The sequence below is a fragment of the Phocoena sinus genome, chromosome 11 (genome assembly GCF_008692025.1).
Source record: "Phocoena sinus isolate mPhoSin1 chromosome 11, mPhoSin1.pri, whole genome shotgun sequence".
Classification (NCBI taxonomy): Eukaryota; Metazoa; Chordata; class Mammalia; order Artiodactyla; family Phocoenidae; genus Phocoena; species Phocoena sinus.
Window position 1 is genome coordinate 21,360,449 of NC_045773.1, and position 54,418 is coordinate 21,414,866.

The window sequence follows — 54,418 nt, forward strand, 5'->3', positions numbered from 1 at the left end:
AGTCTGAGCTGCTCTTGGGGCCGGTCGCGCGGTGGGCGCTTCTGCCCGCTCCCGGCGCGGCTTCCCGGAGGGCTGGCGCCTCTCCACGGGTCCGCCTGCGCCTTCCCATCGCCCACGGGCCGAAGAGGCGGACGTGGGGAAGGCGATCCTGACCCTCCCGACTCTGAGCGCTCGGTCTCTTCATGGCGCCTGTAGCGGCGCACGGGACCCCGGGGGCCCTCCGGACGCGGGGAAGAATGCCGGCTCCCCGGCCGGCTCCCCCTTGACCGGGTTTCCCAGGCCGGGGCGGAGCCGCTCTCCAGGCCCCTCCCAGGCGCGCCAGGGACCGGGGGTGGGGAGTGCGGTGTTGGGTGTTGGGTGTTGGGCGGTCCCCGGGGATCTCTGCGCCCCAATTCCTGCGCAGCATCGAGGCCGCCGAAGGGCGCTTGCCGCTGACCCCCCCCCCCCCCCACCCTGGTTTCACTGACGTTCTAGCAGACAGCTGGTGGACCTCACCTGGGCATCTCAGGCCCTTTCTAACTTCCTGCCGTGGAAAACTTCTAGCATTTGTCGGGGCGACCAGTTAGGAGGAGTCCTTGTGGGTCTCAGATGCGTTTAACTTTTCACCCGTCCACTGCCTTCTTTAAACTTTTGCAAGCTCTGTCACAGAACATCACCCCCTCTCACCCGTTGTGTTCCCTATCAGCCTCGGGCTTTCATGTCTCATCATCTTTCAGGCTTCTCCCTTTTTCCTTTCTCCTTCTTAGGCCTGTGGAAACAGCTGTTTTGTGCTGAAGGAAAAAGTAGCTCAGCTGCTAAAGCTTCTATCTGCTGGGGAAGTGCGCCCTCCCATCCCTCAGGGGCTCTTGCAAGAGAACTCAACACCAGAAGGGCTCTGCCAGGCCCCGAGGTTGTGCTTTCAAGCACTAGCAGCCCCTCCTAGTTTATGCAAGTGGGTGCATGCTCTTTGCAAAAGCCAGGTTTCTGATCTGAGTCTTTAGATTTTCCCCTTGACCTAAGTGTTACTCCTTCGTGGATCAGTGGATTTAGTTATGGCTAGAGCTCAGTCCAGGACAATGGATTTGGATAACCAAAGGTCAAGACTTGGTCATAGCAGTGACCTATTTCATGGAGGGATGAGCAAAGGATTGGCCATTCTGCCTGTTGAATCTGAAAGCTCAGATTTGTAGTAGAGCCTAGGGAGCAGTTTGATTCGGTGAGTCGGATTACTTTGGTGCGAACCAGGCAGATTGTTTTCTCCGAGGAATGTTTTATCTGCTGAGTGTCCTGTTGGCCTGTACCAGTTGGTGCCTGTAGAAAGTGGGTCATCTCCTTCCTGCTCGCTGTTAGAATCTGTTCTGTTAAGTTGCTGTCTTGAGGGTTATGACCTGCAACCTTGCTTTTAGCAGTATGTATTTGTTAAGGCCAGGAAAGGGCACCTGAGCCAGGCCTTCTGCTTAAGGCGTGTCTCACCACATGCCAGTCCCTCTGCTTACAGGTATATCTTGTTAAATTATCTTCTCTCTTAATATTTTCTTTAATTCAAAATATCATCTGGATGTGAAAGTCTATTTTAACATCCTTTTAAGGTAATATGTTTCATTTCTGACAGATTTTAGATATCTGAAACATCATAACAGCTTCTTGGTGGTTCTCAGGATTAAAGAGGTAAATATTTTCATTATAATTAGAGTCACTGTTGCTATTAATATGTATTTTTAACTTTTGTGAAATTGCTTTCAGCTCACGGTTGGATAAAAGTCCCAACTAAAGATATTAATTCAGGTGAGCTTTATAACAAATAACAATATACTCCTTTTAGGGTTGCCTAAAAGAGCCACTGTATTTCCCACTCCAGAGGGGAAAGGGATTTCTTCTTGGTGTCCCAACTGTTTAGTTATGATTACTTGGCCTTGGGACTTGAGGCCTGATTGAACATAGCAGTCTATTACTAAAGGCTCCATCTTCATCGCCCATAGTCAGTGAAGACTGATTTTGAACGCTGGGTTTTCCAGTGTGCTCCAGTGACAGCAGACCCTGCTGGGGAGCTGCTCATGTGTACCAGGGCTCTATCATCTGGTGGGAAGACCACTTAAAAAAAAATAGAGCAAAGAAACCACTAAAGTGAACCCAAAATGGCACGATTATTATCTGTGAAATATAAGTGAAATCTGCTCTAAGAGATTTAATCCTTCTAGGGTGAGTTAGAAATGCAGTAAGGGCCGTGACCATCATCTCTTTTCACAATACTAAGGCGGGGCAGGGAGAGTTTAAGGGCACAGCCCTGAGGCAGACTAAGAAAACTCACTCCTGGAGTTTTCTTAGTTTTAGTCTTAGTTGTTAATAACGTAGATGTTATTATTATTTTTTTTAATATTTATTTATTTATTTATTTATTGGGCTGTGCTGGGTCTTAGTCGCAGCATGTGAGATCTAGTTCCGTGACCAGGGATCGAACCTGGGCCCCCTGCATTGGCAGCACAGAGTCTTAGCCACTGGACCACCAGGGAAGTCCCCATAGATGCTATTATACCCCCTAGAATGTAAGCTCCACGAGCGCTGAGGAGTTTAGTTTTCAACTGTACGTTCCTTGCTGCATCCTGGTACTTAGAAAAGTAGCATATTCTCACATACTGCAGGGATTGTTAGTTTTTATTCAGCAGGTACACACTTGCTTGGAACCATTGTACTTCCTTTCTTCTCTCTTCCTGGCATGTTTTCACTGCTCATCTGGCAGGTCTGAGCTCAAACGTTACTTAGCAACCCCACCCCATCCCATGTAGCTTTAAACATTTATTTAATAAACACTTAACGTAGCATTTAACATGCCAGGCACATCTAGACACGTTACCAATATTTAACTCACAACAGCCCTGTGGGGAAGGGTTATTCTGATTTCCATTTTACAGATGGAAATGCTGAGACACAGAAAGATTAAATAACTTGCTCAAGGTCAAACAGTTTAGGCTGCAGCCACACTCAAACCTCAGTGGCCTAGCTTCAAAGTCTATATGCTTAACCAGCGTACTGGGTTGTGTATCACGTTACCTTACTTACTCAGACAGGGTCCTATCAAGGTCTTCCTCCCATCTTTGTAAATAAAGTTTTATTAGAACACAGCCCCCTTTCCTCTAGCGTAGCTATGGCTGCTTTCCTGATAAAGGCCCTGTTGAGGAGTTGTCTCAAACACTGCCTGGCCTGCAAAGCCAAAAATATTTACTACCTGGCCCTTTCCAGGAAAAGTTTGCCAGCCCTCGGTTTATTTGATTCACAGCCTTTGTCATCATCTGCCGTTATTTATTTGATTGTTTATGTCTACTCCACTAGCTTGTAAGCTCCGTGAGAGCAGGGGTCCTTCCTGCTTTGTTCACCTCTGTATACCTAGCTCCCAACACGGTGCCTGGCAAATGACAAGTGCACAATCAATATTTGTAGACTAAAGGAACATTATTCAGTGAAATAGCGAAGTTCACTGTAACTGTGCTTAGCCCTTGAGCCTTTGGCTTTGAAAGGGTATGTCTTAATGAGGATGTTGTCAATTCGACCTTTAGGTTTGGAGGTTGCTATGTTCATGCTGCTTGTCTTTGGAGCATTGCTTCATGAAGTTCCCCTGAGTGGCCAAGACGAGGTTCCTCCCCAGGCTGATGGCATTCTGGGTGCCCCTCTGTTCAACTATGCCAGCCTCCGCCTGCCGGAAGAGCATATTCCCTTCTTTTTGCACAATAATAGGCATATTGCCATGGTCTGTAAGAAAGACTCGCATTGTCCTTATAAGGTAAATACTATTCTCTCCTTGTATATTTTTAAAAGGAAGCAATTTAGGCTGGTTCACTAGTTCCTCGTTGTAACTTGAACCTGAAAGTAGACTTCAGTCTCTTGGTTGTAACTGTGGGTCAATCAGTGTCTGTATTTCATCTAATGCTTCTTAGTGACTCAACTTTGCTAAGAATTATGTCCCACTCACAAAGGTGAGATTTTAAATCTAAATCACTAGTGAAATATATAGGCAGCCTATACTATTTGTATACTCTGTAAATGAAGTGAATTAGATTTGATGCAGAAAAGAATATCTAGTTAAAAGTAACTGGAGAATTTCACACCTCTCCTTAATCTGCACTTCAGAGGATCTCTCAGCACTTCATTTTGGTAATAACACCTCCACCTCTGTCTCCAAATAATGAAGACTATTACTGCAGCCTTCCTTCTGTTTTAGTTGTTGGAAAGGTTTCAGATTGGAGCCCGTTCAGACATCTCAGAGGCCTCAGAGATCAAAGCAGGGCATTGTGAGCCATTTCCTTTCCCATGGTGCTGGCACAGGAAGCATGCGGAGAGGCAGGGCTGGGAATCAGATCAGGACTGCTCCTGGGGCCTCGCAGAACAGCATCCTAAGCTTCCTGGCCGGCAGCAGCTGCTGTATCCCGCAAGGGCTGCAGAGCTGTGACATCTTCCGGGATCTCTGCTGATCTTGATTGATGAGTAAAGCTGCTGATCCCTTCGGTTTAGTTGTGATTCTTCTGGTGAAAGAAATTCCAATTTTTGTGACTCTCTAGGGACTGATTTTAGGATCAGTTTCCTCACTGATTTCATTAAGCTACTTCAAGAAACTCCAGTTCAGGGGAGGAGGTTAGGGGAGGGATGGAGTGGGAGGTTGCGGTCAGCAGATGTAAGCTTTTATATATAGAATGGATACATAAGGTCTTACTGTAGAGCAGAGAACCATATTCAGTATCCTATGGTAAATCATGATGGAAAATAATAAATAAAAAAAAGGTTGTGGGTATATATATATATATATATATATATATATGTATAATTGAATCACTTTGCTGTATGGCGGTAATTAATACAACACTGTAAATCAACTATATTTCATTTAAAAATTAATTAAGTTTAAAAAATGGCAGTTCAAATGATCTGTGGTAGTCTAGCTAAAACCCAGATTTTTGGTGGGAGGACAGGCCTGGTGGGGGAGGGGTTGGTGATTAAGGATAATTGTTGTTAAGAAACTTGAGACTGCTTTTTTTAGAATTTACATATTTCTATTACATGAATAAGTATTATAAAACATGAAGGTGAAAGTTATATAAAAATTTGTTTTCTTCATGGAAAAAAATCTGAGTCCTCTCTAAATGTCAGAAGAAGGTAGACAAGTCTAAACATATACCTCTTATGTTCCAGAAACACTTAGAAAATTTAAAGTACTGCTGGGGTTATGAGAAGTCCTGCAGACCAGAGTTCAGGTTTAGTTACCCTGTTTGCACCTACGTGGATATGGGATGGTAAGTTTCCGGATGGAATACCTCTTCCCCTGTACTTTGTCTACTTTCTCTGCAGTGTATGCTGAGGCTCCAATCCCCAGCTAGACTCTTGGTATTAGATAGTAATTCCTTTAGATATTAATTTGCTTACACAGTCATGAGTTCAACTTGACTGTCTCCCACTGGGACAGGAATAGCTCTCATTTCCTCTGCCAGAGAGAGAAAACAGTATGGATCACAGAAAATATTTTCCCCCAGCATATGCTAAGAAGATAAATGGATGGTTTCTCTTGGTTCTGGAGAAGAGAGTTAAGTATAATCAGTATTTCCAACACACGCAAGGTTCACGGGGTAAAGAAAATACAGTAATTAACAGTTCATTGTCTTCAGTTCCAGATGATCCTAACTTCATACCTTTCCATTTTGTATTTTTATTATAAGGGAGTAAGTCTATAAATAACTTATTTTGCTTACATCATGTGGTGAGGGATAGATTTTTAAATTATGATAGTTTACTTAAAAAAAATAATGACTGACTTCTAGCAATTTAACACTTAGAAAGAAAATTTAAGGTCCAGGAAAAGTAAAAAGATGAATATCACAGAATTTTTTGTTTTCTAACAGGACGGACACTCTTGAATCAGCCCAGGAAATATTCTGGAAGCAAGCTGACTTTGGGTATTCTGGAGAGCGGCTGGAGGAACTCCATGTGCTCTGCCAGCCGAAGGGAATGGTGGGTGTTTAACCCCTTCATAAACGAGTGTGTTTATTCAGAAACACCCGTAGTATGTATTTATTCATTTGTTAATTGGAGCATACTTGATGTACAATATTATATAAGTTACAGATATACAATATAGTGATTCACATTCACACTTTTTTTTTTTTTTTTGCGGTACGCGGGCCTCTCACTGTCGTGGCCTCTCCCGTTGCGAAGCACAGGCTCCGGACGCGCAGGCTCAGCGGCCATGGCTCACGGGCCCAGCCGCTCCGCGGCATGTGGGATCCTCCCGGACCGGGGCACGAACCCGTGTCCCCTGCATCGGCAGGCGGACTCTCAACCACTGCGCCACCAGGGAAGCCCACACAGTCACACTTTTAAAAGTTATATTCCATTTTTAGTTATTATAAAATATTGGCTATATTCCCTGTGTTGTACAAGGTATCCTTATAGCTTATTTTATACGTAATAATTTGTATCTCTTAATCCCCTACACTCATAGTGGTTAGATCATAATATAAAAACAAGATAGATGGCACTATGAAAGGAATCCCTCCCTCTCTGGTCCAGTGGCATCGGTAATACCTGCCCTGCGTATCTGCTATACTGTTTGTGAGAATCAAGCCAGCAAACATACAGAAAAGCGTTTTGCAAGCTGCAAAGTGCTAATAAACACAGCATGGTGAGGGTGTATCACGTGTCCCCAACTACTTGCAAGGGCATTTATAAAGATGTAATTTATCAACCTATCTTCTTTAGTATATGTTGGGGGGAATAATTCTAAACCCAGAAATATTTTAATTGCCTCAAACTATCTGATGTGTTTGAAAGGAGGACATGGCTTCCAACTGCTTTCAAAACTGAATAGATGCTGTATAGTGCTTTTGGAGGGTGTCACGTGAAAGAACTTCAAGCGATTCTAGCAAGGTGGCTGAACCAGAAGATGGAGGCAAGGCATTAACCTGCACTGCTGAGGGGTGTCTTTAACAGACGACGTTTTACACTTTGTTTGGAGTTTAGCTGTTCATGTGGAAAGGGCAGGGAAGGGCCCCATCTCCACCTCGCACACCTCTTCCAAGGTGGTGTGCAGAATGCTTTCCTCACCAAGATCTGCCTTGTTAGGTTTTGTGCTATGGGTATGACCCCTTACCAACTCGAGATTCCAAAACACCATTCAGGGACTTCCCTGGTGGCACAGTGGTTAAGAATCCGCCTGCCAATGCAGGGGACACGGGTTCAAACCCTGGTCCGGGAAGATCCCACATGCCACGGAGCAACTAAGCCCGTGCACCACAACTACGGAGCCTGCGCTGTAGAGCCCGCGAGCCACAACTACTGAAGTCCGTGCACCTAGAGCCCGTGCTCCGCAATGGAAGAGGCCACCTCAATGAGAAGCCTGCGCACTGCAATGAAGAGTAGCCCCTGCTCACCGCAACGAGAGAGAGCCTGCGCAGCAACGAAGACCCAATGCAGCCCAAAATAAAAATTAGTAAAAAAAAACCAAAAACAAACAAAAACTCCTTTACCTCAGTGAGTTAGAAAACATGGCTCTCACGCTGCCGTGGAGACAGAGACTCTCACAGGTTTTAAGGTTTGCAGAAAGTACCTCTAATTCAAATTGGCAAACTGCCTTTCCTGCCTTGCATTTTAATGACTCTGACGGGTGCATTCTTCCTTGTTTCCTTTGGCTGGTCTTTGGAAAATGCTTTTTCACATAGCTGTGGGGTTAGTGAGGGTTCTGAGTGCATTATTTTTTTTCCAGGAGGGTGAAATGAACCACAAATACAGCTGCTGACTCTCTAAAGTTTGAAGGTGATAGAACATTTAAGCGTGCGTCGTAGTAACCTAAAAGTGTGCAAATTGGTAAAAGTATGCTTGGCCAGTGTCTGCCGGGGAAAACAAGTGGTCTTCGGGAAGCACTTTTCATCACATCGTGTGGTTGGAACCTGAAGGCAACATGCTGTCAGCATGATGTCAGACAAGTCCGGTCTGTCCTGGAATTGTTAATAATCGCAGTTATTTTTTTCTTATTTCTCAACCTTATTTCAGAATGACTCAAGTCTAGTGTGTTCCCGTTACCTTCAGTACTGCAGAGCGACCAATCTCTACCTTGATTTAAGAAACATCAAGAGAAACCACGACAGGTACTTCAGTGGGAGATGTTAAAATCTAAGGGAAATCCTGAAATATTTGCAGTTTCAGGATTTGCAAGCCTTGGATTTGCTTCCTAATAATATGGTGATGAGGTTGGGGAATGGGGGAGGGGATGAATGACCCACATTGGTCATAATGAGTTGATCATTATGAAACTGGGTGATGGGTACATTAGATTCCTTATACCATTTTGCTACTTTTGTGTATGTTTGAAATATTCTATTATAAAGAGTTAACTTCTAATGAAAAACTGATTTTGGAAATTGGCAAACCACTTTAGTTACAACCCACGTGTCAGAGTCATGAAAAAATTTTCCAAACTTAACTTAATTTTTTGTTGTACACCAGATTTAAGGAAGATTTTTTCCAGAGCGGGGAAATTGGAGGACACTGTAAACTTGACATTCGTACGTTGATGTCTCAAGGCCAGCGCAAAAGCCCTTTGCAGTCTTGGTAAGATTTTTTTTTTTGGAAAATATGTTTCTGAAATATTTGTCTTCTCAAATGGAAAATGTTACTCTATTACTCTATTTGTAGATAATTTGGCCTGAGCTTCTGGGGAGTGGTGGCTCCAGAGTGAATCATCAGTTGTATCCGAATTAAATATATATTTATAAAATATTCGGAAGTATGATATAGTACTTACTATTTGCTAATGAAAGAAAAAAGTTCAAAACTGAATTTTTTTAACTCATAATTTCTGCATGTGTTTTGGGAAACATTTTTAAAAAACATACATTTACTGAAGTACATACCAAGCATATAGAGAAATGTACAGTTTGGATTATGAAAAAGTGAACCTACTTGAGTAACTCTTGCCTGGGTCAAAAATAGACCATCATCCACCCAGGTTCCCTTCCAGACACAACCTCCATCCTCCTTTCCAAAGTTAAACACTACCCTGACTTTAAGCACCTTTGAGAAGCTTTTTGATTGGAGAACACATTTTGATTTAAAACATTTTGAATACTTAACTAGTTCTATCAAGAAATTTACCATCTTTAGATATTAAAGAATTAGGGTACTTTAAAAGCTTTTTATTTTAAGATAACTTGAGATTTGTAGACATTTAAAAATAGTTTAAAGATGGTACAAGAAGTTTAAAAAGGGGCTTCCCTGGTGGCGCAGTGGTTGAGAGTCCGCCTGCCGATGCAGGGGACACGGGTTTGTGCCCCAGTCCGGGAGGATCCCACATGCCGCGGAGTGGCTGGGCCCGTGAGCCATGGCCGCTGAGCCTGCGCGTCCGGAGCCTGTGCTCCGCAACGGGAGAGGCCACAACAGTGAGAGGCCCGTGCACCGCAAAAAACAAAAACAAGAAGTTTAAAAATAGTACAAGGAGTTTCCATTGTACCCTTACCACAGCTTCCTCTAATGATAACATCTTACATAACCATAGCACAATGATGCAAACCAGGAAATTGACATTGGTACAATATTATTAACTAAACACATTTGGATTTCATCAATGCTTACATGCATTCTTTATTTTTTAGGGGGATGTATAGCTCTATAAAATTTGTATCATATGCTTAGGTACATGTAACCACTATTACAATCATGCTACAGAACTGTTCTGTCATCCTAGAAATTGTCATGCTCTCCTTTACCGTCACACAGGACACTCATATAATGTTCATTTTTTTCTTTTTATTGAGGTATTGTTGATGTACAATATTATGTAAGTTTCAGGTATGTAACATAGGGATTCACAGTTTTTAAAGGTTATGCTCCATTCATAGGTACTATAAAATATTGGCTGTATTCCCTCTGTTGTACAATATATCCTTGTAGCTTATTTATTTTATACCTAATTGTTTGAACCTCTTAGGCTGTATTCCCTCTGTTGTACAATATATCCTTGTAGCTTATTTATTTTATACCTAATTGTATGGACCTCTTAATCCCCTACCCCTGTCTTGCCCCTCCGCAATTCCCTCTCCCCATTGGTAACTGCTGCACCAGTTTACGTTCCCGGCAATGGTGTATGAGGGTTCCCTTTGCTCCAGATCCTTGCCAACATTTGTTATTTGTGTTTTTTTGGTGATAGCTATTCTGACAGGTGTGGTTTTGATTTGCATTTCCCTAATGATTAGCGATGTTGAGCATCTTTTCATGTGCCTGTTGGCTCTCTGCATGTCTTCTTTGGAAAAATGTCTACTCAGTTCTTTTGCCCATCTTTTAATGGAGTTGTTTGTTTTTTTGATGTTGAATTGTATGAGCTCTTTACATATTTTGGATATTAACCTCTTATCTGTCATATCATTTGCAAATATAGTCTCCCATTCTGTAGGTTGTCTTTTCATTTCGTCAACTGTTTCCTTTGCTTACAACTACTTTTAAGTTTACTTAGGTCCTGGGACTTCCCTGGTAGCCCAGTGGTTAAGACTCCATGCTTCCACTGCAGGGGATACGGGTTTGATTCCTGGTCAGGGAACTAAGTTCCCACATGCCGCACCACTTGGAGTGGCCAAAAAAAAAAAAAAAAGTTTACTTAGGTCCTATTTGTTTATTTTTGCTTTTATTTCCTTTGCTTTAGGAAACAGATCAAAAAAAATATTGCTATGATTTATGTCAAAGAGAGTTCATTTTTGAGGTCAAACATTCATGCTAGGACTTCCCTGGTGGCGCAGTGGTTGGGAGTCCGCCTGCCGATGCAGGGGACACGGGTTCGTGCCCCGGTCCGGGAAGATCCCACATGCCGCGGAGCGGCTGGGCCCGTGAGCCATGGCTGCTGAGCCTGTGCGTCCGCAACGGGAGAGGCCACAACAGTGAGAGGCCTGCGTACTGCAAAAAACAAAACAAAAACATTCATGCTAAGTAAGCCATTCAGGATAACAGTCGATCATTATACCCTCTGCAAAGCAGGATCTTACTTGACTTAACAGACTTTTGCAGTAGGAGTTCCTGTTTTCTCATGGGTGTTTTGATTCCTAGCACACTTTGATATCTGAGATCCAAAATAAATGTTTGATATTTGCTTCCCGCTACCTTTTGATATCATGATAGCTCCCTAGGGTGTATTTGTATTCGTTATTGCTGTGTAATAAATTACTCAGACGTTTAGCAGCTTAAAACGATAAACATTTATTATCTCACGAAGTTTCTGATAGCCAGGATTTGGAGGCAGCTTAGCCGGGTGGCTGTGGCCAGGGTCTCCGAGGAGGCTGCAGTCAAGCTCTTGACCAGGGCTGTGGCCCTCTCTAGGCTCCGCTGGGCCTGCAGAATCTGCTTCCTAAGCTCGCATGTCATCTGTGGGTTTTCTTGTCTGGCTGTTGGCCAGAGGTGTCATTTCTTTACCATATGCACCTCTCCGTAGGGCTACTGACAGCATGGCAGCCAGCTTCCCCAAGAGCATGTTGTCTGAGAAAGAGAGAGAGCGAGAGGGAAAAAGAGAGAGAGAGAGAGAGAGAGAGAGAGAGAGAGAGAGAGCACAAGCATGTCCCAAGATGGAGGCCTCGATCTTTGTATATCCTAATCTAGGAAGTGACCACCATCACTTCTGCCATATTCTGCTCATTAGAAGTGAATCACTAGGGCTGCCCTGATGGCGCAGTGGTTAAGAATCCACCTGCCAATACAGGGGACATGGGTTCAAGCCCTGGTCTGGGAAGATGCCACATGCCGCGGAGCAACTAAGCCCGTGCGCCGCAACTACTGAGCCTGCGCTCTAGAGTTCGCGAGCCACAACTACTGAGCCTACGAGCCACGACTACTGAAGCCCGCGCGCCTAGAGCCTGTGCTCTGCAACAAGAGGAGCCGCCACATGAGAAGTCTGTGCACCGCAACAGAGAGTAGCCCCCACTCGCCACAACTAGAGAAAGCCCGTGAGCAGCAGCAACAAAGACCCAGTGCAGCCAAAAATAAATAAATTAAAAAAAAAAAAAAGAAGTGAATCACTAAGTCCAACTCACCCGCCAGGGGAGGATATTCATCTCTACCTCCTGAAGGAAGAAGTATCACAGAATTTGTGGACCTGATTTTGAAGCCACTACAATAAATATTTCAGCATTATGTGTGTTTTAAAAGGCTCTATTTGATATTGGTCTTACCTCAGACATGGTCTCAAAGATGGAAGAGTTACAGCAATCTTTAGGTTAACTTGTGATTGTCTTCTTTTGTATGAAAGAAAATTGTACCAAGTGGCTTCCAAAGTTGTTTTCCGAGAAACAGACTTTCCTTTCCTCTGGGAAGCACAGCAGTCTGCTGTTTTTCCTAGGCACTTGGTAATTCTAGGAATGCCATGTTTCTCAGAATCCAAGAAAGTTCTCTGGGTCAGTGTTACTTCTGAGCCTCGTCAGACCGCAAGAAACCTTTTTAAATCTTCCCACTTTACTGGTAGAGTTTTTTGGTCAACTCTAGGTGTAAATGTTTTCTTTGTCAGCAAAGTTCCCGGTTGGTCTTGCACATTAGGCTGAAATTTAAAATCGTTTTTGCTTTTAGTCTCAACATTAAGATTGATATCAAGTTGCATAAATGTTAGTAAGCTTGAGAATTCCACATGTCTTTATAAGAGTGTTTTCTAGAAATAAAATCTGCTTAATGAAAAGATCCTAAGTTACAAGGTTTCAGTAGGAAGTCCAGGAGGATCCCTTTGAAAGTATCTCTTGATTCTTAATTCCAGGTTTGCTGAGCTACAAAGCTATACGCAGCTCAACTTCAGACCAGTAGAAGATGCTAAGTGTGACATTGTTATTGAGAAACCAACCTACTTCATGAAATTAGATGCAGGTGAGAAGTTAATTTGTCTGTTATGTATTTATTGGTTAATGTGGTTTTGTTCCTTTTTTTGATATATATATTCCTATAATTTGGGGGCAAGCAATGTGACATTAAACAATAGATTTGCTTTTTGCTTTCTTCTTGTGAAGAAGTGAACTAATTTGAACTTCCCACTGTTTTATATTTTTGGCATGCTAGAAGAAACTTTCACATTGATATCAAATGACTCAATCAAAATCAAAAGATGAGAGGAGAAAGACTGGGTACCCCTTTTGTAACTACATTTACCTCATGTGGTTTCTTTAATCGCTCGATTTAGCTGGTGCTTCAGTAGAACTCTTTAAAAATTAAAAGCCATGTATATAGTGCAGGTGGGAAAGGAAGGCCCATGACCTCTTCTGGCAAACTTTCTGGTATCATCTCCATGACTAAAGTTAACTTAAAATTCTTTTGGAAGTTAGCTCTGCCATATATTCTTTTTTTTTTTTTTGCGGTATGCGGGCATCTCACTGTTGTGGCCTCTCCCGTTGCGGAGCACAGGCTCCGGATGCGCAGGCTCAGCGACCATGGCTCACGGGCCCAGCCGCTCCGCGGCATGTGGGATCCTCCCGGACCAGGGCACGAACCCGTGTCCCCTGCGTCAGCAGGCGGACTCTCAACCACTGCGCCACCAGGGAAGCCCTGCCATATATTCTTGAAAAAAAAAGTTAAAATTATTTTCCTACTTAAGTTTATAGCTTCTCATTCTCCACATGCAAGCGCAGCTTATGCTCTGTGAACTCATTGCCCTCGAGGGGAGCAACACAAATCGTACTCCGTTATCTCTCTCATTACAAGAGATGGAGGTTTCTATGCCACACCACATCCAAATTCATGAGAGGCTGGGCTCAAGGTGAAATACAGAGAGCCGCCTGTCACAAATATTTCAGAATTCCTCTAATTTATTGATCATATTTTTAATGTGCTCTGCCTTCTGAAGTCCTAAGTGATATATTCCAAAGTATGAGGTTCAGAAATCAGACAAGTTTAGGTTTTGGAAATGAGAGCAGGTAAAACTGCTGTGTTCAAGGTCCTGACTCAGTTTTAAAATATGCAGATTAAAATGGGGCAAAGAAAACACTGATCTGCCTGAAAATGGGTTGAACATGTGCGAACAGTTAAATTTATGTAGCTACTTATGCAATAAAGGATGTAAAGTGGGAACAATAGGCCAGGGTAGACATGTGTCATTTCTTTCCTATATTCATAACTCTGCCTTTTTCTTCTGCCTTATGCTGTCATGCAGTGTTGCTTTTCATATTAACTCTTACCTTGAGAGAATGAGTATTCCGCAGAACAAGACTCGTTTGGGGCCCATTTCTTGAGGACAGAGCCTGTGTTTTCTCCCTCTTTTATAAATCCTCCTGCTACCAAGTGCTATCTTGTGCATTCAGCATCCTTCAATAAATGTTATAAACTTGCTGAACGATTCATGAGACAGCTAAAGTGTGCTGTGTGCTAACCTGGGAAAAGGGGATGGGTCGCCGTAGAACTTTCTTTTTCTTATTTATTTGAAAATATGTCTTTGGCAAGATTTTTCTGGGTGAAAGAGAAAAGTCCCTCTAAACATTCATCTAAGATACCAGTCTACAAAGAATGGAGTATTATTTTCCTTTTTCTTGTCCTTGTTGAGATATAATTGACATCCAGCACTTTATACGTTAAAGGTGTGTAGTATAATGACCTGACTTTCATAAATGGAGTCCTTTTTACTCTTATTTTCTGGCACACAACGTTATTATTCGCTCTAGGCATGAAGTCAGAATATTTTATGATTTCTGCTTTTGAGAGTCACTGTTTTTCTTTTAATCAACATTTTCCCTTCTTTAAAGTGCATATTTTAAATGTTAGTTCTTGGAATTTTATCCCATTTAGATTTGTACATTTCCAGGTTGAATACTGGGTCCTCCATACCTAAGTGGAGAGGGAAAGAGAAAGGGGAGAGAGAGAGGGCGGAAGACAGAGAGAGAGAGAGAGAGAGAGAGAGAAAGAGAGAGAGAGAGATTGAGAAAATGTTCAGTTTCTTATGAATGCTGGACTTAGGAACTTAAAAATAGCATCACTGCCCTCTCCCTTCCTCTGACCCAGCAGGATCCAGCTGGTCTTCGCTAAGTTTTCACTTTGTGCCAGGCGCTGGGCTGGGTACTTTAGGTACATTACCTAAAAGCTGGCACCTAAGTATATTGATTTCCTATTTCTGGTAGGAAAGCTCAAGCTTTGGAATTTACAAACTTGCCTGAGTACTTGCTCATAATTCGACTCAGTTCTTCTGACTCCAGAGTTTATGCTCTTTTAATTAGGACCTGAGACATTCGGCTCTTTTCAATGATAGTTTGTTAATGTTTTCCCGAGAAGCAATATAAGTAGTGATTAAATAGGAGAAAAAGAGACAGGAATGAAAAATACCAAAACGTTAATAGTGCCATCGTTGTCAATACTTCCATGATGACCAGGTGTCAATTGATTTAAAAACAATAAATGATCATAAACATAGTGATTAATCTTCACGGTTCTATAGTTCTACCCCATATTGAGTTAAATAGGCTTCTGTTGTTTTTTCTGGGAACGTAATGATCATTTGTTTCTTAGCGTATATGGGAAACTTTATTCCTAATTTCCAATTTGAAAGTGAATTTTTGAACACAGTCAGTCTGTCAACTGAGAACTTCCTGTGTGCTGATCATTTTAGGTTCGGAAAAAGTCTTAATTTTCCCCCCACCGGTTCCAGCTACAAGTCTATCATACCATAAGTAGATGGGGTAGAATAAAAATTGTGTACTCATTTGTTCTTTGGGGTTAATTAACATGGATTTCTTTTTCCCAATCCTAGGTGTTAACATGTATCACCACTTCTGTGATTTCATCAATCTTTATATTACTCAGCACATTAATAATTCCTTCAGCACAGATGTGCACGTTGTGATGTGGGACACAGTAAGTAAAAACAGGCTCCCTGCTTCAGCGCTGTCTTTGCCTTGCTTAATACCTGTGTGACTCTGATCTTGTGTAGTGGAATTTTCTAAGACACACACATTTACATATACTCACGTACAGACATACATCCATGTGTGCGCAGTTGTGTGTGAACGCCTCTGTGTGGCTGAATTTACATGTAGGTATAATATATGGGCAGATTCAGGTGTATGCATATACCTTTATTCCTGGAATTTTAGAATGAGGTTGTAGAAGATTTCTTTCCCCCTTTGGGCAGGCGGAGCTCAAGTTTCCTCTGAGATGGGCGTAAATGACTGTCATTCACTTAACCTCCGTGACTCCCCGCATGACCCATGAGAGGAGAGCTTGCCTCTGTTTACAGTTTGGCCTCTTGTAATTACCATCCGTTTTGCTTCATTGCAGCTTCCTTGTTAGTTCCTGCTTTATGCCAGGTTGTGCCATGTGTATCTGCACATAGATACACATGTTGAATCCCACCTGCTGTGGGCTTATTTGTTTTTAGCACAGTCTTTCCTTCCTTCCTCTCTCTCTTTGCCTGCCTTTCCCCTGCTTTTCCCTAGAGCTGGCCCCTCCACCGTCCCAGGTAGCCCCAGGGAGCTGCCCCAGTGCCCTCACAGGGGTTACTGCAGTGTCGTTCTGAGGCTGAAGCGCACCGTGTGCGAACAGTCACAATGCCTGGTCCACAGCACATGGGCTCTGAGTGTGAACCATGACAGCGACAGTGGGCAGGAGAACACGTGGTGTATAGTGTACACGAAAAAGGCTGCCTAACCTGGGCAGTGAGAACACCCACGGAGAACTCACCTCAGGGTCAGCCAGACATTCCAACACCCAGGGTGCTTATAGGCCCCCTTCTTGTCCTGAGTCTGTTCGGAAGGCTAGTGCAGGGCAACCATGGCTTGCTGGCAGGGCAGCATCAGACATTGCTTCCGGGGAGTCCTAGCAGCCCACATAGCACAGTTCAGATGCAAGGAGACGGGATCCACCTGGGGCAGGTATAGATCCCATGGGGGCCAATATCTTCTGGAACAACTGCGTTGGCCAAGCCCCCAGGATCCTGAGAGACACAACCAGTTACAGGAGTCCTTGTACTCTTTCCCAGTCCACATGCAGTGGACCCATCGGGGGTCTTTTATAATTATAAACAGTGCTACCTAGAGCATAGGGGAGACGCACTGTCTTGTCTCCAGAGAGCAGAGCTAGAGCATCAACTGAACGCCAGGTTCTTGTGCAGAAGGGCAACTGATTTTGCTAATGCTCGTTTTGCTGGTAGGAGGCTGGTAGCAGAGCTGTGTGGAGAGGTTTTCATGACCATGGCTCCCTAGGCCTGTAGTAGTTTGACTTCATGTCTGATTGATGGGAATGGGTTCTGATATTCCTGACATGCTAACGCTCCCTTTTAGTCTCCTTCTTTGTACGGATTTGCGTTTCCCTCTTGTGTTCCAGTTTTGCTGCCACCTCAGTTCCATTTCTTGGCAATGTTTCAGGGAGCAAAGGGATCAGGAGTTCCTTTCCTTTCCTCTTTTTGCGTAAGACTGTGGCTTCCAGGCCACGTTACCAGCTATGGGCAGCTCTCATTTAATGCGCACAACCCTCCGTGGACGAGGGTTTTTGTTCCTTTGTTTTACAGATGAGGAAGCTGAGTGGCAGGCCGTGTCTCTAGGATGACACAGTCAGCCAGGGGTTGAGACAAGGGTGCCCGTCCAGGCAGTCTGCCCCCAGACCTGTGCCCTGCAGCCACAGTGCTGTATCGCCTCCCTGTCCTTCCCTGCAGAACTTGTTAAGTTGATGGAAAGTTTTCCAGAAGCTTCCTTGTATCTTGTTGCATGCTTTTCCGTGGCTTCCTCTAGTGGATTGAGTTAAACCGAGCCAGCTTCTACAAACTCCCCCTTCTTGGTGCCTGCTGGGGTGGAGTGAAGAGAACGCATGGCCACCACAGGGCTCCCTGGTTGCTCAGTTTACTGGGTGTGTGATGTTAGTGCAGCCTGACCTCGACTGCCCTGCACGTGCAGGATGCTTTTAGCCGAGCAGGTTGGCCTGCCTGGTGTGACCTCCCTCCTCTGCCCCTCTCTGTGCGTCCATTTTAAACCTGTTTTCTTGGTCAGAGAGGCCTTTGCTAGTTGCTCAGTCAGGGTCTCAGGACAGGCGAGGGCCAGTTTGTTCCAGAACTGAGGCCCACAGAATCCTGTAGGTTGGATGGGGATGGTGGTGAGGTGTTGTGTGGCCGCCGACCGGTTCTCTTTGTCTGGTGAGGCACTGAAGGAAGCAACCCTGCCTCCCGGAGGCTGACGGTGCTTCAAAACCCCCACGGTGGACGGTGTTGCCACAGAACCAGTCCTGGAGGCCTCGGACGAGCTGTGCGCCCAGGGGAAGAGCAGGGAGGTGGCAGTGGCCGCAGGTCAGACCCTAGTGACATTTTATGAACTGTCCCAAAAGGAAGCCTCTGAGGCCTCCCCCTCTCGTCCACAGAAAGCTCAGCAGTCTGGCTGCCCTTCAGGCACGTGGCTTCCTCGGCAGGATTAGGCAGGGCCTCCACCCTCGAGCCATATGCAATGAGGGACACTCCTGCAGACGCATTTCTGGGCACAGCAGGCTTGCACACAAAGAACAGTAGTATAGCTTTATTATTGCCATTTTTAATTATGCAAGTAAGACCAGGTTATAATGAGTTCAAACAACACAGATGTATGTAAAGTTAAAAAAAAATTCTCCTTTGTCTTCTCCAATTCCATTTCCCTTGAAGGTAACTGCGGTTAACGTGTGAGAGTCCCTTGGGAGACTTTATTTTAATAAGTGTAAATATATCCTTTTACAACATTTAGGTAAGGATTTATATAAGGATATATATATACTATGTGAAATTTGTATAAGGATATGTTTATATCCTTATAGAAAATAAAATGTGTTCTCTTATGTTGGTAACTTAATATTATATGGTGGGCGTCTTTCCAAGTCAGCACATGTAGGATTATCATTTCTTTAGTGGTTGCATGCTATTCCATTTGCTGGATGTCATGGATGTTTGCTGGAAGCCTTAATGTGTGTATTTACCTCTGTCCCCACCCTGATCACATTTAATTTGTTTCCAGTTCTTTGCTCTTTACGGAAATGCTGTCCTGAACATCCTTTTCATATACATATGTCTTTACATAGTCATCCTAGCGTTTCTGCAGGGCAGATTCCTATAACTGGCATTTCTAAGTCATAGGCTGTTCAAGTTTGAGATGTACACAACAGGAAATTTTATGTCATCTTTAAGAATATCCAGATATTCTTCATTGTAAGACTGGGAAACCCGTCCTTCGCCTGTGGCAGATAATTTGAATTTCAGGGGCTTCTAGAGAAGAAGCTTCTAGAGGTGGTTATTACTGAATACTACATGATTTCTCTGAAAAGGGACCAGTCAGGATTACTTTATTTTATTATTAAATTTTCCTTTCAAAGGTATCTTATTTTATCCCAAGTATTTTTTTCTCAGGAAACTGTCTAGAATCACTTCTTTTAATTGTCCTTTATTTATTATTGAACCAAAACTGGGATATTCAATTTTTGATGGTGTTGAGAAGGGCCTTTATTAGAACAGCACTGGAGAAACATCGAAGGAAAGAATTTTTATTTTTTATCACCACATCTAACAGTTCTCAATAACTTTGAAATAACTCTAATATGTGCAACATAAAATTTTCAAAATCTGAAAAAAAAGAATGCTGTAAAGGTAAAAAGACATGAACATAATGAATGCCATGTATAACCAACTGTAGACCTTGAATGTAACCCTACAATACGTATTTCTTACTTCTTTCGGCTGAATTTTTCCATCTAAGTTCTACCATTTCGAAATAAATGGACCTCCTTCCTTCAGCTGATGGAGCACGTAATTAATTTCTACTTTTCAGAAATGAAATGCGTTTGGTAAATGTGCCAGAAAAAACTGATTCTCATCGAAAGGCAACTGCCATGTAGAGGTTACAAGCATGGAGTCTGGAACCAAAGAGACTGGATTTAATCCCAGCCCTGTAAACGCAGCAGTTCTACAGTTGAGGCAAATTACTTAAACTTTGTCTCAGTTTCCTCATCTTTAAAATGGGGATAATGGTATTCCCTCGCTCATTAAGTTAGTGGGGTGGTTTAATGTGTTAATAATGTCAAGTTCTTAGAACAGTGCCTGAGATGTAGGAAGTATGCAGGATACTATTAATGTTATTATTATTGGGACTTCCCTGGTGGCACAGTGGTTAAGAATCCGCCTGCCAATGCAGGGGACACGGGTTCGAGCACTGGTCTGGGAAGATCCCACATGCCGTGGAACTACAAAGCCCCTGCGCCACAACTACTGAGCCCATGTGCCACAACTACTGAAGCCCGCGTGCCTAGAGCCCGTGATCCGCAACAAGAGAAGCCACCACAATGAGAAGCCCACGCACCGCAACGAAGAGTAGCCCCTGCTTGCTGCAACTAGAGAAAGCCCATGTGCAGCAATGAAAACCCAACGCAGCCAATAAATAAATAAATAAATAAAATTTAAAAGTATATTAGTATTACTCGTTAATGTCAATGGGGAATTATGTTATTCATTAATCAATAGGGACATCATTTCCTAGAGTTACATTCATTATGTTTTTTTTTTTTTTTTTTTTTTTTTTAAACATCTTTATTGGGGTATAATTGCTTTACAATATATGTTTTTTTAAAAAATAAACTTACAAAGGGTCTAATCAGTTTTTTTTCTATTAATTAATTAATTTATTTCTGGCTGTGTTGGCTCTTCGTTTCTGTGCGAGGGCTTTGTCTAGTTGTGGCAAGCTGGGGCCACTCTTCATCACGGTGCGCGCGCCTCTCACTTATCGTGGCGTCTCTTGTTGCGGAGCACAGGCTCCAGACGCACAGGCTCAGTAGTTGTGGCTCACGGGCCTAGTTGCTCCGCAGCATGTGGGATCTTCCCAGACCAGGGCTCGAGCCCATGTCCCCTGCATTGGCAGGCAGATTCTCAACCACTGCGCCACCAGGGAAGCCCCCATTATGTTTTTAATGTTAAAACTTTCAAGGCATTTTCTTGCTCTCAGATTTCTTTCCAAAAGTGTATTCTGTCTGCTCTGATGGGTTTTGCTCCCTGAGCATATCACAGGGTGTACAAAAGGTGGTGTACATATGTGTTGTGTGTATCTGTGATTTGGATAGAAAATTCACGGGGGAAAACCCCCCACAATGACTGCAATTTTAAGGACATGAGAATAAAAAGGGCTGGGATGGAAAGCTAAGATTATAATTGTGGTGATTATTTCTGATGATACTACATCAGATTAGGGACTTGCTCAGGCCCAAGATGAAAATCCATTTTTTTTCTATGGGTTTTATGAGCTTATTTTGGATTGCTGGTTCTTAATACTAAGAAGCTAATTCAGGTATTTTCTCACATTTTTGAAAAGCCAAGTTTAGCCAAATTCCCTAACTTACTTTGTTTCCATTTTCAGAGCTCCTACGGATATGGTGACCTGTTCTCCGATACATGGAAAGCATTTACTGATTATGATGTTATACATTTGAAAACTTATGATTCCAAAAGGGTACTGGAAACTTTACTGAAATGTCTGTAAATAACTGTCATTACAGATGACTCACTCATCAGATATTTAATCTGAGTTTCTATGAGCTATTACCATTGATTTCTAACTCAGTTTCATTTGTAATAACTAGAATCATCATGGTTATTAACCACGTAGCTTTTAAAACCTTTTGTTCATAGCTTTTTCAGGAATATGAATTTCAGTTGAGTGAAATAATTGGCTATGCAAAATATTTTGATGCAAAACAGAGATTAATTAAATTATTTTCTGTAATTATTCGTGCTGTTTTGGTGTGAAGGGTGCAAACTGTGTTCTCTTACCTTTTAAAATATCTTCATCCTTAGATATGTTTTAAAGAAGCTATTTTTTCCTTACTCCCCCGGATGAGATACGGGCTGTTCTATAATACCCCTCTGGTAAGCATGTCATCTGTGGTTAACATTCCTATTCAGAGAATTTATTCTTCATGGATTTTAAGATAACACTTACATACAACTTGAGAACATCTTAAATAGTAATGCAGATATTATTCATTGTAATAGGAAATATTTTTTTATTTTAGATATCTGGCTGTCAAAATACCGGATTATTCCGGGCATTTTCTCAGCATGTACTACACAGACTGAACATCACACAAGAGGGTCCCAAGGTAATGACTACATTATGGGTTCTGAGGTGGTCTTGACTTTTCATCCCGAATAAAAATCAATACCAGCTTTGCAGAAAAAGGAGATCATCAGCAGACAGTGTTTTCTGGGTTGTTTTCTGACCTGGAGTGATTTGAAAGCAGATGTCAACAACCGAGAAAATTTCGATAAACTAAAGATAGTGGAAGAATGTGTTTTTTTCTCTTTTTCTTTGCCTTTTCTTTTCCCTGTATCTCTCCATCCTTCCTCAAACCCCTACCCAGCCCACATAAACTCTGCCCCCAAATCCACCCAACCAACCAAAAAGAAGTAATATGATGAACGGCTTTTGCCTTCTGTGGCTAAAGTGGATGCATTTTTATCCCCTGAGAGAACTGTGAAGAAATCAGGCTAAAAAAAAAAAAAGTTTCATAAAGGTGTCCTTATTGAGTTTCATCTCTCGGTGAAAATCACATTTTAAGTTCATCTGTTCATTTATCTGTCCGGGCATACGCAGCATTATTTTGCCTTTTCCACAGGATGGAAAAATTCGAGTCACCATTCTCGCACGGAGCACAGAATACCGGAAAATCCTCAACCAAAATGAGGTTAGTTTTGGGGATGCATTTTTAATAGCGTCATATTGAATTTCACTTCCTATGACTGATGCGCTTTATTTTTTTCACATCATACTAAATGCTTTGATTTGAAATTATTAGCTTTTAGAAAAGTCTGATGGCTGTGCCCAGTTTATTTATTGGATTTCTACTGCAAGTCATCAAACCATCCACTGCTGAATGAGCTTTGCCTCACTGTCGACGTTCATCGCACCACCTCAGTGTGGAAACAGAGACAAAACTGGCTGAGTCCTGCCTTTGCTGCCATGGATTGCCAAATTTTTTGTCTCTGGGCAAACTAGCAGCAAAACAATGGGAGAGTCTCTTTGGGGAGATGGCTGATGGACTGTGGCAGGACTGTGGCATCCAGCAGCAGATTAAGTTGGAAAAGTCTCCATCCTTTTCATGGGTGTCTTAGAAATTGTTCACCTCGTAGCCTCCCTGACTCATTTCAACAACATCAATTCATAAATTATACTTAATCTTAAGGAGATCACCATGGAAGCCTCCCTACAACAGCATGGCTGGACGATGTCCTTGCAATAGTAAGGTTTGCTCGAATGTGGATGGCCTCTAGAAGCTGGAAAAGGCAAGGATTCTCCCCTAGAGACTCCAGAAGGGGTGCAGCTCTGCCTACACCTTGATTTCATCCCAGTGAGGTTTCTACCTCATTGTGTAGGACTTCTATCCTACAGAACCATAAGAGGATAAATTGTGTTGTTTTAAGATGATAAGTTTGTAGTAATTTGTCACAGCAGCAAATAGAAAATGAAGACACAGAGAGATGAAACTGACTTATTTATTTGTAAATGACTCTGGCTGCAAGAGTAGGAGTGGGGAGATTGATTAAGAGCCGTTACCCTGATAAGAGTTTAGATGAAGCGGGTGACAGTAGGGATGACAAAATAAGTGGTTTCAGGATGTATCTTGGAGATAAAGCCTATGATACTTGTGTGTGGGAATGTACAGTTACAGCCTCAGGTACGGCCGGGAGAGGTAGTGAGAATCAAGCGTGAACTCCTGGGCTTTTAGCTTAAGCAGTTCAGTGGACTTGAGATGGGAGGGAAATTGGGGGCAGGTTTTGATGGGGAAAATGTTTCACACAGATTAATTTGGGTGCCTAATCCAAATTATGTAGTTAGCATCTCTTGAGATGCATATGGATTATGGAGGACATGAACGTATGGTGTAACGAGGCATTGATTGTGAGCTGTGTGGATGGAAGAAATGAACAGTGTACGTATGTGTGTTTTAAACACCTGGAAATAAAAGTATCACGTAATGCAGTGTTGGGGTAGACAGGTGAGAAGCCTCATTAGCAGGCAGATTAATAGTATGTATTGATAGAGGTAACGGGTGTTGGCTGCAATTATGTACCAAGTATATTGCTATGTGCTCCCCATTACCTGTACGGCAACTTTCCCAGCAAACCGAAAATACAGGTATTTTATTATTATTCTCTATTCTGGGCAAGGACACTGAGGCTTATAGGTTAAAAAACATGCCCAAGGTCACCCAGCTAATGAGCAGAGTAATGAGGGGTGAGCCAGGTTCGTCAGGGTCTGAGCCTGCTTCTTCAGCAGAGCGCTCCACGGCCCTAACACAATTTGACCTTGGAGGAGACCGACCCACCTTGCCTCCCAGTCCATCGGGAAGGGGCAATCAGCTGCTGGAAAGAAGTCCAGTGGAAGGGTAGCATCAGTGGGTGCTACACTGCAGCCATCGACGTTTTCGGATCCAGCTCCGCAGATCGCCCGGATGCTCTTGCCCAAAGGTGGGATTTGGTAATTCAGCTCCAATACCAAGCCAAAGAGCTCCCAACTGGCTGCTTTTCTCCCAAGATTGGCGTCTCTTGGAGAAGCAGCTCCCAGGCAGAGGAGAAAGCACCTTTCTCTTTTCCTTGACTCGTGGATAGATAGAAAAACCCAGATGCTCTCATTAAATGATGGTTCATGCAATCCTGCCCTACTTCAAGATTAGAATTGTGAGGGACATAGAGAACCATGACGATGCATTCGATGATCGATTAATCGTGCTTAGTTGTTTTCTCTTCGCTAAAAGTATAGTTGTTTTCCTGCGTAGAGATGTTGAAAGTTTTTCTGCCCGGAATTTAGTATTTTTGGTGGATGAGGTTCCAAAGCACTAGGGGTTTGTCTGAAATGAGATGATGGGTAGGAAGAAAATTCTGGAACAAAGTAGGTACCCAACGAATATATGTTGAAAGTTGAGGGACTAACTATTGGAATAACAATAGCTAACACTTCATGTGCCTCTGTGTCAAGCCCTTTGCTCTTAAGAATTGTCACCCCGCAGCCTCATAGCAGCTCAGAGCAGTGCAATTTTAGGGAGGTAGCGTATCCTCCCTAAAATGCAGGCGTGGAGCCTGCACTTGAACTCAGTTAAGGGTTAAACACAGTAGACCTGAAGGATATTTAATACTTTAAAAATATTTTATATGAAAAATAAAAATTTGCGGACTCCAAGGTAAGTAAAACAGAAGAGAAGGAAGGAAAAGAAATTCTAAAGGTTTCTCTTATTTTCCCAGCTTGTAAATGCACTGAAAACGGTATCTACATTTGAGGTCTAGATTGTCGATTATAAGTATAAGTAAGTAATAACCCACTCTTGGGCAGACACTGTCGTCTTTGACTTTGATGAGTTAATGGGGGAGAGGAAGGACTTTGCGAATGGGAGTTGTTGGCGCATGTAGACCTGGAAGGGACAAGCGGACGCCATCGGTGAATGAAATGGGCAGGTGAGGACCCCGGGCTTAGGGGCCGGAAGCTCTTCAGCTGTGAGGGGCCTGATGCTGCCGCACCATCCCTTTTTTAAAGAGAAGTGATGAATCCTGATTTTCATTTGAAATTTCTGAATTTCTAAAAGTCGGCAACTAATTCCGAATTTAAAAAAAATGTTGTAGGCTTCACTTGCCGGCTAGCTGCTGGGTTTCAACTTCTGACCTACAATATGGGAATAATTAAGGGAATAATTTGAGGTTCATCAAATAATATGAGGCTTCTAAAAATCTTTCCAAATATTACATTTCTTTTAAAATTCTGATACAAGTAAACAGCTTGGAAAGACAGAGTCTGCCTATCATTTACTGTCTAGGTAACTCGTGTTGACATGAAAACAATAATACTCTAAAGATAATACATGTTCTTGGTAGAAAAGGTCAAGCAGTATAGAAAAGTTCCAAAAGAAAGTGAAAACTTTTCTCTCCCTCCTTGGCCCACCCACAATCATAGTCTTGTTGTCCCAACAGTTTTTTTCTATGTAAAAACAAAAGGATACATATACCAGCATAGGGTGCCCGACACAGCTAGGTTTAAATTTGTTGGTAAGTGTGGGAGTTTTGCACCTCATTCATTATACATTTGTTCATTTATACCACACATCTTTATCAGGTACCTACCATGGGCCGGTCACCAGGCTTTGCAGTAGGAATGCAGTTGTGGAGGAAGCATGACTCTTGTCTTGAGGACCTCAGACACTGAATCTGAATAAATAGCAGTTGCAAGAACAGCTGTCATTTATTGAGACTTACTCTTATGCTTCCCTAGCTCTGTCTCATCTCCCTCTTCTGAGAGTCTTGTGAGGTTGGCGAAGCTATTCCTATTGGACGGGTGGCACTTCGCCACGGTGACTCCCCTCATTGCCACCTGAGGAAAAATGTGGAGGTAGAAGAGGGCCCGGGGTCAGGATGAAAGAACTGGGCGGGGGGGGCACCTCTGAGGCTCTGTCGCTGACTGGCTTTGAAGAATACATAGGGGTTTCCCCGATGAAGGAAGAGTGACAGTAAATTCAGACCTTGCCAATCTGAGGGACACAGTAGTAAGCTAACGGCATCGAGGTTTGTGAGTCCTGACCTTTGGGCCTTTTCCAGAAATAATAACTCCACGGATATATTCCCCCGGACAAATGCCGCTCCTTGCCTCGGTATCGGTTGGCATTCCTGGGGAAACTGAGGCACATGTACCTCGTGTGAGACACACTTGGTGGCTTTGTCTCCCTTCCCTTGTGCGGAGTGTGAGGTTTCTGTTCTGCTGGGAGAGGAAGCTCTTTAAAGAGGTGAAGCTGATTAAGAGGAAATTTGCTTTCCCTTCTTAGATGCCAGCGGACCTATTTATTTTTCTTCACTTTGAGTGGGTGGGGCTGGGAGATCGGATTCCATTATGTTTATTCAGCGTGTTAGCCTCTGTCCAGCATTTCTTCCCAGCCTCACTGACTTTCGGTTCAGAGTTTGCACATCTTTTAGTGTCTTGAATTCAAAGACTACTTTTACAGTCCCAAGGTGCATAAAATTGTGGATTTATCCCTCATACATCCACAAAGACAGGAAAATGCCCTCATGGCATCCAAGACTGTCTTAGGAGTACCCAGATGGCAATCGAATGACTCAAATCACACAAGGAAGAATTTATTTTATTTTGTAAAAATTCCTATATGATTTTAAGGAAATAGTTTTCAGTTTGGTACGAATATATCATAGCATCACTTTAATGCTTGCTAATTTCATTTTTCATAAAGAGGGAGCAAGCCTCAGGCTCAGAGCTCTGCCTCGCAGTGTTATCTACCTAGATTGGAATAATGCTTTTTAGTTTCATTATATCTATTTTTACAGTTTTGTTCATGTCATGAGTTACTGGTTTTCCATTTAAGACAGGTATAAAAGTTTTCTTCTAAAATAAGGAAATGTAAGTTTAAAAAAAAGGGAGCTTAACTTAGAGAAAATGTTATTAAGTAAGTTGTTAATTTCTGGAGTAGATTTGAAATTGGCAAAAAAGTATCATGGCAGAACGTGCTTTAAATTGGGAAAGATACTCGTATAAATGCTGTTACCATGAATCATGAACTTACGTAACTTAATACTTTCCCTCTCCTCCCCTTTGTTCTTTTGTTGTTCTTTATGTTCACAGGGAACTTGGGTTTTTAGATCAGCTAAGGATCACGCATAACACGGACATATTTATTGGAATGCATGGAGCTGGTCTTACCCATTTACTTTTCCTTCCGGACTGGGCTGCTGTGTTTGAACTGTAAGTGTTTGGGGACAGTTTTACATTGAGGCAGCTGATAATGCTTTTTCTGCCAGCTGAGGCTTTTGTTCAGAGCATTAAAAGGCTTCATATTTAATCATTACAAAGAAGTCACATCATCTAGGCATGTAAAAAGAAAAAAAGACCTAAAACTAAAAATGTGAAGTCTGCAGCCTGCCATTGCCCTTAGCAAGCAAATATCTCTTTCCTTCCCCATCTCAGCAGGATTCGGGAGATGTGAATCTGTGGTTTCCTTCCTCTGAGTGCATGTCTGTGTTCCTGTCAAACTGAAAGCATCTCCCTGCAATCAGTGTAATTTTTGTGTTAAAAGAGAACCTGGGGCTTCCCTGGTGGCGCAGTGGTTGAGAGTCCGCCTGCCGATGCAGGGGACACGGGTTCGTGCCCCGGTCCGGGAAGATCCCACATGCCGCGGAGCGGCTGGGCCCGTGAGCCATGGCCGCTGGGCCTGCGCGTCCGGAGCCTGTGCTCCGCAACGGGAGAGGCCACAACAGTGAGAGGCCCGCGTACCACAAAAAAAAAAAAAAGAACCTGTGTGTTGCCCACCCATGTTCATAGCCGCGTTTTTCCATTAGCCAAGAGGTGGAGGCAACTCAGTTGTCCATTGACTGTTGAATGGATAAACAAAATGTGATACACACACATCCGATAGAATATTATTCAGCTTAAAAAAATAAAGAAATCCTATCTCATGCTATATGACAGGGATGAACCTTGAGGACATTATGGTAAGTGAAATACGTCACTCTCAAAAGCACAAATACCGTATGATTTCACTTATATGAGGTACATAGAGTAGTCAGATTCATAGAGACAGAAAGTAGAAGAGTGGTTGCCAGGAACTGGGGGGAGAGGTGAATGGGGACTTAGTGTTTAATGGGGACAGTTTCACTTTTGCAAAATGAAAGCATTCTGGAGATTGGTCACATAACAATAAGGTATACTTACCCCTGAACTGTACACTTATAAATGGTTAAGATGGTAAATTTTATGTCATGTGTTTTCTACCACAATTAAGAAAAAGAGAGATAGAGAGTTTGAGTACCTGTATGCCTGGTGAAGAGCACAGCTCCAAAACACAAGCCCAGCACTTTGCCTAGTGCTCACTGATTCCATACACAGGGAGACTGAGGCCTCAAGGGGAAAGTAATTTTCCCAGAGTGTTCCGTTAACTCGGTGGTTGGTTATGGAGACAGGGACTTCTCTCCTTTAATAATTCCACTCTGGATATCAATAGTGATTACTGTTACCTGATTTCCCCTCCTTGCATCTAAATATTTTGATTTTATGGTCACATTTTAAAAATGACTTGACTTGGCATTTAAATAGACTAATTAGAAAAAAGTTGTCATGAACTTCCAACACCCTGAAAAACATTAAAAAATATATATATGTTAGAGAAATAGCCAGATAATTGTAGACTCTATTTCAATTCATTTCTTCCAGAGAAGAAGGGAGGGAAGAAAGGAAGGAAGGAGGGAAGGAAAGAAATGTCATTAAGAAATCTCAGGCCTTGAAGGTCAACAGACCTGGGATCAATTTCTGCTTTGGAGGCTATGTTACCTACCCCAAGGCCACGTTCATATGTACAAAGATGGGGGTATTAGGAGTTAATATCAAGTTCACAGTCCTATTGATAAAGGTCCCCTCCATTCTTTAATCCTATTCTGCTTTTGGAAAGTTAAGATAATTTAGTTATGGGAATATTTTAAAAATAATCTCTCCCACTCTTTTGTGTGTGTGTGTTTCTATAAACAGTTTTATTGGGACATAATTTACACACCGTACAATTCACTCATTTAAATCGTATAATTCAATGGTTTTATTTATTTATTTATTTTTTAAACAAACACTGCACAATAATTGCCAATCGACATATGAAAAGACATTCACTGTTAGTCATGATAAAAGAGAATACAGATCAAAATAGTAAAAAGATGCTATTTTTCATTTCTCAGACTGGCAAATATTAGGAAGTTTTTTCTTTTCCAGGGTTGACTAGAGATTCAGAAAAGGGACACTTCCACATACGGTTAAAATGGAGAAGGGTGTGTGGGGGGTTGCTAGTGACCTGTCTGAACTACAGTTTAACTACATCTTTCAAGACTTTTTTTGTTTTTTCCTTCCCTTTTTTTTTTTACATCTTTACTGGAGTACAATTGCCCCACAATGGTGTGCCAGCCCCCACCCTACAACAAAGTGAATCAGCCACACATACACACACGATGCCACATCTCCTCCCTCCTGCGTCTCCCTCCCCCCCACTCCCCCCACCCCACCCCTCCAGGCAGTCACAAAGCGCCAAGCTGATCTCCCCGCGCCACACAGCCGCCTCCCACCAGCCATCCACCCCACACCTGGCAGTGTACACATGTCCATGCCTCTCTCTCGCCCTGCCACAGCCCACCTCCGCCCTCCCCACATCCCCAAGTCCACTCCCCAGTAGGTCTGCGTCCCCACTCCTGTCCCACCCCCAGGCTCCTCACGACATTCCCTTTTTCTTAAATTCCATATATATGTGTTAGCATACAGTATTTATCTTGCTCTTTCTGACTTACTTCACTCTCTATGACAGACTCTAGGTCTATCCACCTCATTACAAATAGCTCAATTTCGTTTCTTTTTATGGCTGAGTAATATTCCATTGTATATATGTGCCACATCTTCTTTATCCATTCATCCGATGATGGACACTTAGGTTGTTTCCATCTCCGGGCTATTGTAAATAGAGCTGCAATGAACATTTTGGTACATGACTCTTTTTGAATTATGGTTTTCTCAGGGTATATGCCCAGTAGTGGGATTGCTGGGTGGTATGGCAGTTCTATTTGTAGTTTTTTAAGGAACCTCCATACTGTTCTCCACAGTGGCTGTATCAATTTACATTCCCACCAACAGTGCAAGAGGGTTCCCTTTTCTCCACAGCCTCTCCAGCATTTATTGTTTCTAGATTTTTTGATCATGGCCATTCTGACTGGTGTGAGATGATATCTCATTGTAGTTTTGATTTGCATTTCTCTAATGATTAATGATGAGCATTCTTCCATGTGTTTGTTGGCAGTCTGTATATCTTCTTTGGAGAAATGTCTATTTAGGGTTTTCTGCCCATTTTTGGATCGGGTTGTTTGATTTTTTGTTATTGAGCTTCATGAGCTGCTTGTAAATTTTGGAGATTAATCCTTTGTCAGTTGCTTCATTTGCAAATATTTTCTCCCATTCTGAGGGTTGTCTTTTGGTCTTGTGTATGGTTTCCTTTGCTGTGCAAAAGCTTTGAAGTTTCATTAGGTCCCATGTGTTTATTTTTGTTTTTATTTCCATTTCTCTAGGAGGTGGGTCAAAAAGGATGTTGCTGTGATTTATGTCATAGAGTGTTCTGCCTATGTTTTCCTCTAAGAGTTTGATAGTTTCTGGCCTTACATTTAGGTCTTTAATCCATTTTGAGCTTATTTTTGTGTATGGTGTTAGGGAGTGTTCTAATCTCATAATTTTACATGTAGCTGTCCAGTTTTCCCAGCACCACTTATTGAAGAGGCTGTCTTTTCTCCACTGTATATTGTTGCCTCCTTTATCAAAGATAAGGTGACCATATGTGCATGGGTTTACCTCTGGGCTTTCTATCCTGTTCCATTGATCTATATTTCTGTTTTTGTGCCAGTACCATACTGTCTTGATTACCATAGCTTTGAAGTATAGTCTGAAGTCAGGGAGCCTGATTCCTCCAGCTCCATTTTTCGTTCTCAAGATTGCTTTGGCTATTCAGGGTCTTTTGTGTTTCCATACAAATTGTGAAATTTTTTGTTCCAGTTCTGTGAAAAATTCCATTGGTAGTTTGATAGGGATTGCACTGCATCTGTAGATTGCTTTGGGTAGTAGAGTCATTTTCACAATGTTGATTCTTCCAATCCAAGAACATGGTATATCTCTCCATCTATCTGTATCACCTTTAATTTCTTTCATCAGTGTCTTATAATTTTCTGCATACAGGTCTTTTGTCTCCTTAGGTAGGTTTATTCCTAGATATTTTATTCTTTTTGTTGCAATGGTAAATGGGAGTGTTTTCTTAATTTCACTTTAAGATTTTTCATCATTAGTGTATAGGAATGCAAGAGATTTCTGTGCATTAATTTTGTATCCTGCTACTTTACCAAGTTCATTGATTAGCTCTAGTAGTTTTCTGGTAGCATCTTTGGGATTCTCTATGTATAGTATCATGTCATCTGCAAACAGTGACAGCTTTACTTCTTCTTTTCCGATTTGGATTCCTTTTATTTCTTTTTCTTCTCTGATTGCTGCCACCACCATAATTTTATAAAATTTTCATTATCCCCCCAAAGAAACTCAGTACTCTTCAGCAGTTACTCTCATTCCATCCTCCTCCTAGCCCCTGGAAACCACGAATCTACTTTCTGTCTCTATAGATTTGTCTATTATGGACATTTCATGTAAGTGGAATCATACCATATGTGGGCTTTTCTGACTGGCTTCTTTCACTTAGCATCATGTTTTCAAGGTTCATCCATGTTGTAGCGTGGATCTGTACTCATTCCTTTTTATTGTCAATAATTATTCCTTGTATGGATATACCACATTTTATTTATCCATTCATCAGTTGGTAGACATTCAGGTCATTTGCGCCTTTCAGCTATTGTGAACGCTGCTGCTATGAACACGAATCTCTCTCACTCTTGTTTACCGTTTATAAAACCTTTTGTAAGCACATATTTGGGAGGTGAATTTTTTCCCCAGAGAATTGCAAATTGGCCAGCAATCCCAGGCAAAAGCCCCATGTGTGGATGTCCTTGTGTCCTTAGATACAACTGTGGAGATGAACGCTGTTATTTGGACCTGGCCAGGCTGAGAGGCGTCCACTACATCACTTGGAGAAGGCAGAGCAAAGTCTTTCCTCAAGATAAGGTAAAGTTCAGGACAAAACTCATCCTGTTTTCTTTTTAATTGGTTTAAAGTGTCTAGTTAATGTGACAAACTATCTTTGAACTTCAATCCAAAGATAAAATGGTTCTTCTCTGGAATCGTGAGTTGTTGTGCTTTATATTTGCAAATTGGGGGAAAGGAGAAATTAATTACTCTCTCTCTCTTTATGTGGAAAAGAGAACTTCATGAAATTTGGGCCTAGAGAGACCTATTAAATTATTTAGAGACGGGATCAGGAAACTACAGACCAGTGGGCTAAATCTGGCCCTCCAGTTGTTTTTATAAATAAAGTTTTACCGGGACATGGTCCTGCTCCTCTGTTTATGTGTTGTCTGTCTATGGCTGCTTGAGCACTTCATTGGCAGGGCTGAATAATTGTGGTGGAGACTTTGTGGTCCATGGAGCTGAAAATATATGTTATCTGGCCTGTTACTGAAAAAATTTGCCAACCTCTGATGTAGAGTATAAACTAAAGTAGTTCCTTTGGCCAAAGTAAAATAACTTTCTTCTTGTTCAGAAAACCACATCCTCAACACCTTACAAATTTGTCTTTTGCTTCGTTTTTGCAGGGCCACCACCCAACTCTGGGGGAACATCCGAAGTTTACCAACTACTCTTTTGATGTAGAAGAATTTATGTACCTTGTCCTTCAGGCTGCAGACCACGTATTGCAACACCCGAAGTGGCCATTTAAGAAAAAACATGATGAGCTATAAATGTATTGAGTCTTTTTGCCAAAAGGGAGTGTTTAAATGGTCCTCCGCCCAGACTCACCTCACAGTTAAATAGGTAAAACAGCCTGTTTTCTCCTAGCCCCAAAGTACCTTTTTTGAATACCAAAACATGCCTTCAGGGTATTACTTATGTGTTTTATAGTCTTTAACTGTTTCATGTGATTGTTGTGTCGTTGCTATTTATCAAGATACTCTTTTTGCACTGAAAACTTTACTTTTTATAGTTCAGAAACTGGGCCTGGGCTCACTGCCGTAATTGAGCTTTTTTCTTAGGGATACCAAAGTTTGCAACTTTCTTAGCTTTAGAATTTGTAAATGTTTTTATGGAATACCATGAGCTCGTCATTCAGGAGGCTTCCAACTTGTTAATGATATATTTGAGCAAATTCACAACTCATTTATTTGCCATGATTTGTTCACAGCACTGTTTGTAGTAGGAAAGGAAAACATGCAAACACACACACACACAGTTGTGGTTCTCAGTACCAAGCTATAGGCCCGTGTTATAGATTAAACAGTATTATAAACAGATCTGTTTAACTGTATCAGAGTCTAAACCAACTCCTGCTGAATTCTCGTATCTTTTTAGTCAACGCCAGGTTATATTCATCAAGAACCTGAATTAACCATGCTGTTGCATTAGTTCATATTCACATTTCATATGCAAATCATGTTTTCCTCACATGTAACAACCACATATGATAAAAACAAATGAGGACGTCCTTTAGGACTGTTTTGTGTACCTTCTAGCTGGTTTCCACTTGTTCCTTCTTAGCCGTGGAGAGCATTTATAAATCAAATAGTGGTTTTGCTGCACACGTGCTTGTAAGTGCATATACCTATGTGTATGCGTCTACCTCTTTTAGCATGGAAGTATTCTAGTCTTTGATTTTGCAAACTTTAAATTAGTCACAAGAGGAGATTTTTTTCCCCTATGAAAAAAGTAAAGACACACACACACAAAAGGTAAAGACATGCATGAATTATCCAATTCAAAATGAATAAGAAGCCATAAGAAAGTGCCATTGATTAAACAGCATATCTGAAATGCAGCCCCACTCTTTGAATGGGCTTCATTTCCTATTGTCTATGAACTTTCAATTTAGTGGTCAGAAACCATGGATTTATTTTACTGTAAAATGTGAAGTTTACATTTTATTAACACTTGAGCAGTCTAATTTAGAGACTAGCAGCTTCTATTTTTTTAAGTAGGGGATTAACAGAGTACAGCAGAGCTAAGCATTTTTTAAAAAAATATTTTAGAGTTGTAAAAAAAAAAAGAATATGCAGCAGAGAAGTGACCTGAGAAATCTAAAATATTTATTATCTGGACCTTTACAGAACATGTTTGCTGACTCCTGCTTTAAAGGATTATGAACAGTTTTCTAGAGTTGAGGAATATTTATTAAAATATCTGTCAGGAAATTAGTGAATCACTGTAGCAATAGCTTTGATTTGAGATCTTAACATTGTTTTAAAAGACTTACAACATATGAATTTTGAAAGGAGTGGTGTTGTGGCCGTCCTTTGTCCAGTATGCCGAGTAACCACTGAGGTTGCTCACATAAAAGGAGCTGTCGAGACCACGTTGCACTTCTAGTCAGAGAGGTGTAAACATCTGAAAAAATGGCCTCAAAAAACATTTCAACAGTTTACCTTCTTATGTCATTTTAAAAACTATGTGGCAATGCGATTCTGTAGATATCAAGAATTTCAGACGTTGAGAACAATTTCATAATAAAATGTTACATTTGCATATTTCACATTTAAAGAGACAATATGTTTTACAGAAACAAGAAAATACATTAGATACTTTATGGAACTCAGTTTTATCAGACTTTTTTGATGGGGGCAAAGGAAGGTCTTCAAATTGTTATAAAATGTAAAATGTAAAGACTGCTCTTTTTATTAAGTCTTTGAAGAGGTGCATGTCATTGTTTGTACATGTGGAGTATGGCCTTGGAATAAATTGTTTTACAATTTATTTGAATACCGGACTATTTTCAGGGTTTTCTGTGTCTGAAGCTTACTTTTTTTCCGGCAATCTGGCAGCTCTAGATTATACAAATTGAGTAGCTCACTGATGAAGAATTCAGCTTAAGGAAAAATTGTACCCTACAATTATTTAGCAGTTTATCATATGATGCTTTCACAAATGTTCTATTGCATAATCTTTTTAAAATGACATAAGAATTGTTCCCATTTCTATTTATTTATTTATTTGTTTATTTATTTAGTTATCTGGCTGCTCCAGGTCTTAGTTGCAGCACACGGGATCTTCATTGCTGGATCTAGTTCCCTGAACAGGGATTGAACCTGCGCCCCCTGCATTGGGAGCGTGGAGTCTTAACCACTGGACCACCAGGGAAGTCCCAGAATTGTTCCCATGTTTAACGTGAAAAGAGTCAGATGCTGTTTAAAGGACTTCTCTAAAGATCACAGGTCTTCTGATTCCATGTCCATAGTTCTCCATTTATTCACTCAATTATTTGCTATTGATGGAGCAACTACTGGGTACCATCTCTACTCTAGGTTCTGGGGATACAGCAGTGAGCAGAACAGAAAAAAGTCCTTGCCTTCATGGACCTTGCGTTCCGGTGGAGGACACAGATATTAACATACATAAGGGAAATATATTGTGTGCTGGATGTTGATACATGGTATGGACAAAACTAAAACGGGGACGAGGGATGTGGCGCTCTGGGGTGGGGTGGAGTTGGGCACACTTAGGTAGAGGATAAGGAAATCCTCGCTGAGGTCACCTTTGAGTCAGGATTTAAAGCAGCTAAAGGAGGAGGAAAGTAGACAGCAGAGCAAAGAGCATCCCAGGAAGACCGGATGGTGCGTGCCAAGGTCTTGAGGCAGGAGGATGCCTGGTGTGTTTGAGGAACAGCAAGGAAGCCAGTGTAGCTGGAGTGATCGAGGGGCAGAGGAGTAGGAGCTGAGGTCAAAGAGGCAATGGGCTTGGGGTGCAGATGGCAAGGCTTTTGTCCTTTGATGCTTATGAGTTGGGAGTCATTGAAGGGATCTCAAACAGGAGGAATGACCCGACCTACTTTGAAGAGGCTTTGAAGAGGCTAACTCTAGCTGTTATGCTGGGAATAGACTGTGGAGGGATGTCTTAGGTCGTGTTCCCTGGGAAATAGACTCTGGGATGGAGATTCATACACAGGTGGTTCATTGGGGAAGAGGCTCATGATTAACACCTGTGAGGAAGGGGCCCAGTCTTGGGTGGAGGGAGGAATGGCGCTGCAATGCAGTAGCAGGAGAGGCCTCGTGGGGGCGCTGCGCGGGCTCCTTAGGCAGGGCAGGTCTCTTCAGCTGAGGGCAGTTCGGCCTTAATCCATTAGTAGCCAACATTCCCAGCAATAGGGAGACTGTGATGGGGGGACTTCCGAGACCCACTGCAGCAGCCACAACGGGGCCAGGGTGATGCCCTTCAGCTTGTTCCACTCACCCTTCTACTGCTTGCCAGCGGGCTTCTAAGGCTTTATTTGATTCAGATTTTTTTTTTTTTTTTTTTTTTTTTTGGTGGTACGCGGGCCTCTCACTGCTGTGGCCTCTCCCTTTGTGGAGCACAGGCTCCGGACGCGCAGGCTCAGCGGCCATGGCTCACGGGCCCAGCCGCTCCGCGGCATGTGGGATCTTCCCGGACCGGGGCACGAACCCGCGTCCCCTGCATCAGCAGGCGGACTCTCAACCACTGCGCCACCACGGAAGCCCTCAGATTTCATTTGTTTTAAAGACTCCTTATAGATGATCCCGTGTACTTCATATGGTAGAAGGCGAGACTGGGCTTTGTGGGCCATATGAGTTCTCTGTCCCATATTACTATTCGTTGGTCCCCACCCCCAATCTTTTAAAAAATGTAAAAACCATTCTTTGGGATGTTTAACAGAAAGGTTAAGGAACTTGCCCAAAGCCACACAGCTAATAAGTAATAGATGGATTAGATACAGGGCTTCCTTTGTGAAGGAATTTAAACAGAGAGGTAATGTAGGAAGTAAAGGAAGGAAGGGAGGAAGAAAGGAAGGGAGGGAAGGAGGGAGAGAAGGAAAAAGAAGAGAGAAATTGGGTGGAAAAGAAAATAGAGAACGAAGTCCTGGAGTTAGGTTTTTTCTTGCAGTTATAGTATAGTTTTCTTTGAAACAGTCAATGGAGAGAGAATTAGAAAAATACTCGCTTTTTTGAAACTAGGAGCATATAAGCAAATTAACTCAGGTGTGGTTGCCTTGGAGAAACCAGTCATTCAAAATACCATATTCCCAACCAAGGGCTATTGCCAGACACTTTAATACTGTCCTCCTCCGTTAGCTTACTGGGGCATGGCAAAAGATGTCATAAGCCCTCGTGTCATGGAAGAAGTGGCTTAGAGCCAGGCACAGGTTATGTGGGCCCTCACTTTGAACGGTAATGCACATTTTGAACACAAGGTGGCAGTCAAGCCCTTCCAAATGGCCTCTGCGCCCAGAAGCCTGGGTGTAATAATCTCGTTGTAAATTCCAGACACCTGAGCGCCAGGAGTAGGGCCTTATTTCTGTGTGTGATGGATTTTTTTCATCCCTGTTTTGAGGGAAAGTGGGAAAATTATCCTGGACAGTTTTCAGGTTGAAGTGTGTAATTTCTTAGCTGCAGCCAATTCCTGAATCCTCTGTAATATCTCCTGATCATCTTGTGCAAAGAGCATTTGGTCCTGGGATGATGATTTCTAGTGAGAGAAGCTGTTTAGTGGAATGCGTTCTCTTTGATGCAAAGGACTTTTCTTGGGAGGAGAGCTCTACTGTAGGATCTCGAGATAGCTCGTTAGTTCCTCAATCCTTAGGAGCTAACTTCTTTCTTATATTGGCTTTATAGCTTATTGCATATGTAAGTGCTGTTATCATTTAGTTTGACAAGAACCAGACTATAAGTGGAGGAGTTCATTTAAGTCTAGATGCCAAAAAATGGTGGCATGTTAATTAAGGAGGGCTTTTCAGCACAAAGGGGTATTAATACCGAGTTTTTACATGGATCTGATCTAATGCAGTGCCCTAGGTATTTGCTATCATTTCTTTTTCACAACCATGAGTTGCAGAATTTTGAGATGTTTTTGCTGAAAAGGAACTTGGAGATCCTTCATGGCATTGTTCATTCCACAACGGTTTGTTGACTGCCCACCATTAACAGGCACTTTCAGACCAAGAGAGAAGATTCCTGGGAGAGGCATGTTGTGTAGACCCAAGAATTCAGTTACGGAAATCAGAAGGCCCTGATTCCTCACCCTTGTAGCACAGAAGCTGTGCAACCATGGGTTTGTTGCTTAGCCTCAGGAAACTTCAATTTTCTCCTAAATTGGTGGCAATATCTATTAGATAGGGTTGATTTAAGGATAAAATAAAAAAATTAAGTCCCACTTGTTTAGGGCTTGGCACATAACATCTGTTCAGTAAATGCTTTTATTATACTATGACACGTAGGACTATTATCATTTAAAGCTGTAGTACCTGGGGAGCATTTAAATTCTGATCTCCAGACCTCTCCCCAAGCCAAGTTAATCAGAATCTCAGGGGTACCACTGGCTGACTCTGTTTGGTCAAATGTCCCCAGATGTTCTAATGCACAGGGGTTGGGAACTGCCGCTCTAGGAGACAGTGACAGCTGATGACACTAGACAGCTCACGAGATCCAAGCCAGCACTCGGCAAAGTGTCTTCCACTGGGTATCCTTAAGATGTTACATAAAAAACGGTTTACTAGGGAAATGCTGCCTCAAGCCGAGTAGAGGTGTTTCTTGCAGGGTTTCTCCCTACTCTTGATACACTAATGTACACCGTGAATTTCTAAATAGGAAGAGGTAATATGCACCGTTTCTAAATTCATTTGACCACTGGATCTCTTTCTCAGGGAGCGTGAAGATTAGTGTTGCAAAAATCCCCCTCCAGGCAGGCTGCTGTAAGCAGTGGCCACGGCTGTATCTGCCTCCTGGGGAACGGGTACCAGGCCGTGCTTTTAGTGTGAAGTCACTGTGGCCGGTTGCGTCTTGTTTGTGAGTTAAATCAACGGTGCTACCAGATCACAGTTGATTGGACCAGGGATCGATAAGTGAGCTGCATTCTATCCATTTGGGCAGTTGTAAGATAAAGGGTAAAGAAATGACCCACGCAGATCCCTTCAGCAGGGACATTTAGATGTGAGACGTGAGGAAGATGCCGAGGTTTCTGGTACCAAGACACCAGATCTGAGCTACTGGCGATTCTTTTGTATCAAGTACAACTATGAGCTTACTCTCCAGGTATCCACGAGGCCACCCGTACATTCAGGTCATGCATGGGATGACCTCTTCCTTCCAGCCTGAAAGAACCCAACTAACGTAGCCATGCCAGACTCCAGGTGTGATTGTCCCCACACTACACCATGGCAGTGGAAGGACGTGGACTCAGGCCTTCGTATTCCAAGTTTAATGCCATCCAGCTACCCTAACACGTTCCTGACTCTCAAGTCAAGGGCATCAGCAGGACAAGTGGAGGGAAAATGTAATGGTAGTTAAAAAAAAAAAAAATCTGGAAAATAAATCGCAAGGACGCAAATCTGTAGAAGTACCTATGGTCCTAGGGGGAAATAGGAGCTGGACACAGGGTTAAATAAAGGTGCCAGAGAAATCAGGCCAGTTTGCTGTGAGGTGATTGGATGAGGAATCAGCAAGGGGGTGAGTTAAAGGTCAAGGTTCCAAGTCCCAGAAGAAAACCCACCCTTAAGGTGGAATAGACAGTAAATAAAGCCGAGGACAAGAGTGAAATGACGGAAGTACCAGACACACTGAACAGGCCAAAGGAAAGCCAGGGAGGGGCCAGCATGAACGTTGGAAAGCTTGAGGAAAAGGAGGCAGAGGAAGACATTGCAAACGCTGAGGAAACCGGAAGTAACTTCTTCCTGCAGCAAACATCCTCCCGCGGCAAGTACTCCAGCCCCTAGGGCCGGCAGAAAATGGAGAGCAAAGCACGAAAGCGCTGATCGACAGTGAGAGCGATTCTACACTGATAGAAAAATGTAAATCCTCCAGAGAAATATCTTTATCTACATAGCACTTTTCAAAAATGCAGGGAATATTCAGCAACGTTCAGCTAGAGAATTTACACAAGATGTTTTTCGAAGCGTTTATGGTTCACTTGGTGGAAATGGGACTGGGAGTTTTTCCTCCTCCGGTTCACAAGGATGTCAATGCATCCTCTTGCCTGTGAAATTAAAAGAAAGACGTGATGGTGGAGCATCTGTACTGCCGTCACCACACCGAGACACGAGACACGGAGCCCAGATGGGATTTTGGTTCTGCCCGGCAGGTATCTCTATGCAAATAAACCGCCTCTCAGAAATCGCTTGGTGATGCTATCGTATTGACTTTGTACTGGATTATATGTTCTCCGATCGTCTTGCTTTTGCGATGCAAATAGCAGTCTGTTGAAAAGAGTTTTATGGTGACTGCTACTTGGTGCAGGCAATAAATCTGGGGGACAAGGAATAAAAGTAATGTGCAGAAAAAGGCACCCGTTCTTTTACGACTTTGCTTTGAGACTAATGAGAAGCGCCAACAGCTGCGAAGGATCTTGTCGGCTTTTGTCTTTTTGCTTCTTCTTCCTTAGTTCTTTTTCCTCTTCCTGCCTGTCTTCTTCTCCACCCTTCTCCCAATATTAGCATTTAAAAGTCGGCTTTCTTGGTGGAAGTAAATACCGCTGGTCAGGAACGCTGCAGAAAGGTCTGGACTAAAAACATCGTGGTCTGGGTGGTCACCCACGGCGGTAAGACCTTGTAGCAGATTTTGCACTTACTCTGTTGGGCTGTCCCTTGGGAGGAGGACCCATAATACACGTGGATAACGTCCACTTCCCCCATTCAGGCTTCCTGAGACCCTCCGAGTGTCTTCTGTAGGGTAATGATGTTGGGCAAGTGCAAACACGTAAAGTCTTAGGGGAAATGAGAGAGGCTTTGCAGAGCCGCAATGACGAGGGACTGGGTGGTGAACGTTACAGGTTCTGGCCTGCCCCTTACCGCCCGAGTGACCTCAGGCAAGCCACTGACACCCTCCAAAACCAGCCTCTGTAGGAAACTACAGTTTTCTCATCTGTAAATGCAGGCTATTAAGGGAACCATCCTGAAGGTTGTGTGAGGCTTTATTTGGTTCTCCTACCCGCAAGGCACTTTACCGAGCAAACAATTGTGAGGAATAGAGGAGGGTGATCTTAATCAGATAATCACGCAGGTGAAGGTATATAAGGATAAACTGAGGGGCTGCGGGGAAGGGAAGGAGCCTGTTGTAACGGAGGGAGATGCCGTGCGCTGGGGCTGGAGCTGGGGCGTAGAGGGGCCGGGGAAGGTCCCTCCCAAGCAAGTATAAGATAACACACCTAGTGTCTGGCACACAGAGAGGCCTCCTAAGCAGGGAGAGGAGCTGGGAGGCGGAAGAAGGAAGAAGACGAGGTGGCTGACAAGGAGGAAGAAGATGCAGACCCACAGGAAGCTAGAGTCCTAGGCCTGTGAGCACCAGAGAAACCTCCGCGTATGACAGCTTTAGCCTGAGATGCTCTGAGGACAGTGGCCATGGAGGTCTGCTCGACTCAGCGATGGCCTGACGGTCCAAGAGGTGGAAAACTTCACAGAGGCCAGATGGGCCCCAGACAAAAGTGGCAGAGGCTCTAGGACTGTAGGAGTCGAACTTTGCTTCCCACTGAGTGCGTTTGTCAACATCACCTGAGAATTTCACCAACCATGAAGGCCTGAGCGCCCGCCTGCCTTCTCCTCGCCCTCAGCGTTCTCGGCTGCTACATGAGGGGTACCCGCATCTCAACTTCGCTTCTGCTCCTTACGTCTGTGATGAAACGGCAAATGGTACGTGATCTGTGCAAATATATGCACATATGTAAACTCACGGGTCAGTTATGTAAGGTAGTTGCAAGGTGGCTCTGACGGGAAGGAGGTTCTTCTGGGCTTCACGCTTAAGTCTTTTTCCAAAACGTGCGTTCTTAATCCTGGGGGGAGGGGGGATTCATTTATTTGCTAAAGTGTTTAAGGATGGGCTGAAACTTCAAGAAATCCTGGTATAGCCCAGAGTTTTCAATTATATGTAGGAAAATGACTACCAGGAAGGGGGGGAAACCAAAGCTGTGTTTATTTTCCTTTTTTAAAGAAATAAAGTGAATTGCTATTTGGTGGGGGGAGAGGGGAACTCTTGAGGCAGGTGTTATTAATGATTATTGCTTATTGCTCGGGGGCACGTGATTGAGAAGGGCTCTGCCTGGAAATTAGAGTTTGTCTCAATGAAGCTCCAAGCCTGACACCACCCCTTTTATTAAAAAAATTGAGGTACAGTTGCTGTACAATGTTTCAGGTATACAACATAGCGATTCACACTTTTAAAGGTTATGTTTCATTTACAGTTATTACAAAATGTTGGCTATATTCCCCATGTTGTACAATATATCCTTGCAGCTTGTTTATTTTATACATAGTAGTTTGTACCTCTTAACCCCCTACCCCTATCTTGCCCCCCCACGTCCCTCTCCCCATTGATAACTGCTCATTTGTTCTCTAATATCTGTGAGTCTGTTTCTTTTTTGTTATATTCATTAGTTCTATTCTTTAGATTCCACATGTAAGTGATATCATACAGTATTTGTCTTTCTGTCTGACTTATTTTACTAAGCACAGTACTCTCTGAGTCCATCCATGTTGCTGCAAATGGAAAAATTTCTTTCTTTTTTATGACCGAGTGGTGTTCCGCTGTAAACCACATCTACTTTATGCATTCATCTGTTATTGGACACTCAGGTTACTTCCATGTCTTGGCTCTTGTAAGTAATACTGCTATGAACACTGGGGTGCATATATCTTTTCGAATTAATATTTTCATTTTCTTCGGAAATACACCCAAGAGTGGAATTGCTTGGTTGTATGGTAGTTCGGGTTTTAGCTTTATGGAAAAATCTCCATACTGTTTTCCACTGTGGCTGCACCAGTTTATAGTCCCACCAATAGTGGATGAAGGTTCCCTCTTCTCCACCTTCTCGCCGACATTTGTTATTTGTGGACATTTTGATGACGGCCATGCTGACACGTGTTAGGTGATATCTCATTGTGGTTTTTTATTTTTTGTGGTATGCGGGCCTCTCACTGTTGTGGCCTCTCCCGTTGCGGAGCACAGGCTCCGGACGCCCAGGCTCAGCGGCCATGGCTCACGGGCCCAGCCGCTCCGCGGCATGTGGGATCTTCCCGGACCGGGGCACGAACCCGTGTCTCCTGCATCGGCAGGCAGACTCTCAACCACTGCGCCACCAGGGAAGCCCTGTGTTTTTTTTTTTTTTTAATTTAATTTTTTTAAAATACAGCAGGTTCTTATTAGTTATCTGTTTTATACATATTAGTGTATATATGTCAATCCTAATCTCCCAGTTAATCCCACCATGCCCCCACCGTGCTTTCCCCGCTTGATGTCCATACATTTGTTCTCTACATCTGTGTCTCTATTTCTGCTCTGCAAACCGGCTCATCTGTACCATTTTTCTAGATTCCACATATATGCGTTAATATACGTTATTTGTTTTTCTCTTTCTGACTTACTTCACTCTGTATGACAGTCTCTAGGTCCATCCACGTCTTTACAAATGACCCAATTTCGTTCCTTTTTATAGCCGAGTAATATTCCATTGTATATATGTACCACATCTTTACCCATTCGTCTGTAGATGGGCATTTAGGTTGCTTCCATGACCTGGCTATTGTAAATAGTGCTGCAATGAACATTGGGGTACCTGTGTCTTTTTGAATTATGGTTTTCTCTGAGTATCTGCCCTCATGGTGGTTTTGATTTGCATTTCCCTGACCATCAGTGATGTGGAGCATCTTTTCATGTACTTGTTGGCCATCTGTATGTCGTCTTGGGAAAAATGACTCTTAAGGTCTCCTGCCCATCTTTTAATCGGTTTTTTTTTTTTTTTTTTTTTGGTGTCGAGTTGTATGAGCTAGTGATAAGTTTGGATATTCACCCATTATCAGTCATATCATTTGCAAATATGATAGAGAAACTAGAGATTTGTCTCAGTGAATATCCAAGCCTGCCTTTGAAACACAGGGAAAAAAAGTTCTTTACGTGAATGGGAAGTGCCTAATGCATTACTGCCTATGTGGACGGAGACCTTTGTCAGTATTCAGCATTTTGTCCATCTGCCCCTTTACATCACCAAGGGCTCCTGACGTGTCTGCTCCGTGGGTCTTCAGGCTTTCAGAAGGTGTTCCCTTGGCTAGAAGGGTTTAGATTTGGCCTACTCTAGAGATACAGGGTTGGATGATGATACCTCAGGAGCAGGGTATATCTTGGGAATACGTACAGGAGCTGTGCTGAGGGTAATGCTCGAATGGTTTTGGTCTGGGTGCCTTCTTTTGACTTGCTCGACTCTGAGTCAGAGGAATTGAGTTTCTGAATGGAGTGCAGTAGCAGCAAATAGATTGCAAGTCAGAAAAAAAAAGGAGAAAAAAAAAAACCTTTCCAAGCAAGAAAGCAGAATACTACTTGGAAGGGGCTATTTTGCTGCAATCCTGTAGAAATATGGACTTGTGTATATTTTTAATTGAGAAGTGTGGAACATGTACCACCATCACGGCTGACATTTCTCATGTCCCTGGTCCTCTCCCCACTCTTCCCTCCATCCCTAAACCCCCATCCCCTCCTTCGGCAAGTCCCTGTACCTGACCTCACCTTCTCAGTTTGATCCACCACGGAAACACTGTCAGTGTTATTCATCAACCTGAAAAATGCTACACCGAGTCCAAGGGTTGTGTGCCATGGTCACGTCAGTGGGAACAATTAATTATTCCATCAAGTACTTGACATGTCAGTCAATGAAAAAATAGGTGCTTTAGACCTGACCGCTCAAAATATCTTTTCAGACACTGGCATGCCAAGATCTTGATAGTATAATGAATTATTCTTTAAACGTATCATTTCAGGCCATCAATTTGGCCATATAGACTTTTCTTTTTGGGGGGGAAAGGCTAAATTACAGATGTTATCTAAAATAGCAAGCAAAATAACTTTGCAGCCTGGGAAGCAAAGACTGGAGCTCTGAGAAGTAGAATTAGAAAAATGTTCCTTGGGGAAGATAGTGGGGTAAACACAATTACAACTCACAAAAGTATAAGAAAAGTTCCCTGGTGTTCTATGAATCTTGGGCATGAAAAATAGTTCATTCTCATTGACCACTGGAATTTCATCCTCATTTTCCATAATAAGGCACCGGGAACCTATGAGATCGTTTATTATTCTGTTTGCGTCGTGGTACAAGCTTGCTGAGCAATATGGTTCCTGATTATTTAGGACGTGTGGGTGTTGATGGCAGTCTTGGATTGAATTTTGAGTTCACTTGGAAGGTCACTTTTTCCCAGTTAATCTGTATATGTAGATTCCTTTTCCCACACTTGATGTATGGTTTCTCTTATACTCCTGTGGCTAATTAATTCCATTCATTTGCAAGTCTGAGCTCTTCAAAGATCTGCACCCATCTCCTCTCTGAGTATTTTGCAACCAGGGCTGAGAAATTGCACAGGCTGCTGGCTTTATGGGGAATGTTTAAGACCTTGGCATGTATTTTGGGTGACTTCTGAACATGGCACAAAGCACGTCGAGGTTTCAGCTGGTCAAATTGCTTTCATCCTAAAATGTCAGCTTTTTTTCTAGGAGCACCAGCTGCCACAGACATTTTTTTCCCCTCAGATATCTCCACTGAATTGCTGGATGTCAGTGGTTATTTTTCTGTCCTGTTAAATAATGCCCTGTTGCTCCAGCAATGGTCATTTTAATACTGTCACAGAATAACAGCAATGTCAATTTGTTTTCAGGATTGGGTCTTAACTGTTCACCATTGTTTGAAAATAGAGAGCAGCCTCATTAATTCACTGCAGAATATTAAGCATTTCATTAAAGTATTGCCTGGAAAGGAGGGTTACTTCAAATCCCCTTTACATGTCCTTCATGGCCAGCAAAATGATCTATGCTGCATTCTTCACTCTCAACCTGGAGAAAAATTGGGGCATCCATGACCTTTTAATTTGCGCTTCAAAGAAAACATGTCTTAATGTTATGTAATAAATCAATCATCACTTGCTTAATAATCTTAATGCATATCTTTGAAGTCAGCAACCGACCAGAGAGGCTGGGATTTTTAAAAATTGACAACTCTCTGGTCATTTGATGTAAACCGTGTTTTATTGATCAGCTGTGGACAGTACTTGATAATCAGCTGCGAGTAAAGGCATGTGATCATGGGGAACAATGAAAAATGAAGACTATTTTATTTATGTATATGTATTGATACACACGCATTTTTATATATAGTCTCTGAAGTACATGGGAAATAAGATTTTTTAATATTTTAGTATTTGAAATGTGTCCGATAATACTAACTCCCCTTAAGTCTATCTTACCTTTGTACATGAACATCCTAACATACACAGTATTTGTATATTTCATGGTTTCTATAATCTTGAAGTGACAGTTTTTACCACCATATTTTTATGTATTCTAGAGAGCCGTTGTTTAAAATGCAAATCTACCCGTGTTCCTTCAGTCCTCTTTTGTCTATTTGCCTTCATTGCTTTTGTTATCTGAAGAATTTTTCAGTTCAGACATTTTCAATTTAGAAATCACATCCTCGTTACTTCTTATTAATGCTCTGTTTATCATGCCAAAATACCCCCAAAAAAAAACCAACCCTGGATTTTTGTTTCATTTTGTAGATGAGCTTCAGATAACACAGTTGCAGATCCGCTGCTACTTTAATGACTTACTGCTGAATTATAGGTTTCCTGATTTGAAGTGCATTTATAAAGAGCAACAAAATGCAATTAATCTGATAGTAATAGGAACAGAAGTTAATATTGGCCAGAAGCTAGACTGCTCATTGTAAACATCTAGCCTGAATAATTGACAGTCACAAAGGCTCACTTCTGGTTCCTAAAACGGTCCTCTCATTACTGCCTGCACAACTCAGCTTGACCCCGTTCCTCTTCAGAGAATTCTACCCAGACGTTACCAAGGTCCTATCTTGGTCACTAACACAACAGTGATCATGCCTCTCTCTGAGCTTTCCTGGTTCTCTCTTCTGTCTGTCCTGCAGATCCCCTGAAGGGTAGTGTAAAGGGAATACGTGGGTTCATAACCTCAGCTCAAGGCTCCCAGCTCTATGACCTTGGACAAGGCATCGGACCCTCGGGGCTACCCTTTAGGAATGCCTACCTTCAGGGGTTGCTGTAAGGATCAGCAAATCATGCCCGGCTTACTATGGGAGCTCCAAAGAGCTCTGACATGCCCCCCCCCCCCCCACCAAAACGGGAGGGAAGATGTGCTACAATATTTCACGTCTTTTTTTTTTTTTCTGATGGGGGCAGCACGTCCCATTACCAGCTCCCAGCCTTGAGTTGGGCTATTGTTACCAGTTGCAAGGTACAATCTTCGCTTTTCTCTCTGCTTCCTTCCACATTACCTTTTCCATCATTTCTATTCAATAATTAACACTGAAATGTTTTCTTTATTGAAGCAGTGCTCCCAGAAGGTTTTTTACATCTTCTCTGGGTTATTTCATTTTCCTTTTATCTGAACTCTTGAAAGACCTTGTCTGTTATTTTTATTTCTTTTCTGTTTTTTATGTAGCTGCTAATGTTGATTGTAGAAATATATGAAAATACAGATAGGGGAAATATCACTTAAAGGAAATCATAGTATTTATCAATCCAGACCTAGGCTGTATGCACGCCGCCAACACTCCCTCAAACACATACACACAAATTGTACACACACAGGTATATAGATATAACTTTCTTCATGCTAAATTATAAATACATACATATTCATGCTATGTGTATTTCTGGATAACCTATTGTTTACTAACAGGATTTAAAGGACGGCTCCCCATTACCATAAGAATATTTACATCAACATTTTTAATGTCTGCAGGTAATTTCATGATGCCAATCTTCATATTGTTGAGCAGTGAAACTCTTTCTAGCTGCTTAATATTATTAAGGAAAAAAATTGCCATGCCTTGAATATCCTTATACATCTTTATGCATCTGTCCAACTCTTAGGATAAATTCCTAGACACAGCACTGCTGAATGTCAGGACATACTCATTTTTAGACATATGATAACATACTGATAACTTTCCATCCAGAAACGTGACACTTTTCATCTAACTCTTCAGCAGATAATCTGAATGTGCAACTACCCCACATATTCCCAACGCTGGATGAGTTGGCAGAAGGGTTTTTAAGCAGAGTTGCAGAATAGCTTTTACACAAAAAACACCGAGAGACGAGAACATATTGGATCAATCTGTGTTTCATATATTGAAACAATTCTGAGCACTCTGGTTAGGAAGGCAGGTTACAGTCCTGATGTTGTGAGAAGGACCATGGCTGAATAGAAAGTGTCTCCAGTTTTGGAGAGCCGGACCACGCACCAGGAACTATTGTTTTGATCGAATAGACCTGATAAAGGAGCAGTGGCAAACATTATTTAGACAGCCTAGGTGGCTGTCACTTCTCCAAGTAGGTTAAGTAAAAGAAAGGCTACACAGGTTAATTAAAAGGTAACACCATGCAGTTGGACACAGCATTAGGTAATTGTTTCTTCCACTTGGACAGCTATGCAATGCATATTACAGGGGTCTAGGAAAAAAATAAACTTGTGTGGCAAGGATGAGACACTTGTACCTACAGCTGGAGTGCTCTTCTGTTATCCCCACATTAAGGTATTTATAAGCCTGGATGCGTAATGGAACATTTTGAAATTACCTACAAACACTGAATGGCTATCCTGGTAGGCTTGGGTTGTTTTAATTGTATGAAAAAATGACATTTACAAAACCCTTTTTATTTGATAAGTTTCAAATATACACAGGAGTAGAACAGTGAATGGTCACATACCCGTGACCCATTTACAATGATCATCAGCCACTCTTGTTTCATTGAAATCCTACCTACTTCAGCACCGAATTATATTGAAGCCAGTCTTTGACATCATATCATTGTACTTGTAAATATTTCAGTGTATAAAAAGGTGATTTGGGGTGATGGGTCCTAATCAATTAAATTTTCTGATTTAGCATTATCAGAATATCTTTGTAAAATCCTCAACCTCAGCAAAATGACTGCTCTGAGCTACAGATTCCTGTTCTGTAAAAGGGATACTAATAAGACGTGGACACGGTAGTGGTACTGGGAGGATTACTGAAGATAGTTCAAGATAACATAACATCAAAAACTGAAAAACTGTTAACTAATCGTCATCGCCATTGTCATCACTGGAATTCCGGTTTTACAAGCAAATGACGTGGGAGCTTTGGAAAGCTGAGCGATGAGATATAGGGGCTTAAGAGGCTGCTGGGAAAGGAGATGATGGAAAATGTGACAAGTATGTCAGAAAAAAAGAAAAGCAGGAGATCATTGAAGAGGGAACATAATCAGGAACAGCCAGTAGCCCAGGCATGTGTGACAGTGAGGGCGTGGGTCTTCTGATCACTGTGGCCACATGTCTGTGTTCCATTTTTTGGCACCAGGATAGAAACTGGGAGAAGTGAAACAGCAGTGGAAGGTGGACAAGGACGAGACAGAGAACTTGTGTTTTTAAAATGTTAAATTCTCTTAAAGGTCACGTCAGACCATAGTAATAAACACTATGACAATGTAGAAGTTGAGCTCTATATGGAAATAATTTTTAAGTCTTGCCGGATGGGTCCCTAATTTCCAGAAATGATTGATACTGCAAATTTTTATGTGAACAACATATGTAAGTCATCCCATGGAATTTAGTTTTGGGGGATTTGATTGACTTTCTAGCTATGCCAGTCTTATTAAGTGAAAATGGTTGGGTGATTCCCCACGTGATTTTGAAATTTTGGGTCAAAGGTGGCTATCTCCACTGTTCCATTCATCAGACACTTACTTTTTTTTTTTTTTTTTCCTGCGGTATGCGGGCCTCTCACTGCTGTGGCCTCTCCCGTCACAGAGCACAGGCTCCGGACGCGCAGGCTCAGCGGCCATGGCTCACGGGCCCAGCCGCTCCGCGGCATGTGGGATCTTCCCGGACCGGGGCACAAACCCGCGTCCCCTGCATCGGCAGGCGGACTCTCAACCACTGCGCCACCAGGGAAGCTCAAGCACTTACTTTTTTTTTTTTTAAACATCTTTATTGGGGTATAATTGCTTTACAATGGTGTGTTAGTTTCTGCTTTACAACAAAGTGAATCAGCTATACATATACATATGTTCCCATATGTCTTCCCTCTTGCGTCTCCCTCCCTCCCACTCTCCCCATCCCACCCTTCCAGGCTGTCACAAAGCACCGAGCTAATATCCCTGTGCCTTGCGGCTGCTTCCCCCCAGCTATCTACCTTACTACGTTTGTTAGTGTGTATATGTCCATGACTCTCTCTCGCCCTGTCAAAACTCACCCTTCCCCCTCCTCATATCCTTAAGTCCGTTCTCCAGTAGGTCTGTGTCTTTATTCCTATCTTACCCCTAGGTTCTTCATGACATTTTTTTCCCTTAAATTCCATATATATGTGTTAGCATACGGTATTTGTCTTTTTCTTTCTGACTTACTTCACTCTGTATGACAGATTCTAGGTCTATCCATCTCATTACAAATAGCTCAATTTCATTTCTTTTTAAGGCTGAGTAATATTCCATTGTGTATATGTGCCACATCTTCTTTATCCATTCATCCGATGATGGGCGCTTAGGTTGTTTCCATGTCCTGGCTATTGTAAATAGAGCTGCAATGAACATTTTGGTACATGACTCTCTTTGAATTTTGGTTTTCTCAGGGTATATGCCAAGTAGTGGGATTGCTGGGTCATATGGTAATTCTATTTGTAGTTTTTTAAGGAACCTCCATACTGTTCTCCAGAGTGGCTGAACCAATTCACATTCCCACCAGCAGTGCAAGAGTGTCCCCTTTTCTCCACACCCTCTCCAGCATTTATTGTTTCTTGATTTTTTGATGATGGCCATTCTGACTGGTGTGAGATGATATCTCATTGTAGTTTTGATTTGCATTTCTCTAATGATTAATGATGTTGAGCATTCTTTCATGTGTTTGTTGGCATTCTGTATATCTTCTTTGGAGAAATGTCTATTTAGGTCTTCTGCCCATTTTTGGATGGGGTTGTTTGTTTTTTTGTTATTGAGCTGCATGAGCTGCTTGTAAATTTTGGAGATTAATCCTTTGTCAGTTGCTTCATTTGCAAATGTTTTCTCCCATTCTGAGGGTTGTCTTTTGGTCTTGGTTATGGTTTCCTTTGCTGTGCAAAAGCTTTGAAGTTTCATTAGGTCCCATTTGTTTATTTTTGTTTTTATTTCCATTACTCTAGGAGGTGGGTCAGAAAGGATCTTGCTGTGATTTATGTCATAGAGTGTTCTTCCTATGTTTTCTTCTAAGAGTTTGATAGTTTCTGGCCTTACATTTAGGTCTCTAATCCATTTTGAGCTTATTTTTGTGTATGGTGTTAGGGAGTGATCTAATCTCATACTTTTACATGTACCTGTCCAGTTTTCCCAGCACCATTTATTGAAGAGGCTGTCCTTTCTCCACTGTACATTCCTGCCTCCTTTATCAAAGATAAGGTGTCCATATGTGCGTGGGTTTATCTCTGGGCTTTCTATCCTGTTCCACTGATCTTTCTGTTTTTGTGCCAGTACCATACTGTCTTGATTACTGTTGCTTTGTAATATAGTCTGAAGTCAGGGAGCCTTATTCCTCCAGCTCCTTTTTTCGTTCTAAAGATTGCTTTGGCTATTCGGGGTCTTTTGTGTTTCCATACAAATTGCAAAGTTTTTTGTTCTAGTTCTGTGAAAAATGCCAGTGGTAGTTTGATAGGGATTGCATTGAATCTGTAGATTGCTTTGGGTAGTAGAGTCATTTTCACAATGTTGATTCTTCCCATCCAAGAACATGGTATATCTCTCCCTCTATTTGTATCATCTTTAATTTCTTTCATCAGTGTCTTATAACTTTCTGCATACAGGTCTTTCGTATCCTTAGGTAGGTTTATTCCTAGATATTTTATTCTTTTTGTTGCAATGGTAAATGGGAGTGTTTTCTTGATTTCACTTTCAGATTTTTCATCATTAGTATATAGGAATGCCAGAGATTTCTGTGCATTAATTTTGTATCCTGCTACTTTACCAAATTCATTGATTAGCTCTAGTAGTTTTCTGGTAGCATCTTTAGGATTCTCTATGTATAGTATCATGTCATCTGCAAACAGTGACAGCTTTACTTCTTCTTTTCCGATGTGGATTCCTTTTATTTCCTTTTCTTCTCTGATTGCTGTGGCTAAAACTTCCAAAACTATGTTGAATAAGAGTGGTGAGAGTGGGCAACCTTGTCTTGTTCCTGATCTTAGTGGAAATGCTTTCAGTTTTTCACCATTGAGGATGATGTTTGCTGTGGGCTTGTCATATATGGCTTTTATTATGTTTAGGAAAGTTCCCTCTATGCCTACTTTCTGGAGGGTTTTTTATCATAAATGGGTGTTGAATTTTGTCGAAAGCTTTCTCTGCATCTATTGAGATGATCATATGGTTTTTCTCCTTCAATTTGTTAATATGGTTTATCACATTGATAGATTTGTGTATATTGAAGAATCCTTGCATTCCTGGAATAAACCCCACTTGATCATGGTGTATGATCCTTTTAATGTGCTGTTGGATTCTGTTTGCTAGTATTTTGTTGAGGATTTTTGCATCTATGTTCATCAGTGATATTGGCCTGTAGTTTTCTTTCTTTGTGACATCCTTGTCTGGTTTTGGTATCAAGGTGATGGTGGCTTCGTAGAAGGAATTTGGGAGTGTTCCTCCCTCTGCTATATTTTGGAAGAGTTTGAGAAGGATAGGTGTTAGCTCTTCTCTAAACGTTTGATAGAATTCACCTGTGAAGCCATCTGGTCCTGGGCTTTTGTTTGTTGGAAGGTTTTTAATCACAGTTTCAATTTCAGTGCTTGTGATTGGTCTGTTCATATTTTCTATTTCTTCCTGATTCAGTCTTGGCAGGTTGTGCATTTCTAAGAATTTGTCCATTTCTTCCAGATTGTCCATTTTATTGGCATAGAGTTGCTTGTAGTAATCTCTCATGATTTTTTTTATTTCTGCAGTGTCAGTTGTTACTTCTCCTTTTTCATTTCTAATTCTATTGATTTGAGTCTTCTCCCTTTTTTTCTTGATGAGTCTGGCTAGTGGTTTATCTATTTTGTTTATCTTCTCAAAGAACCAGCTTTTAGTTTTATTGATCTTTGCTATTGTATCCTTCATTTCTTTTTCATTTATTTCTGATCTGATTTTTATGATTTCTTTCCTTCTGCTAGCTTTGGGGTTTTTTTGTTCTTCTTTCTCTAATTGCTTGAGGTGCAAGGTTAGGTTGTTTATTCGAGATGTTTCCTGCTTCTTAAGGTGGGCTTGTATTGCTATAAACTTCCCCCTTAGAACTGCTTTTGCTGCATCCCATAGGTTTTGGGTCGTTGTGTCTCCATTGTCATTTGTTTCTAGGTATTTTTTTATTTCCTCTTTGATTTCTTCAGTGATCACTTCATTATTAAGTAGTGTATTGTTTAGCCTCCATGTGTTTGTATTTTTTACAGATCTTTTCCTGTAATTGATATCTAGTCTCATGGCGTTGTGGTCGGAAAAGATACTTGACACAATTTCAGTTTTCTTAAATTTACCAAGGCTTGATTTGTGACCCAAGATATGATCTATCCTGGAGAATGTTCCATGAGCACTTGAGAAAAATGTGTATTCTGTTGTTTTTGGATGGAGTGTCCTATAAACATCAATTAAGTCCATCTTGTTTAATGTATCATTTAAAGCTTGTGTTTCCTTATTTATTTTCATTTTGGATGATCTGTCCATGGGTGAAAGTGGGGTGTTAAAGTCCCCTACTATGAATGTGTTACTGTTGATCTCCCCTTTTATGGTTGTTAGTATTTGCCTTATGTATTGAGGTGCTCCTATGTTGGGTGCATAAATATTTACAATTGTTATATCT

General features: G+C 42.0%; 1 protein-coding gene across 1 annotated transcript; it reads left to right on the forward strand.

Annotated features, from left to right (window-relative positions):
• Positions 1 to 343: 343 nt before the first annotated feature.
• EOGT (EGF domain specific O-linked N-acetylglucosamine transferase) lies at positions 344 to 35,342 on the forward strand. Its single transcript, XM_032649026.1, is given in 17 exon segments — positions 344 to 561; positions 1,592 to 1,647; positions 3,531 to 3,754; positions 5,158 to 5,258; positions 5,862 to 5,970; positions 8,008 to 8,102; positions 8,461 to 8,565; positions 12,734 to 12,840; positions 15,701 to 15,804; positions 21,297 to 21,389; positions 21,734 to 21,805; positions 21,952 to 22,038; positions 22,555 to 22,623; positions 25,178 to 25,239; positions 27,552 to 27,671; positions 32,501 to 32,603; positions 33,191 to 35,342. Coding segments are annotated over 15 exon segments (1,584 nt in total). The 5' UTR covers positions 344 to 561; positions 1,592 to 1,647; positions 3,531 to 3,544; the 3' UTR covers positions 33,338 to 35,342.
• Positions 35,343 to 54,418: the final 19,076 nt, after the last annotated feature.